The sequence below is a fragment of the Calonectris borealis genome, chromosome 7 (genome assembly GCF_964195595.1).
Source record: "Calonectris borealis chromosome 7, bCalBor7.hap1.2, whole genome shotgun sequence".
Lineage (NCBI taxonomy): Eukaryota > Metazoa > Chordata > Aves > Procellariiformes > Procellariidae > Calonectris > Calonectris borealis.
This window is the reverse complement of record NC_134318.1, coordinates 25,099,736-25,160,683: the sequence shown is the minus strand read 5'-3', so window position 1 is coordinate 25,160,683 and position 60,948 is coordinate 25,099,736. Positions and strand designations below refer to the sequence as shown.

At 38.9% G+C, this 60,948-nt stretch overlaps 1 protein-coding gene across 1 annotated transcript; it reads left to right on the top strand.

The window, feature by feature from the left end:
* Positions 1-4,012: 4,012 nt before the first annotated feature.
* Positions 4,013-30,019, top strand: HTR7 (5-hydroxytryptamine receptor 7). The gene is made up of 2 exons (XM_075155451.1): positions 4,013-4,539; positions 29,269-30,019. Exons 1-2 carry the CDS (start codon positions 4,013-4,015, stop codon positions 30,017-30,019), a joined length of 1,278 nt encoding a protein of 425 aa, XP_075011552.1.
* The last annotated feature ends 30,929 nt before the right edge of the window (positions 30,020-60,948 follow it).

Sequence of the window (60,948 nt, the reverse complement as noted above, 5' to 3'; positions counted from 1 at the left end):
GGATGATAAGAAAGGAAAAAGTGCAAGAAAAATTACTTCTCTGTTTATTTATTACATTGCATACTTGTGTTACCTTCCTGCCATGCATCCAAAATTGAATTCTTTAAGAAGGGGAATGTAGCAGCGCCTTTAACTTTTATGTTAAGATGAGCATGGCTGTTGTTTTCTAGAGGTAGTAGTGTGGGGGAAAGAGTTACCATGCCAGGCTGCCAACGGTTTCTCCTCCACTGATGGAGTTCTTGTGCTGAACTCCTTGACCCATTTCAGTTGGAGTGCTCCGAGTTAGCAAGGCCCTGCCGTTCAACAGACTCTGCAAGCAGTAAGTCCTCCAGAGAGGGATGAAGGATCCAGGATTTAGTGCAAGTTCTTTCAACACAAACACTTTGATAGATACAGTGTGGCCTCACTAAATCAACATGTGCTGGGGAAATTGTATTTCCTTAGCTAGCTCTGACAATGTCTACCTTACCTTACTTCACTAACACGGGGGCAAAGAATTAATACCAATACCCACTGTTATATTACACACTTAGTATGAATCACAAATGCAGAAGATGTTATGTGATTAACACTATTTCTGGAGGAGGGGAGAAAAATCAAACAAAGAAGTTAATTATTTTTGGAGAGGGAACAAAAAAATCAAAGAAAAAGGTTCCCTTGACCTTTTTTTTTTTTATATGGAACATTTCTACACAACAAAAATGAAATGTCAAAGATGTGATTTGCAAATAAAGTACATTATCAGGTGTGAACAAAATAATTTAACTTCAATAAGTGCATGAAGAATGAGGGACGAGGGCCTTAGCACAGAGTTGGAGGTATACAGAAACGTGAAGAGGCTTTTATACATAGGGAGCCTAAATTACTCAAAGGACAGAATGTTACTAAGCTCAGCCAGAAAACTGATTTGATGATATTTATTGAAGCGTAATGGCAAGTGAAAAAGTACTATCTTGGGGGCGCAGGGGGAGAACAAATGTCAACTTGTTATTCTTGACACCCAATCAGCCATTTGTTTAATTTCTGTATGCTGTCTGGAATAACATGTTAGAACTTGTAAACAGGGTCATTGAAGACAAAAGCGGGACGTACACTCAGAAAGATCAACTCCTACCTTCATGTATCATTATTTTAAATACATAGAATAGATGTAGTCCCATGGAGTGATGGGTGCTCTCTGCTTTCCCAGACACTGGGGATGTGAAAGCCTCTGAAGCCCTCAAGGAAAGCACCCCACTGGATTCAGCCTAGCCCTGGAAACTGGAATGTTATTCTAGGTGTGTCCCAGTGAAAAGTTTTCAAGGAAAAGATTTTAGAGAGGTATCAGCTGCTTCATCTTGCCAAGGGTTCATGTTTTCTCTGCAATAGTACGTAAACCCCTTTCTATAATGGTACGTAAATTGACTTAAATTGGTTCGTCTCTTCAAAGATAAGATTATGAGCGTAAATGCAAAGAATGGTAACATATGACCTCTGAGAAGGAAAGAAATCAGGTGATTAATTTCTAATGAACTGTATGGGAATTTAAGGTACAGAACAAAAGATGAAGCTAAAATCCTCCTTTCAGGTTGGAATAGGTAAGAATAACACGCAAATGATCCTGCATATAATCCACTGAGTACGCTTAGAGAGTCACGTTCCAGAAATGTACTGAAAAGCTGTCAAGAAGAATGACTGATTTAATGAACTGTGTCAACACATTTGCAGGAAGCACCAGATTATAATTTGCTCTGCCTTAGTGACATTTTAAGCAACTGAAAAATTGCTTTTACAGTGAGTATTAAAGTGTACAGTGTTATCAACTTTTATGATATGAATCTATTTTGAACAAAATTTACCCGGTTCCTATCTGCTTAGCTGTACTTCAGACACTATTTTTAAAAAATGCATTCACACAATGAGGAAATGTTCTCCTTTCTCCGTATTTTGCCTTAATGCTTTAACTTATTTTGATGTACCCTTGCCATTTCTAAAGATCTTTTTCGGCCTAATATTTGCTTAGCTGGGGAGGAGAGACAAAGGACTTGCTTTATCACCCTGGAGGGGTAAGTCGCCTCAGGCTCAAGGCTCATGAACACATTCTGGGTGGCTAAACAGGGAAAGCTTTTATTGTGAGTGGACACAGTGAGGCAACCAACAAAGCGTAGGGAAATACATGACTGAACAGGAAAACACTTTCAGCTTGATGATGGTCAAAGAGCTACCCAACTAGATCTCATCCTTACCATGTGAAACTTGCTTATTTTATTATCTTAGTCAAATCAACATGCGGGGGTGGAAGGGAAGGTAAGCAACAGAACTCCCAAGCCCTGCTTACTGCCTGCTGCCACAGGAGACTGCCGGTGCTCAGCTTGTGCCAGGCATATCAGGACCCCGAGTCCTGTGCATGCTCATAGGGGAGCTGGGCCAATGCAGAGTCACGTACGATGGAAAGCCTGCTTTCAAGAGCAGGTGATGCTAACAGAATGGAAGGTTTCATTAAAAACAAGAAATTCCGTGAGCCAGGTATGGAAGCCTCAATTGCTATGCCTATGCGTGTCAGATGAGGTTTTTTCTGATAGCTGGGTACTTGTTAGGTCTTTCTTCGAAGCATAGTTTTATGTCTGTATGATATGAGCTCATAGTGCAGTCTCCCTTACTGCTGGGCCACACACACAGTTCTTCCCTGTGTCTGGTGCACACTGAAATAAGACTTGCTGTAGTGTTGCCACCTGCAAAACCTCCCCTTGTTCAGATATCACTGACATTGGTCAATGGTTACTGCTCCACCTGGGGTCAATAGTCCTGCTTTCATTTCCTCTCTTTCTCCAGCTGGTCTGGCTTCTGTCTCTTGTTGGAAATGTAAGGGGACACTCAGGAGCAGGTGCTTCCTGTTTTTAATCCTTGCTGTCTAGCATGTTACCATGCCAAGAGGTGTAATCTTCTGCTGGCATCCCACGGGTAACTGACAATCCAAACAGTTTTCACCCCACTTGGAGGCAAGAATATGACTTAAAGAATGGAGAAAGCTAGTGAGTCCCAGAAATGGGCTAGTATCCAAGAATTCAAGGAATCTCTGCAGGAAAAGCAGGTACTTCAAAGCAATGGGGTTTTGTTGTTGGTAGTGGTGTTTTTAACTTCACTGAAAGGATTACACATGGAATGTGAATAAATTGAAAATAATGCTATATAAATATTAATAAAAGGGAAAATATAGTAGTGGGATTCACATTAATTTTAATAGGAAGGAAGAAATCTTAATACTGAGAATCTGTGAGCTTGAAGATACAAAAGAATAATTCAGAGAAGACCATGTTGTTGGGGGTCAATCTTCCAAGAGTGGCCACTATTAACTCTCCAAGCAGCAGCCGGGGTCCTGCCGGACCCAAATTTTTCAGCACGCACATTTCGACAGTGGAGACAGAGGCCGATCTAGATGCAGGGCTGCACCGGAGGAAGCATCGGGAGGCTGTCACCCCGTCTCCGACCGGAGCAGCTCAGCCTGTGGTCGAGGCGCGTCCACCCGTCCGCAGCTTCTCGGGTGCGACCTACATATATTCACATAGGGGGGCTCCCGAAGCGCTCCCCGCTGGGGGCGGCCGTGGAGGAGAAGCCCGAGGAGAAGCCGGCGCCCGCAGCGCAGACGGGCTGCGGTGAAGGGGCGCTCCCCGCCGCCGCCGCTCAGAGGGGGAGGAGAGAGGGGGGCGGAGCGGCTCCCACCCCGTCCCCTGCCGCCGTCGGAGGAAAGCAGCCGCGGGTGGGCCCGTGTGGGCGGGGAGCGGCCGCCGCCCCCTCTCCCCGCGGGCTGGGGGCGATGGCGCCGTGCCCACCCCCCGGCCGCCCGGGGAGCGCCGTGGGCGAGCCCGGCTGCTCTGGTGGAAGTTGAAGGCTGGGCCCCCGGCGGGCCGCTCCGCCGGCTGCGAGGGGGCGGGCGGCGCCGGGTGGCCGAGGAGGAGCCCGAGCATCCCGGGCGGCGGGGAGAGCCGGCGAGCGGGCGGCGGGCGGAGGGGCTTCATGGGCAGCTCACGCCAACATGGTCCTCGCCCTCAACGGCAGTCACCTCTACGGTAACCTCCGGCCCTCGGTCCTGGAGGACCCGCGGGCGCTGGGCGGCGGTAGGATGATCGCCGGCTCCTGGCCCCCGCGCAGCCTGGCGAAGCTCGGCCCGTCGCCCCCACCGTCGGCGCTGCCCACGGCGAGCCCCCTCCCCGCCAACGACTCCCAGTGCGGGGAGCAGATCCTCAGCTACGGCAACGTGGAGAAAGTTGTCATCGGGGCCGTCCTCTCCCTCATCACCCTGCTGACCGTCGCCGGCAACTGCCTGGTGGTCATCTCCGTCTGCTTCGTGAAGAAGCTGCGGCAGCCCTCCAACTATCTCATTGTCTCGCTGGCCCTGGCCGACCTCTCGGTGGCCCTGGCCGTCATGCCCTTCGTCAGCGTGACCGACCTCATCGGCGGCGAGTGGATCTTCGGGCGCCTCTTCTGCAACGTCTTCATCGCCATGGATGTCATGTGCTGCACGGCCTCCATCATGACTCTCTGCGTGATAAGTATCGACAGGTGAGACGCCCGCGGCCCGCCCCGCCCTGCCCGCCCGCCGACTCCCCGCGCTCCGGGGGGACCGGCACCGCGCCGCTGCCCGCTGCCCCGGGGACCGAGGGTGGCCGCCGGGGCCGGGACCTGCCGAGAGCGGTTCCACCAGCGCGCTCCTTTGCCGCCTCCGGTCCCTTGGAAATGAGCTGTAGACAAGCTAAAAGCACGGAGCGAGGCGAGAGCAAGCCGTGCAGCCTCCCCTTCAAGGAGCCCGCCGGAGCAGTGCGTGCTGCCTCCCGCTATCCCAGCCCAGGTGCCTGGTTATCCCTGTGGTTAACTTCCCTGCTATCGTTACAGAGTCAGTGTCAGAACAAAACTGGAGCTAAACTATATACGTTTACTGTGGCTCTTTACAAATAATGGGGCATTTACAGCTGCTTTAAATTTGCAATGCGTGTCTTTAAACCGCTTTATACCACGGCTAGATTTGAGCTGATTCTTCTGAAGCTGGTGACAGTGTAACCTCACAGAGTTCAGTCGAGTTTTACCAGATCAGAGAAGGCTCAGGAATTACAGCTGATTAGGGTTGGATCATTGTTCTAGTACAATCCCAGAATAGCTCAGTTTCAACTGACACAACCATTTTTGACAAATAACCTTTTGTTTGAAGGAAAAATTGCTTTTAAATATTTGCTTTCTTTTTTTTTCTTTTTTTTTTTTTTTTTAAGATTTCTTCTGCCCTCTTAAAAATGAAGCTATGCTCATTGACATACAGCTTCTTCCAAAAGATACAGGCACTGGGGCAGTAAGGAGGTATATACAGACTGCAGAAGAGGATCTTGGGCATTAATTTCTGATGTTAAGATCTCACATTTGGCCATGTCTAAGCTCTCCTCTGCAGAGGGAGGCTAACAGATTGCTTTATTCCATGCAGGTCCCATTGTAAAATAAGTTGCAGCCTGTGATGTCCCTCTTCCACAGCCTAAATCCTATGCTGAGAATTTTAGCATCTAAAGAAAGAATCTCTTCATTACAACTCAACACAATTAGCAGAAATTGAAGAACTTCCTAACTACGCTGTAGAATTAGTTTATCAAGTCTGATATCCAACAGCAGCCTTGACTGTCTACTTCAGAAAGTTTTGGGAAAAAACTCTGCATTAGGTTTCTGCAAAGAAACAGTCTTTGAAAAGAGTTTCCCACAATAACCAGGGGCTGTTTCATGCCAAGGAGCATCACAGTTTATATTAATTTCAAAACTTTAATTTCTGTATAAGCATCCCCTGTTCCAATGCTCTCTATTTTGTGACTTCTGTAATGGCTCTAATGCAGCTATATGAATACTGTAAAGCATCTTGTAGCAATGAAAACCACATACAGACTTTGACAGAGTATCAAAGGGTGGGGTTTTTTTGCTGTTGTTGCCTTGAAATTTGCTGTCTTTTAACTTAATTCCAGTATTGTAAGAAAATATGAATAGGCTTATCTACCTTCCCAACTTCATTCTCTGTTTTTCTATCCCACCTATTTTTAAGATAGGTGATTTCATTTTTCCACTCTCTCCACATAAAGTACTTCCATTCTTTGATTGTTCTTGATGTCCATCTCTGAGCTCTCCACCTCCATTTCTAATAACCTTTTAAAGACAGGTTAACATAATTAAGCTTTCTTACCCAAGTAAGGATGTGTGACTGATTCACACTGTAGCACTGGAGTAATTTAGTTTTACTCTTTTTCATTTCTTAGCTTAACATTTGAGGTCACTTCTGTATGTTGAACAGGGGCTTTGATTGAACTGGTCACAGTAATGATTGGGTCTCTTGCTGTCTTCTTTCCATGCTCCCTCCACTCCCTTCTCTCCCCAAAATACCAACAGGAGATAGCGCTATGTATTTAGACCAGCAAATAACCTTTTATGAATGACGGATTTTCATTAACAAGTGCTGGTTTAAACCAGAGTTAATCTCCTCTCATCTTTGCATTCCTACTTCTATCACTGAATGTTTATTGAACATGATCTTTTCATAATTCATTATACTGTTGTCTACTCCCGGCTTGAAATCAAAATTCTATGAATCATGATGCTTTAACCTCTCTCACTGAAATCCATTATATGGTTAAGATAAGTGATATCATAAATAGAAGGAGACAAGCCAGCAATTCACTAGCAAAATGTCTCTACCACTTGGCAATAAAGAATTAAAAAATCTTCATGATTTGTAATCCTGTTTAAAAATAAATAATCTTATACTGTTGTAACACTGCTCAGTCAGGCCAAAGATTAGCTTGGGATGTTAACTAATCTTTGAATAGTGAATATGTAAAAAATATGCAAACCAGGGAGAAATGATGAAAATTAAATGTGAATGATGAAATGTTGCCAGTGTAGCATTGATTTTAATAGTTCTATTTTACCTGAAGTTGTTCTTACACTTATGTAGTTAGGAAAGCCTTGAATGATCAGTGAGGGAGATGTATCTCTGAAAAAATGAGTACCTCCAGGTAAAGTATTGTATGCGGTACAGGAGCTTGCGAATCACAATGTGTGTAGTGCATTAGAGGCTCAGACCATTCTCCATGGGTTTGATGGAATCACTTGCATGTTTTGTATTATCTGGGAGAAGATCTCCGTTGATACAGCCCTGATTATCTCAGTGCAAAGAATATAAATACGAGCTGAACCGGGAAATCCAGAAGCAGGGGAGGAGTGAATGAAATTCACCATCCTCGAACTTGGCCGCTCTCCTCGGTGCCGTTTAGATACACTTAAACCTTGTAGCACAATTAAGTGGTCCTGGGGTCACGCAGGAGACATTTGTTTAGGGAGAAGAGTTAAGATAGGGCAAAACCAAGCATTTTTGAAGAATAATTATGAATTGCACCACCACCTGGCTCTTTAGGACAGTTTAGGAAGCCTTTGTTGTGATCCAGTAGAGTCTCTCCTGAAGGGAAAGATGAGGCTGTCGCAGGCAGTGCAGAGACAGCAGATAAGTTGCATATTTTAAAATTTTCATTGTTAAACTCTGGGTTCTTCCTGAAGCAGATACGAGAATCGGTTGAAGGTAAATAGCTGAAAGAATGTTACTATTGAATTAATCTTTAAAAAGAAAAAAAAGGGTTTGTTACAAACTGTTAGGCCAGGTTTGTAAGGAGAGATAATATCTTTTATTAGACAAACAAATATAGCTGGTAAAAAAGAGGCTTTAAGGCCCTTCCGAACAGGATAAAATGAGTAAATTGAAGAGGCTTTTTGATTTGTTTCCCTTGCACAAATATGTGCTACTCAGCTCATGCCACTGAGAGCCCTGAAATGCCAGCAGCTGGCAGGCCTATTGCACACAGAGATGTTTTGCTGCGCAGCCCTTAGTGGCGGATGCGTTTTTGAGCTGACTTTATCAGTTGGAAAGCTCTGAAAGATGCAGATTAGCATGGAGTCTAAAATGGACTGGTGTCATTCTGCTGAGAAAAACCCTGTCCTTTTTTCCTAGTCAGACGCATGAAGCACTGCTCGTACTTTTTAAGTTGCTTCTACTCTAAGTTGTATAAACGTTAAGACTGCAAAGTACATGTTAGTATGCTATTATGGGGATCTCTAACTTTGTACAGGGTGCACAACAAAGAAACTAGTCTGAAAATGTTGTATTATCCACAAAGAATTACATTTGTGGAGATCATGAGATAATGTCCGTAACGATACCAAGATTTGGACTATTATGCTTTTCTTCAAATCATATCTTTCCTTTTATTTCACAACATGAAAACCTCCACAGATCTTTGTCAGGGTGACCCGAGATAAGCATGTTAGTTTTGAGGTATCTCTATCTTATTTAAGCCCCCGCTTTGGAAGAAGGCTATGTGCTTACAGTCAGGTCTGTCAGAACTGCAACAGATGTGACCGAGAGAGAAGAGTATTTCTCCCTTTTCAAATTTCATAAGGATTAAACAGGCAAGACAAATTTCATAAGGATTAAACCTGGACGATCCATATTACCTTCACTGTACTCACCATCCATCATATGAGGGGTAGCTCTGGAGAGGAGTTACAGAGACTTTGGCAGGATAATTGTGCCTCAGTGAACAGTAGCCTCCTTTAAGCATTTCTTATTTGTGTGTGTGTTTGTTTTCCTCTTAAGGCTCCTTTTTCTGGTCCTGAATTAAATAAATTATACTATATTTAGATGCCTTTACATTTAAGAGTGAGCAAACATTGGGAGTGAATTATGAGGGATGGACGCAAACCACATCTTAGTGGGTGAATGAATATATAAAGGGAATTAATTTAATTTAAACTGGTGGTGTTTGCATGCTGATTCATCATGTTCTTCTAACCTAAGATAGCTACAGAAATCCTGTTTTGGAGAGTAGCCACTCAATAACTGCATAAGTAGCAATTTTTAATTCAATTTAAAAATAGCCCTTTGGCTTAGAAAGTGATAAAGTAACATAACTACTCAGATACAGTTGACAAATTATAACACCTTCCCCATACCCACACAAGTAATGAAACACTTTTTGAGGAACTTTTCCAGTCTGCATCTTAGCCAACAATTCATGAGTATTCCAGACTTCCATTAAATTGATGAGGATTTAGAATTTGTATGCAAATTATACCAAAGAAGGCCTTTTTGTTGATCCTGAGATTTTTGTACATAAGGATTGGTTCTTTCTCCCTCCCTGTTTGGTATCTTTTGCCATATTCCAAGTAAGTATGAGTACTTATGCTTCACCTTAGAATATGTCAGTCCCTAAAAGCTCACCCATTTCCAGTGTCCTTGGTGCATGCCTGGGAATGAGGACGTCTCGGAGTGCCTCACAGGAAGAACTTGGGACTAAATTTAAATAAAGACTTAAGCACTTTCAATAGTATCTGCGTGTCTAAATTCTGCCTATATCCAAAACTGATAATGCCACCTGAAAACCCTGTCAGCAATTTCCTAAGCCTAATGGCACCTAAGAGCCCTGCGTGGCTTCCCATTTGGTACGAAACTCCTCTTCTGCCCTCAGGCCGTGGGTGGAAAAGACTGTGGTCTGTTCTGCCAGCCCTGCTCAGTTCCTTCAGAAAATACATGTAGAATATATAGGTAGAGGTAGATATGAACAAATCCTGTATGTAATATATTTTGGATCTAGAATAAAAATAGGCACCTTGCAGCAGTGCCCCCATGAGATTTTGTTCAGTATATATATTTACACAGAAATAACTGAGGAATCAGGAAAAACCTAAAAGGAACTATAGGAAAAATGCGTGATGGAGTTACTGCAATTAAGGTCTATATTGCAGAAAAAAGTTTTGGGATCAGTATGGCAGCTAATTCCTAAAGACCATCACCATCACAAGAGCCATTCTTTCCATTGTTCAGCCTGATAAACAACTGTACTCTTTCTGCGTCTGTAAATAACTTGTCTAGCTTATGAAAGATACAGACAGCATTGTTACACTAAAGTCGAAAAAAACAGATTTGTTTTTATTCCTTTCCATGTAGTTTTTCTAATTTAGTCCACTTAAAGAACGTTCCTCAAGTTGTTGTAATTTCTTTTTGCAGAGAATTTCTTGCCGAACACTTCTGCAATCTCCGTTTTATTTTTTACATTAAAAAGAGGTACAACATAAATTTTTGCTCCCAAATCCTAAGATGAAGAAGTTGAATTGGAAGTTGGATGCATTAAGTAATATAAGGCAGTGCAATGTGTATCTCTCACTGAGAGCCAGCTCCAAAAGAGTAAATGAAGCTGGGGTGTTTTGCTGTACTAACATGATCGTTAGGTACCTTTCTGTGGCATCCTCAGGTATCTTCTCCCATGTCGAGTAGGCAGCCTGCAAGAGATGCAGTTACTTACACTGTCACCTGTTCTTAGCCATGGTAATTGCTTTGTTAGGTCTTTGCAGAGACATTATGCTTCATGACTAGACTGCCAGATGCACAGTAAGAAAGATGGGAGTTAGCAGATAAAAGCTATTTTATCAAACAGATGGACTATTTTGTGAAGACTTAGCAACTCGGGAGTAAAGGGGGTTCTTTTACCACCAAAATGAGTGGAAGTTTTGTCCTTCTGCAGTAGGAACAGGCATAAGAGCTGAAGTTTGGTAGGTCTGCCTCGTGGCTGCACAGTAGAGGCTGACAAAGTTTGGCAAGCTAGAAAATGTTATAGAAAAAAATCTGTAGATTGATTATTCTATTGCTGCTATATGCTGAATGCGTTTAAGTAGTGTTACTGAAAGGGAGTCATGAAGTGTGGAGATGCAAGGTAATCTAGAGGTGGCAGGGAAAAGGTGACTGCAATTGCTAATGTTCCAAGGTATGCATGAATGGGGGATGATAGTTCAGTCGGTACCAGGAGATTTGCAATTACACCACATTTACGTGAATGCCTTTTCTTGAAATTGGATGTTGCGTTTTCCCCCACATTTGAAACTATCTTCTGTTTGCTCCTACCAGGGTTTAACACTGGATGAGTTTTCAGAAGTGATTTTGGGGTCTCAGATTCTTGGGGGTTCATCCAGGCATTGCAAAGGAGCCTGATAGTCAGAGGTAAGGGAACATTAATTCACATTTTTGCCAAGCAGGGCATTCTGGAGACATTTAAAAAGTGATTTTTTTCCTGTCAAGTTTCCATAAGTGAGGTTGGATTTGCCTCAAGATTCACAGGAAAAATACAATTCTAGAAACGATCCTCTTAGTTTTTGAAGGGAACTTTCAGAAATATCTCCTAATATAAATCACAAAAATACAAATACATATCATACTGGCATAATGGTGTAGTGTAACCTGTGTACACTGGTGTCAAACTATATTTTCCTAGAGTGTTTTTCTTCAACTGAACGAGCATCATAGAATGAAACATCAAAGCATTTGTAGTCATTATACCATGTTTGAAGCAAGATTACTATATCACTGGTAGCATGCTCTCACAATCTTTAGAGGAACAGAAGTCAATCAAGGAGTGTTCTTTGACTTTTCTGGCATAATTTTCTCTGAAACTTATTTATAAAAATCCCTGTAAATTATATAAGGAGAATATCTTATTTCTTTAAAAAAACCCACTGTTATTTTTAATATTGTTGTTGAGTTTGCAACATTTTATCGGAAACATTTGTGGCAACTTTTGAAACAGAACATCCCATTTCATCTGCAGGATATTGTACATAAGACGCCATCTTTCAGCTACAAACACCTCTTTTTTTTTCTCTCTGAGTATATCACACAAAGATCTGGTCCTTCCGTTGTGGACTAGGAAATCTGAAGAAGGAGCTGGCCATTGTAGGTCTTGCATGAACATAAAATAGCTTGAGAAACAGCTGAGTCTGCCAAGGTGCAGTTGTCATACAAGAAAGACTGGGGAGCAAAATTACAAATTCTAATATCTGAGTGTACAAAGCACGAGCATCTTAAAGCAATGCTCACTGCACATCTGTTCTAATGGTCACTACTTATTGTAAGGTGAGGATAATTTCTTTCAGCTGGAAAGATTACAAGTTTTAGTTTTTCTTGTTGTACTAGATAGCCAACTACTTCTAAAGGATTGATTCATAGTATATCTATTCCTAGGTATACTGAAGATAGAAAAAACAGATGAAATTTTTTGAGCAAACTCTTACTACAAAGGTTAAGTTTTCCTTTCCAAAAGACTCCGGTAATTAAATGTGTCATAGGGAAAATTTGTTTCTATTCTGTTTGAACTAACATAACAAAATTAAAGAGTGCAGCAGCTTTGATCTTCTTCTTGTACCTTGCTGTTTATTCAGGAGGCTTTATATACATCTAGATTGTCTGATGCATATGGGTGATTCCATGCATAGTAGCATGTGTGCAGATCAGGTAGTGATTCATCTCTAACAGTAAACAAGTATTTGGGGTAACGTACAGACAAAACAAAATTTCTAATAGTGCCAGCGGTTCTAATAACATGCAGAACTGGGATGTGCAGGGAAATCAAGCCAGTACTGAGTATATTCTTTCTGTCTTTATCCTGGCCTCTGCTATCAAATTGTGAGCTAGCACAAGAGACCTCTGAGGGGGGTTAATATCATCATGGACAGCTATTTCACTGCAAAATGGTCATGACTGTTTAAAAAAAAACAAACCAAAACAAAACACAAAACCAAGGAGGGACATTACAAAAATACCTTTTTTTTAAAGTAAGGAGAAACCAGGGTGAAGTCTATTCTTAGAGGTACATTGTGTCTTGATGAAAAACCTGGCAGCAAAGTATTTCCTGAGATATATCAAGGAAATGGGTGGTTTATTGGTATTGTCAAAAACTTGAAACCAAGTTTTTTAGCTTGTGGAAATGTAAGTTAAAAATATAACCACAAGGAAAGTTGGTTATCCATTTTTGTTTACAGTTTTTTATGTTCCTTTAAGGAGACTGTGGGAAGTGGAGGTAGAGCCATATGAAAGGTAACACTTTTCTCACGTTAGGAGCTATTTGTCCTGCAGCGTGTAGTAGGTTGAGGAGCAAGCAGCAGCTTGCCACGTATGAACAGTGGTGGAAAAATGCTCAGGGACCAAGGGAGGCTGGGTAGCATTTATTGTAGCTCAGACACTCACTGAGTTGGGTAAAACCAGAACGGGAAGCAAAGGGTTCCTGCAAGGGCACCGTTTTTGTCAGAGAATTGTGTACAAATCTTTTTACTTCTAACTCACCATGTGATGAGTTTTCTGTATTTAAACAGATCAAATTTCTAGTTTTCATTTAAATAAAATTTGACTTTTTTGAGTTGAAAACTCTCCAGTCTTTTGGGGAGAGCTTGTTTTTGGAGGTCTCCTCCCAATAACCTGGCCTGCAGCTACGCCACCTTCACTCCCGCTGAAGAATACTGATGAGTAACCCTGCTGGCATTGGAATCGTCATTTCTGATCAGCTATACAAGTACCTGCAATCAGAGAGATGGCCCATTGCTGCTGCAAGTTAAATTGACTCAGAGCTTTCTTTAAGTACATTATTTATACACCGTTCGCTTTTCATGAGAGATGTGTTAGAGTCTAGGGACAACGTATTTCAACATATGGTTTGCAGTTCTCCAGAGAAGGACGCAAGAGGTAACTGCAAACAAACCAAGTCTGTTCTCAGTGGTGTGTATTTACTAGTTAGAGGACTGTTCCCATACTAGAAAATGTAGGGATTTTTGAATCAAAGCAAAGAATTGTGGCCTAGAACGTTTACCCTGGTAACAGGTATTTAGAAATTGGCAATAGGCATAAAAATCAGAAGGTGGAAATGGAAGGCATGAGCACAGATAACAGAAATACATGCTATCATGTAAACTTATTGTAGAATTTGCAACATAACTGTCATGATGAACACAAACCATGAAAACATGTTGTGATTATCATAAAATATTTCAGATATACAGTACTATTTGCCAGAATAATTTTCTGTAAACAGTTCTCCATGTGGGTTGTTAAATTTTGTTTATTTGCTGTAGAAGTCGACATTTAACAAATAGTTGAAATACTAAATCCCTGAACAAAGTCAGAGTGTATTGTCTGGCCACAAATTACTTGGAAATATTATACCCATGACTCGAAATAGCTGCTGACAAGATGCAAAGCTTTTCTTTAATAGTCTAATAAGATGTTTTGATGCTCTAAAGACTTAATTTTTGCATTGTTATATACTACAGTTTCCCTTTTACCTTAAGGGTCTGCATTCAGAGACTCACTTCTTAGCATAAGCAGTTTTAGCAACAATACTAATTGTAGTCTCTCAAGAGTCTATTGTCCCATATTAAAGAGCTATTTTTGCTAAATGAATTTGGTCATTAGCAGAACACAAGCTTCATTTTTTTTCAAAAATAACTGAAATTAAAATAGCAGAGTGGACTGTTTGCCTGTGAATTAAACAACACAAGAAGGAGCTTAACGTTGCCAAAGCCTGTTACTTAACATGAAGCATGTTGCCCCAAGTGTTGCCTAAATGTTGAAATGAAGAGGGCATCTTATCAAATATCCCAAACACCTGCAGTTTGCAGTGAGCTCCCTGAGATCTCCATTGGCTGGCTGTGGTGATTCATCCCACGCTGATGCCAAAGTTCTGCTCCTAAATTCAAATGCACGTTTGAAGTTGTTAACCTGGCAACGAGAACTGATATTATTGGATGCTGTAGGCACAGCAATAAACATTAGGTATTTTAGTCTTTATCCACACAAAGTTGATGCCACCACGTCTCAGAAGAACCTTAGAGTTGCCAACTTGCTGCTGAGAAAAGCAGAGGAAAGACAAACTCACTGAGAGACAAGAAGGGGGGCTTCCTTCTGCTTATCCCACTTATTTTACTGCTTTCGTGTGTGGTGTAACATCTGTGAGATGAACAGAGAAGAGAGGTCTGGGATCCTTGATAATCTCTAAATCCCGCTGTCTTTAAAGACTTTAGAGGAGGAGAGGGTCTATCATCAGCTGTATCTATTTCTGTTTTAGCATAAAGGTATAACTGTAAACTCCGGGGAACGTGAAAAGGCATTGTAAAAGAATTGGGACCCCCCCACACACACACTGAGCTGGACAAATGGTCATTTGTAGACAATCAGTAGTTGTATCTGGCCTCGAATTTTGTCATTTTGTATAGAAAGCCCAGGGGAAGAGGGCCAGAAACTCCTTTCTTGACAGGAGAAAAGCAAAAGGCTTATTCTGTGGATTGAATGTACTATGATTTCATGCCTGTGAAGGTGATGGAAGAAGTTTGTGTTGTGTTGAGATCTGTTCTATATTTTAAATATATTTAGTGTTGCAGATTTTGCATGATTTTAAAAAGGAGAAAAATTATGAAAGCCGTTGCTGAAGGAAAAGGATATACTGGAGTGGAAGCCTGTTGCGGGCAGGCCCTTGTTCAACAAGACAAAGAGGACGCGTTATCCTGGCTAATCTTCTTTCAGGTTTCCTGTCTAGAGATCTCTAAGCTTACTTGGAGCCGCCTTTGCAAAAGTAGAGCTGCTGATGTCTGAAATGGGGAGTATGAACTTCTGGATTTGGATTAATTTTTACTGAAGCTGCAAGCTAGAAAAAAGCAGCAATGTGGAACCGCAGCCTGGCAGGTCTGAGCAAGACCCAGGAGGTTCAAAGTTCATTCGGGTGGTTAGCTAGCAAGAAGTAGTGTCCATGTAGCCATTACTTTCTTCATTCCCAAACCTGCTGGTAGAAATGAATAAATATTATGGTAAATGAACTATTAAATACTGTGGTGTAAAGGGCTGAACATACAGTTTTACCCACCGTAATTTGGGTTTTGTTGCAGTTATTTTTCATCACTAGATGTTTCTCCCCTTCAACCCTCTCTTTCAGTTAAAGGGCACCTGGGGCTGTGTATTTAAGGATTCTGATTGATTGCAAGAGGAAGAAATATTTGTGAAGTAATATTAAATTCCTACAAATGTTCTATTTCCAGTTTATAGAGGAGAGCTTGATCTGACCAATTTATTTATTGAAATTAAATTCCAAAATATCACTGAATAAGACATTTTCTGAGGAAAATGACAGCAGGCAGGAGGATTACACGTGAAGGGAGAACTTGGGATCTAGTGTATAAGCATGCTGTAAATAAATATATTAGTTAAAATTGCTAAGGAAATAAATGACATATGGTTGAGAGATGTGGTAGCTACAGTAGACTTCACATTCATTGACATGAAAGATGATGAGACACGATAACCTCATTCTGTACCGCATACTAAGCAGCCAATATACTGCTGAAATATCAAGAAATGACAAATAAATAGTTGTTTATATAAGTTACAGGGAAGGAATCCCCTTATCTTCTGATAAGTCCCCATTCCAGAAGTTTCTGTTGGGAAGGACTGTGAATAGCAGTTTTCTAAAAGGTTCTTGAATTGCATGCACAATTTGATCTAACCTCCGGCCTTCCTTCCTTGATACCTTTCCCTCATGCTGTGCTCTCTCCAACCCACTGCCTCCCCTTCCAAACCAGGTTATGATTTCTTCCTGTGATAGGACCTATTCATATGAGGAAGTGAGGAAGTGAGACGTGCTTTTACTACTGTAGAGTCTGCATCTTTAAAAAACTACTGGTATTGTAGGGGATCAGAATGGTATGTTCTGTTATCAAAATATTTTATGAAATTGAGATGACTTTGCTAGAATTTATTTTTTTAAAGTAACACAATTAGAGTTATTTTCTGGTGGTATCCTCTTTTGATATTTCAGAACAAGCTGGTTCAGTTCATTTGCTTGTATGTGAAAAGCAGGGTTCAGTGCACCATTGTGTTTCTAACCAGTCAATTCAGGATAAAAAAAACTTTGGCTTTTTCATTCATAAAATTCAGAATGAAGGCCAATTTTAAAGCTTTCCTGAAACACAGCATGGCTCTTTTCATTATTCACACAGCACTGCTAGATACCTGTCAGTATGTGACTTTGAGCAGAGGTAGCTTATTCTTCTAGTGCTTTGACTAGAGTTGTACTTAGTTGCATGTACTCTGGAAATTTATCACAAACTCCCTACCTCATGTTTTGGGTAGTTTTGTTGGTTTTGGTTTTTTTTTTTAATTGACTCAGCCTTACAAAAATTCTTTGCTTTGTTTGCTGCTATTCTCAAGTAAAGCATCACTGATCTAAGTTAGTCAGCCAGAATATGTTGGTGTTTGAAGAGATACAGTGTGCTTTTTCACCTCGGACTTTTTTATGAAAAAATGTTAGCTTACCTCAGCCTAAGAATTACTTAGATGCTTTGGCTGCTTCAGTACCTCTGTTACAATCCCAAAGTTGCCATTTTATTCTGTTAGTGGGTTTTCTTCTTGCTTTCAGACCTATTTGCATTGACAGTTCCTTTATGAGAGGATTACATTAGTGAAAAGTGTATTTTACACTGAACTACAATGACAATATTTAAAAAATATTTTTCAGGAAAGGAGTGAAACTAAAAAACCCACGGTGCCCACTTTCTAGGAACAGTAGGTACCTCTGGCTGACATTTCCACAGATAATATTATAGAGAAACCCAGAGTCTATACAGACTCTATATAAGATGCTTTACACATCCCAAAGTTTGAGAAATAAGACCTCTAATTAAACCTGCTTTAGACTTAGATTTTCCTGTGTATCTAACACAGTTCATTGATATACGTGTTTTTTTTCCTGCTGAGCTTGGCCAAAAAGTTAAACTTGAGGTGAACATCTACAATTTTTACATACCCGACTCAACAGAACATAGCAAAATCTTTGTGTGATCTGCCTTCAGGCCAATACAGCTATGGACAAAGCCAAAAATGTCCAAGTAGATCAGTTCTCTATTGAGATTCACCCATAATCACTACATAGGTGTTTGTTTGGGCTCTTGCAAAATTACTGTAATGGAGAAGCAAAGAGGATAATTTGGACCAGGTCCTCCCAGTATTTTTCCTGTCTCTTCAGAGAGAGGAAGAGAAAGAAGGGGGAGGAGGGAAGAAGTATTCTAGAGGGGGTTGTTCCTTAAGGGCTTTGTCTGGAGATGTTATGTTTAAATTGTTTGTATTCAAGGAAGTAAGAGAGGGGACATAAATATCAGCACATCTAAATAGCTGTTCCCCGAAGATACTTTGTTTTAATATAATTGTATTATCAGTTCAATGGGCTGTAATTTTTCATTTCATTCATCACTTATACTGTGAAATGCTTCATTTAATTGTACTAAAGACATCAGTCATGATTTTCTAGTTAAAGATGTAGGAGGCTTTCATTTTGAAACACCATTATAACTTTCAAAATAATTCCTTTTAAGCTGATGCTTAGTATCAATCCAAGCATGACTCACGTAGTGAAGTTGGAGAAAATCACCTTAGCCATTTCTGCTTCATGGGAGTTTGATGAGCGTTTTCTTTTTAAAAAAGAGAGTTTTTCATAGATCTGAAATCAAGCCCCCACACACTTTAGTTGAAGATACCTGTTAGCTTACCTCAAGCAATAAAAAAAAAACCCTGGTTATGCAACGGAAGCACCAACCTTGGCTTCTGATGACCCAGTGATCAGGGTCTATGGCTTATTCTGTGGTTCTGGGGAGGCCACTTAAGCTGCATCTAAAGTGACAGCCGGGTATGCTCAGGGCAAACCCTGATATTCAGGTTCCCTGATCACCCAGAGCAGAGCTCTCTGCAGCTCCTTGCGTGTTTAGGCTTTCTCCTGCGAAAAGCAAGGGGCGCAGCCGGCCTGGGTCTTATGCCCGTGCGGTGCCAGGGAACAGCCAGAGCGCTCAGCTGGGCGCAGGGACTTGGGAGTTCTGCGTTTTTGTGTTGTTGAACTGGACATCTCTGTACTGTTTCGGCAACCTCCTCCTCCTGAGAACTATCTAAAGGCCTGGTGTCCCATCCCCAGTCTGAGTCTCTACCACTCGTCCTGAGAAGCTCTCCAGGCTGCTTCAGCTGCATCTGTGTAGGCACTGTCCCATCTGCGTCTGCAGGCCCTTCCGTACCCCCTCTGAAGGTCCTCCTAGAGTTTGCTCTGGTTTCAACTTGTTTGTAGCACGTACATCCTGGGACCCACCTTGCTGCCAGATACAAAGGGGTCACCTGGTGTGTGCGTGTACGTGCCTGCACACACATGGGAGGAGAAGATGGTAGACTGATACATTGGCCAAAATATAGACACAGATCTGTGGGCTATCAGCCTGCCTCACTGCTCACCTAAGGGATGTTTGTGCTAGGGTGATGTTAAGGGTGTCTGGCAGAGTACAGAACTGAGAGAAAACACATTGCAATTTTTATTACAGCCTGCTTGAATGCTTGCACAGAACAGGATGGTCCCAAGACTGAGGCATGTCTGGTGGTTGTCTCCTGGCACGTCTCCTCTGGCCTGGCTGAAGCCAGGAGGCTGGCCTAGAATCAAGAGTGTTCGTCTTTGCCACAGGACAACACCAGTCAGGATAGGGGACGGCAAAAGATCTGAGCTCTGTTAATAAGTTGTGAGTTTAAGAATTAAAACCGTCTCTGAAGGCAGTAAGGGGGAAAAAATAGTATGTTAGAAGTACCGCAGACTCTGGCAAAAACCTGAAGTCTTTATTGGCTTTGACATACCCCTGGGCGTGAGGGATGAGAAGGGTAAGATGGGGGGAAGCGAAAAGAGGAAAATGAGGATTTTCCAGTTCCTAATCTGCAAAACGTATTCTTTTCCATTCCTCTGTTTTCTTTTGCTCAGGAACTGCCTCTGTTTAACACAGTAGGGATTTCATCTCAGCTGGTGCTTCAAGAAAACACATCTTTGCTTAAAGTTACTCTCCCCCACAGGAAAGGCAAAGCAGCAAATAAACCTTTTCCTATCAGCAAATATCAACTGTATGGAGTGCTTCTGCCTATCAGCTGGGCAACTTGGGTTATCCTGATGACATCCAACTCTCGTGTTTTTCTATACTGGTTAGCCCATAGGATCAAATTAAGTTCAGGGACTTGAACCTTATCTTCAGTTGTGTAGGTGGCTCAGGCCAATGAGCACATGAATCATCTAAGGCTTTAGGATCCTCTAAACGTGTAGGCATTCAGCAAAAGATCATGGTTACTGCTTGTCTTCTGACAGACTGTAATTGCCAGAAGGACAGTGAGGTTTATTGTGCAGGAGATAGAAATGCTTGGGAGTAAGGATCAGAACATGAGATTAACTCCTCAGGAACTAAGGCCATCATAAAGATGACTTCCAGCGCTAAAGCATTCCTCCCCAATTTCCTTATTGTAAAGAAGAAAGAATAGAGCTATGTCATTCCTTCTCCAGTGCCTTACCAACATCCAGCAGTCCAGTCCTTCATCCAATTCGTTCACTTGCTGTTTCAGATTCTCTGGACTGATAAAAGGAGGACAAACATAAGTAACTCCCAGTTCATCTGTCTCTCTCTTTCTCTCTTCAGTCCCATTTAACACTATTAAGCAATACTTCAAGTCAAGCCTTATCCCTCCTCAGTGGCTTTTGAACTATATGCATTCATATGCAAGGTCTCCTCCGCTGCTTCTCAAGCTCACTGCCAGTGCCACCTCCCTCCAGTTGTGGCAAATAATTTACTTTTCATCCTCAGATTCATTTTCCCTTTCCAGATTTAACCAGTTGTCCTCTACCCTACAAAAGGCCATATGAGATAAAACCTCTTCCCTAGCTTTCTTCCAACCTGAACTTTTTTGCTGCACGGCCAATCTGAAATGAACATTGCAACACAACCAGACAGAAATAAATGAGAACGTGATTTCTCTTTAATTCTTTTCTGGAACAAAGCTTTTCCTATCTTGGTCTTCTCAGATAGCATCAGAAGGCTAAAATATCTTCTTTGCCCCTTCAAAAAGGGGCCAGGCATCTTGTAATAACTTAATAAAATGAGATACTGCATCATACACATAAAGATGAAAAAATAGTCACATAAGACGGACATCAGTCTACATGTAATTAGATGCTCAGGTATAACAGTTGACATGATGCAAATGCACTGCATTTGTTTCTCTGAATCTAAAATATTTTGGAATAATAAAAAGGCACTCAATGTGGAATAAACTGAAATGTGAATTTTAAACAAAATAGTGTTTTACTGATAGAAATCAGAATTGCTAAATTATTGAATATAGCAACGAACAGCCATTTTTGAAGATATTTTGCTTTTCTTTTTTCTCTTTGATTGATAAAATGACTTAACAACTAGCGTAAATTATACCATAGGGTATGAAGGTATAAGTGTATGAGGGCCTGCTCTTCTAGACTTGTGAAGCCGTTTGTGTGTATACTATGATGAAGTCCACGAAGAATTTTTTAGTGAAGTGAGGCTTTGCTTAAAAAGCCTGAGAAGCACTTCTCTAGGGAATATTCCCAAAACGTTAGTAATAGCTATTGTAAATTGTACTTTATCCTATATTTTGATTAATACAATTTTTCCTTTTAAAAAAAAGAAAAATTTAGAAAGAGCCTTTTGACTCTCTTCTCACTTCTTCTTCCACAAAAAAATTAGGTCAATGTTAAATAAAGGGAACTTGCAAATCTATGGAGGGGTGAAAGGGCAGAAGTCGGTAGTGTGTTCCCTGACACAGTTATAGATTTTCTTTTAGAAGATCATGAAATTATCTTTTCTTTTCCTCAACCTTGCACATTGTTGAACAGTGTAAAGAAAAATGGATTCTTCCTATGTGTGACTTGCCCAGATTTAGAGAGCTTTTGAAGTGTTACAGATTATCTATCAAGAAGTGAGGTGAGAAGCACTTTTGAGCTCTGTATATAATTAATCCTATTGCACTCTGTAAGCAAACCACACTTTTATATGGGAAACCAGGGATGATGAAACCCACAAAGTTGGAGTTCAGACATTTTGAAAAAGTTTGAAAATTGGAAGTCTTACATTACAGCGTGCAACTTAATTCTAAATATTTCGTTGCCAAAACCTTTTCAGTTTTCAAATGCATCTAGATTCTAGGAGGCTGGTGAAGGATGGAATAGGCTGAAATCAATTTCCCTTCTTACATCTCCTCCCTTTATATCATTAGTGAAGATAGAAGAAAGGAAAATATACATGTACTGTTTTCTTGAAAGACAGTTAATAAGAGTGTTTAGTCTATAATATAAAATATTTATTTGGGTAATTACAAAATATTGGCTAGGAAATACATATTATCTAACATTCAGGCAGTGTTACAAGGTAAACATCAGCAATTACATGTCGGGACCTTTTCTTCCAAACAGCATATCATTTGCAGTGGAAAACCAAAGGCTACTGAACTGTTTTGTGAGGAAGATAAGAACAAGGCGGAGGCTGGTGACAGATACTTCGACAGTCATGCAGGGGGAAAATGAAAGGCAAAGGGTAAGGACAGGTAAAAGAAATTTGCCAAGGTCTGAAAGGAAAGGGGAATATAGTTTCAGAAATAAAAAATAAATATAATAAATATAATAAATATAAATAAATATAAAACCCTACAATGATTTGTGAGAAAAAGAAAAATCAAGTCAGAACATTTACTATGTAAAATAAAAGTATAGTACTGTATTCAATATGTACCCACTCTAACAGTGGGAACAAATATCTTCCTTCTCTAAAAATTTAAGGAAATACATTTAATTGAGAGAAAGAAGGGGAATGGAAAGTGTCAACCTTGCTGAAAGCAAAACAAATATTTCATTCTCATTCTTCCAAGTTTCAAAATTAAAGTATCACTGTTTCAATAATAAGAATAACGTTGAAATTGTGTGAAACGTGAAGCATAAGCATCTAAAACAATAGATACCAAAACATACATTTAAGATCTTTCACGTTACTGCATTCAACATCGACTGAGAATGACAAAGTAGAGCTTTAACCATTTCTAGCAAATGCAATTAAGATGTGGAAGCTGGCCACTGTGCTAAGACTTTTTATAAACAATGTACTAATTCACTACATAGAAAAGGTGCAACATTTAACTAGATGGAGCTCAGAACTAGTTGAACAAAGTATTTTTTTCTCCACTGAATAATGATTTGATTTTTTTAGGTCTGCTGTCTCATTCTAACATTGCACAATATTTAATGTTTAGGTTTTAAAGTGATCTAATTCATATTCTGAAAGCTGTCATATAAGCAATGAAATCAGTAACTTCGTTCGCTTCTGGGAATGAGAAAAGGAAATATCCTCCTCTTCCCAGACAAGAAACTGGCAGTTATCATGATGTGATTATGAGGCCAGTCTGTATTGCAGAAAGACAGATATCAATGCTGTCATACAATAATCAACAAAGCAACTTTTCACGTTATAACACCATAGTCGTGCACTGTCTCAGCACTTAAGTCTTTTTATGTTGTATCCCTTTACTTCCATCTCAATTACTTAAATATGGAGTGGGAATAGTAGTTCCCTGATCAGTTTGTATACCTTATTCTATTTAAAAACAGGTCTGTGGGACAGAGCATCTCTTGCTTAGTGTAAACACAATAACTTTGAAGAGAACAATTTCTGTTAGTTGATTTGACATAGCCATAAGAGAAATAATAGATTTGATCATTGTTTCAACTTGTTACATTTACATTTAATTTACTGTTTAATGTATCAAAGTATAAGAAAAAAAAATCTAGATTGATCACTACACTAGGGAGAATATTTCTGAATGCTGGATAACTTTTAGGAATGGCATCGTGCTCCTATTCTCATGACGCATCTGTTAACGTTGCACTGAATTAAATAGAAAAATTATGAAAGACCATAAGAGAATCACAGCCACCGAAGGAAGATCAGTAGATCAGCATCGTTCTTCAGAATAAGTTATTATTGCAGGTGAATCATTAGACAGGATTCTATAGCTGTGGGTTTGCAAAGAAACTAATACAAGGAGATGTGTATTGAAGCTGCAAAGGTGCTGTACTAAAAAAAGAGCACAAAAGCAAAGAAGTAAGCATTTTTGTGTCTTTGAAATGAAACAGTTTTATGACTCTTAAAATACAAAAATAGGAAGAACTGAAAGAACCTCAGGTTACGTGCAACTCCTAGTCAAATGCTAAGTCATAACAGAACAATATGTCAAGATTCCTGGTAGAAATAGCTATAATACACATCTACATAATTTCCAGTACAACGTTTCTGGTTCTATTCCATAGTAATCCGATCTGCTTCATAAAAGTAAAGTCAGAGAGTGAAAGATGCTAAGCTGATTCTGGAATAATAGTCTGTTAGATCAGGTCAGTGAATTCTGAGAAACGAATGTGGACTAATTGGAATGGAATTCTATCTGCCTATAAAGTACTCGGAGACTAGAGACAAAGGAATTACATGTGCGTGCTTCAAAAGCAGCGTAAATGACCCTGACGTCATGGTGCATTCAATTTATTATGGGGTTGGGCAGGAGGCTTCAAAACAGTTTTAATGCTTTTAGCTGTTAAGTTTTCTATTACTCTGTGACTTTGCTCACAGTGAGAAGCAAGTCCTTTTCCTTTTTTTCTTTATCTTTTAGCCATATAACAGAGTTAATAAAGAAAGATTTTGGACAAGAATCCCAAATTGGACCATCCTATTACTATTTTCTTTCTATTGTTGAAGTTGATGTAGCTGTTAAATCTCAGTTTGCTTTCTGGATATTTCAAAAGATGTTAGAACTAGACCCATCTCAAAGTTTCCAATGAACAATTCATCATTTTTACAGCTGAAATATTACAGCTATATTTAGCTTTCCCAGGAACAAACACAAAGGAAAGGAAATGAACTTTTCTAATACTGAAAAATAGCAGGTTCACGCCACCAAAAAAAAAAAAAAAGTCATGCCTGGTTAACCTGAAATGCTACCATGCCTGGCACTGCTGCTTTTTTATTTCTTGGAGGAAGAACTGGCATCTTTTTCTACATCTATAGAATTACTAATCAATTCAGCCACAAATAGAGAGTTATTCACATGAAGATGATGAGAAAGATCTTCCTGAAAAGTTCTTCTAGAGGATGATAAGTAGATGCCTATGTGAAGTCACTTCACGGTAGTGCAGATAAAGCAAACTACTTTTCACAATTTCCTGGATTAGAGAATGAAATAAATACATTTACAAGGAAAGAAATTGTATCAAACCTTTCATATTTTTTAATATAGTAGCACCTAGTGGGACACAGTGGCAGTCCATTTTGATAATCACGGAAGAAGCAGTAACGTATGACAGCCATCACAACAAGCAAATAGCTAAGACAAACATAAATGGTAAGAGGGAATACAAAGAGTCACCGAAAGATAAGATGATGTGCCAGAAACAGACACCAGGGTCTGTGGATGCCTGTTCCCTCTACCATATAGTGTTCTGCTTTCTATATATGTTACATTCTAATACTTGCTGTGACATTTAATATGTTGAGCACACTGTAATAAGAAATGCCTGTGTGATCTACAGTTCAAATGACAACGGAGACTTTTAACCCTTAGAATAAAAACTATTCTCTGTGGTCATTGTAGTGCATCAGTATCAAAAAATCCAGAATGACAAAACCCACAAACCGACTGCTCTCAGGAGCAGCCCTCTACAGTTATAATGGTTTTACATTAAATTGTCTCTAACAATTGCCTGTCATTAAATTGCAACAATTTAGAGGTACTGGGAAAGAATACTGGATCACAGGGAGCCAGATTTTTATTAAGTGAAAGGAAGAAAGGACTTGTTCATTTACCTTTTCCATTGTTGGTGTTTTGTGGGTGAATGTGGTAAAAAGCGATAATTCACAATAGCTGATGATAGCACCCCACGAAGGAGGAAGGTCTTTACCCCACCTACGTTTGAACAGAGCTCCAGAAAGAGGAAGGCAAGGGATAATTTTTCCTCCTTAGAGCTGGGCACCCTGCGTGCGCCCACACCTGAAGGGGACCGCGGCACAGGAGTTGGTTTCTGATCCTCCGACGGGGAAAAGGAGACACTGAAGAAATTATAAGAAACCAACACAGAATGGGGATGTGCTCATGTGTTTACACGCATTTGTTTAAGACAAAATTCACTCTGTCCCTCACCACATGTCTTCTGTTTGGTCTATGTTGTCTGCTCTTATTTTGAGCTTTTCGAGCAAGGGGCTGTTTTCCAGATTTTGGTGGTATGGCACAAAAAAGTTCCCATCATCTGTTTTTTTTATTGTATCCTCTAGATACTAGTGCCAGGTTCTCCCTTCTCATTTTTCTCCACTCACCCAGCAGCCTTTCTTCTTGGAATGGCAGCAGGACCGTGACTGCAGTATGTCTTGTGCTTCTCGTAGAGTTGCCCGATAGTCGTTTGCTGTAGCATCCTGCACTTTGGTGTTCTGCATACAGCATCGGGCAACGCTGGGTGAGAAATGCCATGACCAGAGGCCGTGCATCTGCAATACTGTGCTTTTGGGGAGTAACCTAGATACTGTGCTAGGCGTAATATGGATAGATACCCTGTCTGGCAGAACCTTGTATTCAAGAAACTGGGAGAAGAACAGGAAATAGCATTGCCCTTATTTAACAAGTGAGAACCGAGGCACAGTTTCTTCCCCACCAAGATCAAAATGAACATCTGCGGCGTGTAAAAGAAACAAATCTCAGAATAACAAGTCTGAGACATGTCTTTTTTGTGGGGGATAGCTGAGATACATGAAATTGGCTTTTTAGGGAATTTGACTTCATTCTTTCCCAGCAGTAAGGCCTCAAGGTGTTCCTTATTTTTGGAATGATATGTTAAGTTCAGCTGATTTACCTTTACTACTTTTTTGAAAGGTAGTAATTAAAGATTAAGCATTACAAAGCATATTTTTGCAATGAATTTGACACTATGCTTTTGAAGTTCATGAATCTATTAAGTCTTGGACGCTCTTTAGTGTATTAGACAACAGTAGTGATTTACACATGATTTTGAAGTTGCAAGTAAGTTTTTAAGGGTAATGGATTTCATATATAGAGATAAAAAGACAAAATTCTCATTTATGCCTGCTGACTTTTTTCCCCTATCATATTACATTTAGCAAAATGGATAAGCTGGAAAGCATGCTGGTGTATTTTTATGTTAATTAATGTATTTTAATTCCAAATAGTATTTTTGAAGCTCAGATAGCTTCCAGAAAAGCAGTGGCAGGGCAAAACTAATGAATTTTAATCCTTTTCGGTATACTTCTGCTTTCATGGATTCTTTTTGTTATATTCTGATGCATGAGAATGCATCAGTAGGCATTCAGAGCGTGCAGCCCGCAGATCTGATTTTTACAGAAATCCAGTTTAACTTTTTTAGCTACATAATAAAGCTCACCTCATAAGCATGTTATTTTTAATGACCAACTGGGTAATAGCTAGAACAATACATACTTCGGGAAAGTGGACCAACTTTTTAAAGATTTTTTTTTAAAATAGCACATTATAAGTGACAAGCTTTCTGCACAAAAGATGTGTTTAACTCTTTTGTAGCTAAATCTTGCTATTCTCAGACAAATTTTAAGGGTGTGCCACTCTTGCCGCAGAAGGGCTGCAGCTAATAACTTACCCTTGCTGCAGTTATATTACTTAGAGCAAAATGATGTATCCCTTACGTAGTTAAACTCTGGAACTTCACCACATTAGCCCTGCTCTTCTACATCTTGGAGCACCTCGGAAAACTTCAGCTCCTTGGGAGCGCAGTTTTGGCCATGATGCTGTAAAAGAGAAATCTCCGTGGACTCTGCAATATGCCCATGGTGTCGGGAGCTGGTGCGGTGACTATATTCTCATGCTGATGTTGAGGTCCACATGAAACTGCTTTTTTTAATAGCACGGTCCATGTATCGCATTGCTCTAATCCCAGCCAATTCTAATAACTGTTCTTAGCTCACGGCCCCACCAGGCACAGCTTCACTGGCACAGTACTGGCCTGCTGTAATTTACTTGTGCATGCTGTCAAGAACAGGGCACAATAAACCAGTTCTGTCCTTTGTATAACACTTGCCATACCAAGTAATATAAAATCAATGGAATTGTTGAGGGGGATTGTTGTTACTCATCAGAACAATCATGAAATGATGCTTCTTTATCCTTCCAAAACTGTAGCAGACCTGAGTGCTTGTATAAAGCATCAGCACTGGCCATAATTTACTGCATTGCAGTAAAATCAACAATGCAGCATTCCACAGAGCCAGGCAAATACTCATATTTGATTTGCTAGGTGAACAGAGAGAGAAAAAATGCTCAGAAAAAAATATTTTTAATCACGTTACTGTATTTTGTGTTTGTAACCCTCCAAAACCTTCACTGTGTAACTAAAGACTTGTACCTCTTGCAACCAAAATGTTGTTCTGAAACCTGATTTGAAACCATTTCTTTTACAAGTAACAAAGTGAGTCACACTGATTTTTCTCAAAATTCTTTCTTTTGGGGGGAGGAAAAAAAGAACAATTTGAGAAGTTAACGGTAACTCACAGGCAAGTTCCAGTTAGGCATAAACCAAATTTCAAAGTAAAAATGTTAGGTGTAAAAAAAAGCATCCAATTCCATCTAAGAGAAACTTCCCATAGAGAGGAAATAAAGACATTTTCTGTAGCTGAGAGTAAACACAAACTTAGAACATTGCTGTCCAGCTATATAGGGCCATAGTAATATTTTTTTAATTAGAAAAAATATATAGTTTAACCTATCACAGCTTAGGAAATGTAGAAGTTGTCAGCAGGATTCATTTTTTTTCTATGAAAACTTGACACATTATAAACATTTTTCTTGTCTGTTTACAATTTACCACCCTAAACACAGCTTCTGGTAAAACTATGTTTTTCTTCTTGAACTGACACGGTGATAAATTGTTATTTTGTTCAGTAAAAGTTTGAACCTTGAATAAATATAATTTCTTTCTAATTAAATGATGATAAAAAGAAATATTGTAATAATCTACTCCTGGCATAAGTTTGCAGTTTGTTGTTCCCATCTGAAACATGAAGGTAAGAAAGACAACTCATCATCTCAGTTTAGTGGCAAGCATGAATGCATGCTTGTTTTAACTTAACCACGCACTCAATACAAAAAGTGGTAGGCTTTGCGGAGTGAGCATTCATCTATACTCCAAGACTTCATAAGGTAGCCAAATAAAATTTAGGTTTCAGAATTTCCTTAAAAGCAAAAACCGAGTTATCTGCATGAAAATTGTACAAATTCATTAAAATCGCAGTCCATTGTGGCCAATAGATGATTTCCTTCTAGAATAGAAGACCTTTTATACAGAATATCAGCACTATAAATTTTCAAGTGAGAGACACCTGAATTTAGGAGTTTGAAATACACACACAGACAGGATTCAAAAAATGTAAAATAGAAACCTTATCCACAGATGTTTTGGTTTAGGGCAGATTACATGAAATAACTTTTATCGGTGAATCGCTGCACTGTATAGTAACTGTATGTTATCGTTCTAGGTACCTGGGAATAACGAGACCTCTTACATATCCTGTAAGGCAGAACGGGAAGTGTATGGCCAAAATGATCCTGTGTGTTTGGCTCTTATCTGCCTCTATCACTATACCCCCACTCTTTGGTTGGGCCCAAAATGTAAATGATGAAAAGGTTTGTTTGATCAGTCAAGACTTCGGCTACACCATTTACTCCACGGCAGTTGCATTTTATATTCCAATGTCAGTGATGCTTTTCATGTACTATCAGATTTACAAAGCTGCCAAGAGGAGTGCTGCTAAACACAAGTTTGCTGGTTTTCCCCGGCCAGAAGAAATGGAAGGAATTTCTATGAATGGAGTTGTAAAACTGCACAAGGAATCTGAAGAATGTACTAATTTTTCACGACTCCTGAAGCATGACAAGAAAAACATTTCCATCTTTAAAAGAGAACAGAAAGCTGCCACTACGCTTGGGATTATTGTTGGGGCTTTCACTATCTGCTGGCTGCCCTTCTTCCTCCTCTCAACCGCCAGGCCCTTCATCTGCGGTACAGCATGCAGCTGTATCCCACTGTGGGTCGAGAGAACATTTCTATGGCTGGGTTACGCAAACTCTCTCATTAACCCTTTTATATATGCCTTCTTCAATCGGGACCTGAGGACAACTTACCGCAACCTACTGCAATGCAGATATAGGAATATCAATCGGAAACTATCAGCTGCAGGGATGCATGAGGCTCTGAAGCTTGCAGAAAAGCCAGAATTTGTTCTGTAAGGTCACTCATCCTTTACTATGATAATTTATTGTTTTATCACATTGGCTTTTTCCCCCACAGATTTGAAAAAAGAGTTATGGGAAGAAGCAGGCTTCTTGAACACTGTTGATGCAGTCATCAAGAAACTGGAAGGTAGCAAGGTTAATTCCTGTACAGCCCACCAGTCCTAGCGAGCCTGGAGCAACAAGAAGACCATCTAAAGAATTTGGGTGTAAGAGGAATACCAGGAAGGGGGAGGGTAAAAGGTGGTGCAGGATGTTTGAGTTGCTAGTGAGGAAAGAACAAAGTCGGCCTAACCCATTTGTTTGGCCCTTGGCCCCAAACAACTTTTAGTGGGTCTGAATGTTGGATGCATCTTGTATCCTAGAGATTTTTGCTGTAATAAAGACCTGAGAATGGTGAAAATTTCAGTATAATTAATTTCTTTCCACTTTTTTTGTTATAAAAATAAACCATTTAAGATGAAGCTGGATCAAAGAACTTATTTTGCTTAGAAATATTCTTTATTATAAAAAACTCCATATGTCCATTAAATATTAGTTTCCTGGATTGCCTGGAAATAAACTACTTTGTGAAATTTAATGTTGCCTTTGCACAGCAACTATGGCACTGAAAGAATATGTTACAAATTCCAATGAGAATGTAAGAGTTTGAGTCACATGGACCAACATCTACTGCTGCATACAGTCATGCAGCACAATTAGCTGCAGTGCTGCTGTGCCAATTACACCAGCTAAAGGTCTTATCCTATACTACTAACATAACAAATATGCCTGATTACAGTTTATTTCAGGAGCTGTCTAGTCTTTATCCATCTTTTCTTTCTTTGATTCTCTTGGCTTTATCAGTTGAGCGCTTCTGTAATCTAGATGAAGACTCTGTCTATACTCAAATCTTGGTTTCTGTTGATGAATCGCTAGTCCGTATTCCACTTCAGTAGTTAATTTATTGTCTATTTGAAAGCTTTTCTAGCTTCTTTGGATTTCTTTCCTTTCTGAAGTCAGTAAGGAAAAAATAAACTGAGGACCTCGATGGCATTCAGAGACATCTGGACTTTACCCTTAAAAACTGATTTTGGTCATCACTTCTGCTTAAAATGATTTAAAGCCTTGCCTTGTGTAAGAATCAAGATTATTTACTGTTTCTAGTTCTAGTTGTTTCCCTCCACCACTGCAGTTCATCCAAGTATGTGATTCTACTTTTCCTGGCTTTGGTAACAAAGCTCTTCCCTCAGTGGAGCAGGGTCAAATATTACAACAATATTTTTCTTCATCAGCCAATAAATGCATTAATGATATTAATATATTAGTAGTAACGTGTTAAAATAAAATGCACTAATTATGTAATATATTACTATAGTAACATAAAATAATAATAAACTTGTAACAACTCATATGAACAAGATGCTTTCTCTGGACTGAGTTTGCACTGCACACCGAGTTCCAGGTGAAGCACAGGGTACATCAGTGAACTGAGACTGTTTCAGAGCTCGATCTACTTTTCAGACATCAGGGTATTGCTGAGAAGACAATGTGTTTATTACCAAATTGCTTCAGTAACAAATCACATTTTAGGCTAACTTGTGTCCCCACTTTCTCAAGTCTGAAGCCAAAAATGACTTAAATGAATTCAGTGATGTTAATTTGGACTAAGTAGCGAGAAGCTCGTGCCAGATCCCTTGTTCAAAGCATACAGAGATTATTGCAAACACTTGAGCTTCTAAGTTGCAGATACGCAAGATCTGGATCGATGTGCTGAGATGGATTTATACACTAGGATACATACAGTAGAAAGTACATTTTGGCCTCATTTTTAGAGAAGGATCATAGTCTTGTAATAGTAAGAGATAGGCTATATCTCAGCTTCAAAAAAGTTTTCTAAAGAAGTTTCAAATTGATCTGGAACAGTCCAATTTCTTTTAAATATTCAAAAAGTATTACGTGCAGAAAGACAAGAAGAGATTTTGGCCCAGAATATCCACAAACTCTGTGCTACGGAGTAAAGCTCATGTTAATTCAAGCATATTTTCCATATTCGACATGAAATTAATGATGTTTCTGACTTCGTTACCTATCGAGTAGCATTTTTTGAGTTCCTAGCGTAAGTGAGGAGTTTTCACAGACCTTCTATACATTTTTTTCCCTATGTGAGTATATATAGGAGGATATACAAATAAATGTATCTGTGAAGATTCCAAGTGGGATTCTAAAACTCTAAAGCTCATTTCAGCATTCTGGGCAGAAGTTTCAGCCATTTTTATTCTGCAGGAAAGTCTGAAAAGTTGTGTTTCCTCCAAATAAGAATTTATATATTTTTTTAAATTAAGTGTAGAAGTGTCTTATGAGTCAGAAATTGACATTTGCTCAACTGTCACTAAAGGCCATTGCTTTCCTCAGGGAAAGCATCCTGCAGGACTCCACCTCTCTTCTACCATCTGTTTCAGGTAATGTAAGCCCAGGAAAGAACAAGAGTTGTTATGGGCTGTGTATCAATCCTTGAAGTTTTTAGAGATGAACAGCCACCTTTCATCTCTGGATATGTTTGGAAGGGAAAGAAAAGAAAAAGAAAAGAAAAGCCCAAGTTTCTTCATACAACCAAAACAAAACACAGCTATGTGGCAAATGGAAGCTGTTGTTGGATGGAGCTGTATTTAAGGGAAAAAATAAAGAAGTTGAGAAGATTAGAAGAATGTCCCATTACCCAAGCACATGGGTAACAACGATGTTGAGAAGAGGAGAAAGCTTTCAGACAGAATTCTAACTGACAGAGGCTTAGATAAGAAACATAAGGAAATAATTGCTTGGATTCAAGAACAAGACTTTTTACTTTTTTAAAAGATAAATAAATAGAAATGCATCAAAATACCTAACTGCAGCAGTAGTAATTTTTTTTAAATTAGATAATTCACTGCTCATCTGACAAAGAGGCAACATATCAACCGGTGAATGAGAAGTCTACATCATCACGTGTGCAGCCTTGTATGTGCTAGTACCAAACCCTAAAAGAGCTTGCACCATTGGTCTGTGCGTCCTTTCCCATGTTTCTATGAGAAAGTAAGGGAGGCAAATCAGATAGATGGGGTTGTGGAAAAAATGGTAATATAAAACTTCCAGAACAAGGCAGGGCATAGGGAGACCAGCATAACTCTAACAGAATGAAGAGAAAGAGAAAGGTGAGATATGGGAAGCAAGACACGGAAGCAGTTCTAAGTTTCAGACTTGTGATTGGATAGTTACTTTTTGGAAAACAAGGGTACGTATCCAAGATTTTGAGGATAAAGACACAAACCTTTCTAAACTATGTTTGTACAATCCCAGTGAAAAGACTGCTGCTACCTCATTGCTTAAAGGGGAGCTGGGCTCTGCAGGTCAGCATTGCTCTGGATTTAGCAAAACTCTATTTAAAAAAAAAATTTTCTGTAATAGCAGCATGAAGTGAATCTCAACTTTAGGCAAGACCCGTTGAGATGTAAAAGCAATAAATTTAAGCCAATCTTTCTTTTTAAGAAACAGTGCACATTGTCTAAATCCACAAACTGAGGTCACAGAAGGATGTGGGCGACAGTGACAGCTAACTCTGTAACCCGCTCCTGGGAAGTTTGGAAGGTTTCAGCTATCTCACCCTTAAGTCACAGCCTGAGATGCGAGAAGTCCCGTGTTAACTACAGAGTGTGAAAGACCTGAAATATTGGACAATCTCAGGCTTTCTATGAAGGTAGCTCTCACTTTGTGTAACGTTCAAGTGTTTGACAGGAAAGGTTGGAGTGGGTCCTTAGGTGCACAGGGCAGCACAGTCTGGAAAGCAAGAAAGCCTGGAAAAAGCTATCCTAGAGAGTAGGTTTGCCCATTAACTATAACTGGCCTTACCCCAGCTGGATTTTTTGTCTGAGGAGACTCAACGCAGCATTTGTTATTAACTCCAGTACCCACATGCGGCATTGCCGACTAGAAAGCTTAGTCTTGCTGCTGTATGTCCTAGACCATCCTTCTGCCAGCCGGTAGTTCTGAAATTGGTTTCTAGCTACTATGTGATTTCTGGATGGTGATGGTGGCAGGAAAATGGGACCAAATTTTGCTTCTGTTTACTAAACTGACAAGTTTTTTTTAAACAGTTGTGCTTAGTTCATGCACACATTGTACTTGTGTTTGCTTTCCAGGATCTGACGAGGCTGTTTAGCCCTTTTGCTTCCTCTGTATCTCTTGAGTGGGAATTTACCTCTCCTTATTCAGGGAGCGAAGGAGTTACCACAATACATTTCTAGGTTAGGGCTTTTTTTGCTTTTCTGGTTGGTGTTTTTGGGGAAATGTAGCTGGCTATACTGGCTCAGGGGATGATCACTCAGCTATACCATGCCTAAACACTGGGAAAAACAAGGTGATACTGGGAAATGCTCAAGCAGTGATTTCAGAGGGATTACTGTAGTTGTGCTAGGAGCTGAGGCAATCAGGCAGCAGCTGTGCAGCTGCTGACAGCAACTAGGCTGCCTCTTCATCCGGCACAAGCAGCCACTCAGTCAGTCTTCAGCTGCAGCCTGAAATCTTCAGCTGCTGCCAGAATTATCTAGGCATCAACACAGGGAGATGCCAGTCAGACCTTCTTTACTTTATGTGTCTCTTTGTTCACCTCTAAAGTGTATGTAAAGGTCCTCAAGAGCAGCCATCGAGTGAGTCAGTTCCCCAAAAGGAGTTTTAGTCACAGCTGTGCCAGAGATCCTTCCCTGAGCCCACCTTTCAGTATCACAAACACATTTTACCCAAGATAAACTTCAGCTGTGGCCAAAATAAAAGCCAAAGAGCAAAGCTCTGAAAGGGGCATAAAAAAAACCCCTTACACAACTCGTTAGCAATACCCTATATATAATTTATCCATAAAGGTAACAGTAGCTCTCAACGGATCCCAGATGAGGGGGTCCTGGCTGAGCCTCCTTTACTTGAAACAGTCTTTCCATAGCATGCCTCGTGCCAGTAGTATAGCAGCCAGCGTATGGGTTGTACTTTACCAGGAAGTCCTTTGCATCCTTCTAGTCTCATCCTGCTCAGATGCATCATATTTATGACATTTTTCGTCAATAAATAGGGCACAAAGCAGCTTACAGTAAGGGCTTTAGATGAATAGACTTAGACTGAACAATTCTGCGCAGTGTAAGCAATGCCCTTGGAGCAGAATTTGAGATAATGGTTTTGTGAAGAGTTTGGTTTGGCTAGCTTTGCAGCCTTCCCTGCCCACCCTGCACCCTCCTATCTCTGTTTCTTTCTATTGAGTTAATTACCCAGTGTCAAATCAGTAACTGTTGCTCAGAGGTTCTCAAGTGTCACATATGACCACATTTCTTCATTGCCATTCCTGCTGACAACTGCCTTTGTAAATGTACTTCTAGCCTACCGTAAACCACGCTCCCATTTTGCAGTAGCAGTTTAACTGCAGTAGAACCAGTGACAGCCTATAGCATTCCCCATGGTATTTTTCCTCCTCGTTCAAATAAAACTCAAGGTTTTGTTGCGGTATCAATACATTGTACTCCCCTTGCTCACTTGGTACTGCTTTTTTGAGGGAGACCATCTGTGGTACATGCCTCATTCCTAACATTTTCTCCCAGCTCCTGCAGTCTACCAGCCTGTAGGTTTAATACTGTAGCACAGGATTAGCACTTACCAAACTCCTCTGTTCAGCAAAAGTCTTACTGGGTAATAACAGAAATAGCAGAGTAATAAAACATGTGAATTTATGATAATATCTCATTATTAAATGTCTATTGCTTCACACTTCAGTTTCATGAAAAGAAAAGCAATAGTTTTTATGCTCTGTTCAGATGATTTACCAGCTAGTACCACCTGCAGAAAGATATGTCAAACAGTGGGAAATAAATCTACTACAATGAGACATAGAGAAGGGAATTATTTATCAAATTAATACTATAAATAATGCAGACAGAGTCCATTCACTCCCTCCTGCCTGCTTTATAGCAGGAAAATGGATTTCCAGGCAGGCCCTGCTCCAAACACTGGGGTCAGCGCAGCATGACCAGAAGAACATTATTGAGGTAAGTTTTGAGATCACTGACCAAGATGCTATAGGTACAGGGCTGGAAGGTGTTTTGAAGCAATGCCATTTGTTTTGTTGCTTTCCTCTAGCTATCAACTTAGCTTTCCATATTCTTTTTCTTATCTTTCAGGAAAAACTATTCAAAGTATAATATTCTCAGAAAATGTGCAAGATCAATGTATCATCAAATCCTGTTCACAGTTTGCTTAAGAATCAGTTCTTGTCTTTTAAAACAATGTTTCTCAGGAAGACATGGGGAGAGAGAAGGGAGAAAATTCAGAGACATGGGGAATAGTCTTAATGTGCAAAATTATTAATATCCCATAATAGAAGACACTCACCCCTTATTTCAAAGGGTGAGGACCAGAATTTTTTTTTTTTTTAAGAGGAGGGCCCAAGCAAATTAAAAAAAAAGAAAGAGGCTAAGAAACATTGCATTAGAAGAACAATCTTTGCAACATGCAAGAAATACAAACTTATATCCATTTTTACTGATTTTAAGCTCTTAAGTAGTTATTGCTATTAAAGAGTGGGTTCAGCATGAATTTGAAGTGAGTTAATAGTGTTTTCTATAGCCGCTTTCTAAACATTTTGCCAAATAGGCCTGTCATTCCCCACACTCTCTATTCTGGCACCCCTTTTAGCTGCCCAGCTGCACTGCCAAACCTCTTCTATGAAGCAGTATTTCCAATGGGGCAGAATGGCTTTTACTCATTGGAAACTGAAAGATGCTTATGATTCCCAGATTAAGCTTTCTCTGCTGCAAGCAAAAAAACCCCACTGAAATACTGTGTTTTCTTAAAGATATTCATATTTAGTTGCTGTAGGGGATAATATTTTGAAGGTTTGTAACTTTGTGACTTTACTGATTGAAATTATTATTTCTGTCCTTTGTGATCTTTCACATAGAACTAGTCAAGTCACTTCAGCAAAAAAATGCATACAGATGTATCAAAGTTTCCAGAAGAGACCAATACACTTTTATAAACCAACATACCAGACTGAATAAATATTTTGGTTTTAGTTTTCTATCTTCTCAGTCAAAAACAACAATATTTCATTAATTCAGTAGTTGTGTGGTCTTTGCTAGTTCCAGAAAATTGTGTTTACAGTATACTTATTTTTGCTTTCTATAAGAGAAGAGAAAGAAAACCACTGTAGTATACTTGTTCAGCCCTCTGGAGAATCTGTGTTTTAAAGCATGGAAAAATATAGCAGAACACATCTGGATAAACTCTCTAATGCCTCAGAAAACTTTGCATCCTTGGCTAATCTAGCCAGGATTTCTGCAGGTCTCTGACAAACCAGCAGAGATTCATCAGCCACATCTACTATGCTGAAGATGGTTGCAAGAAAAAGGTAAAACTAGGCAAATTAAATGAACATTTACTTCACAACAATAGTTGCAAAAGCAAAACAACCCCACCCAATAAGTAAAACCAATGATGATATTTTAGTAATCTCAACACTTTAAACAGCACAAAGACAAAATATTACAGCTGCTTCATAGAAACACAGAAATCAATATCTTCATGGTACGTGCTTCCAAACTGAGTAAGAACTACTCACCCAAAATTTTAGAGACTGTTTTCCTTGCATATTTAATTAATGGAGACTTTCACTGAGGAATGCTGGAACGAGTTGCTATGGTTTTGCAGTCTAGTAAAATAATTTTACCTTAGCATGTGTTTGCTGTAAGGAGGGTGTACACATTCTGTATACTGATACACTATCGAGGACCTATTCAAGGTATCTACTGCCTCTCCAAGCTAAGGCATTAAAGAAGCCCAAATTTTATCCCGATAGAGAAAAAATAACAGAAATAGTGAAAAAGTAAAATGGCAACCAAACAACACAGAGAACTTGAAACTTTTGGGATATTTGATTGCGAACATGCAGAGAGCCTATCTGTTCCTTACAGAACACTTATAGTTTTTCTTAGCTTGTATACAGTATTTTTGACAAATTCGTAAATTATATTTCTCTCGTCAAACAAGGCAGTAAATACAGCAAGTACTGTGAAAATCATGCTAATGACCTTTAATTTGCAATTGTAAGAAAAAAAATAGTTCAATTAGACAGATAAAGTTAATGCTGTAAAATAACCATTTTTAAAAAAAATTAGTCTTCTCTTTCCAAAATAACCCCCTGTCAGCCCACAAAACAACAAAGATCACCAGCACTAAAATGGTTTGGAATTACAAAGATTTATAAAAGCTAAGAACTTTTAGCCATAATAATGAAATAACTCATCATCTTTTATCCACATATTTTCCTTAAAGTTGTTCCTCCAATGAATGTAATACATGAACAGAAAATAACATTTCCTAAGGCAAATTATATAAAGTTCAGAATTTTATTCTGGCTTTAAAAAACACCTACAATTAGCTAAAACAGAACATTTTAAAAAATCCTTGCTTTCCTTTATATCTATAGTTTTGAACTTAGATATAATTACCTGGTCAGTTCTCAAAAGTTCCTACCTAACTGTCTTCCTTTAATTTGGATCCATTTTTGCCAAGGTGTGTTTTCATTTAACAAAATATTTGAAATGAGTGAGAATGCAGGTTTGTCTGTAAAAATGCCTGCTCCTGATATGTTTACTGATGGGAATAATTCAGTCGTTTCAATAGGGAGGCTATAACAAGACAAAGGAGTACCTTGCTACGTGCTACAGCCAGGCAGAACTGGAGTTGGGGTGCCCTGAAAACGTGTCTTGTAATCTCACAGACGTTTCTGTTACAACATTTCAGCCTGGTTACTGTAGAGGATTGGTTCTTCCCTTCACCAAACTTGAGAGGAGAGGCAGGAATTTGCCCTAATTGTAATTAGAGTGATGGTGTTATAGGTAGGATAAAACACAATGTAATTGCAGCTAAGATGTATATTCTATGCAAAGCTTTTGCAGAAATTATTTGTCTATAGACGATTTTATGAAATCGAGGGAGAAGTCTTCGTTATTGCTCTGGCTCCTTTCTCCCTCTCTTGCATGCGTGAGGTCTCCATGAGCAGTGACACACGTGCAGGCTCGTGCTGCTACCAGAGGCTGGAAGGCTGGGCCAGATGTGGGGCACTCAGTAAAACCAGCTATGTTTTCTGAAGTCATTTTGGGCTTCTGCCACTGAATTGTGTAAAATGGACTGGGAACTTCCTCAGTTCTCACAGCAACCCAAAATGTGATGAGTACAAAGGACTTGAAAACCACCAGAATCCTCTGCTTTCCCCTAGCTTCCTCCTTTGTATGGGCCCTCTAAGAATTATCTCATTAGCCATGATCTAATTGCCTCTTAAGAAATGTTTCCATTTATTTCAGTGGTATCTGGATCAGGACTTTTAGTTGCTCCAGGACATTTCTCATCTAATTCATCCACTTTTTTAAAAACAGGAGAAGTTTGGATTTCTCCAGGGAAAAAGAGTCATGACCAAATGTGCATCAAAGCAGCCAGAAAAAGCCAAGCCAGAACTGGAAGAAGAAAAAGGAAGAGTTGGCTTCTGAAGAACTGGATAGATTTACGAAATGTACTTCACCTTCTTTTGATGGGAATGTGCTAAAAATACTCAATGAGCTCAATACATTACATTAAATACATTTCTATTGGAAGTAGTCACATCTTGCTTGTTATGGAGAAAAGTGCTGCTATATACAAATGAAAATAGTTTTCTGCCCGAGAAAGCCACATGATTTCAGCAATAAGAGTTTGGCACACGGGGTGGTGGTGGGGGAAACGCAACTAAAACTCAAAGATAAAGCACTGTACAGATTCCCACCACATTAAACTATGTAGAAGAGCGTTCATTTATGTTTACCGTGCTTGTGGATTGTGACATCGGTATTAATGTTCAGGGACTGTCAGTGATACCACGTGTATTTTGTTGTACTACAAAAAGAGGTTTTCAAGCAAATGGTAGCTCTGTGGATGCTTTCGGGGCTTGTGTTAAAGAGGTGCTGTGCACCTGGAATGGGATCGAGAAAGGCAACAGTAAAAGCCCGATTTTTGTAAAAGCATTCTGTTGTACTAAGTAAATGTCTGTTTACTTGTTAACATGCACATGGTTTGTTCTCCCTAACCTTTCAAAAAAGCTGCCTTCAGTTACGCTCTGACAAAAGTTAAGGGACAAAATTAGAACGCACACGTATTACACCACAGTTAATTTACAAATATGATTGTTTTGCTTTAATGTAATTTTCGTGATCTACCAATTTATAAAAACCAATTTTCTCTCATTTTAACTCAAATAAATATAAGAGGCTGGAGAATTTCCATAGCACTTTGCTTTTTGTCTTACTGGCTAGGCAGACTAGACTGAGAATTACAATATTTGTTATTTCTTAAAATGTGTTTAAGAAGTGTTTTTTCTGCCAATGTTTGGTTATAATTAAAATAAACCCCTTTGAATTAACAAAAATTAAATAGGCAAGTGTTAATGACCATTTGTCAAGGGATCATTCCTTAAATATGCCTTTGAACATTTTTTTTTGAGCTTCTCATATTCATTTCCCCTCAGAGTTTCTAAACTATGCATGATTATACAATCCACTATGCAGTGGGATATACTATTCCTAAAGGCTATCATCTTTAAAAGTACATCTCGATGAGCACTTGCCTTATTTCCATAGCTGTACAATTTGTGATAACTTAGTCTCCTACTTGCAAGTTTAACCAAAATGCTGCTGGTAAATCATCTGCTGAGTACACATGCCATTACAGCTTTGATTTCCTTTGTTTGAATTAATATACAAGTTCACAATAGCTATCTAAATAAGGAGACAGGCATACCAGCATAGGCCAATTCATTACTTATCAGCAAGAGATAAATATGGAATACAAATCAATCCCTGTTAAGCCTATGTAAAACCTAGAACAGAGAGCCTAACCCACCTTCTGCTCACTATCCGACACCCTAAGCTAACTCCTGTAGTTAGACGAGCGAGTACCAGAGTAGCGTACTTTCATTGTACTAGGTCAGCAAGACTCTTTTCAGTACTTCAGTGATAAAACTAATCACTATGAACTCTGCATTTGAAACAAAATGAGTCTTATAATTTACTGTATTTCCCAAAGGGAATGGCACAGCAATGCTTTTTACTTGGTTAGCCTTAAGTATTTAACAGGAAACAGGACAGTTATTGTCAATGGTCAATGGACCAGTTCTGATTAAATTACATGAGAATACATTCAGAGAAACTCAGCTGAAGTAAAAATTACACTGGTAAATAATATTATAACTGGACCTAATGAGAAAGGGAGACGATAGATCCATAAACATAACAGTAAAAAAAAAAGTCTGTTTCTTTTTTTAGAAACCCCAAACCTTACAATAAAGGGCAGTGGTAATACTCAAACTCTTTTTTTTAAGCTGTATGGTCTCACTTGCATGTCCATTTCACAAAGGCAATGAAACAATTTTACTTAGGCGAACTAGACTGTCACTTTCCTTGTTCGTGATGTTGCGTCAAAACCTTAACTTCAAGTGAAATGGAAAAATTATACGTTATATGAATAATTTAAATGACTAAAAAAAAATCCAAATAAACAAACCCTACCAGTGACACCTTTCTGTGAAAATTCATGGGTTTTTTTAGTGATTTTATTTTACGCTTAAGTGAAAATTTATGTTTTAGGAGAAATATAATGGAGGGCAAAAGAGTCAGAAAAGAGTCCTTTTAGCTGTTAGGGATCTACAATTCTAGATAGATATATGTATACCTATCTATAACACACACATCCATCCCTCGTATTTTAGAATGGTACTGCCTCATGAAAAGAAGGCAACAAATATATTATCACCTAATAAACATTTCTTTCTTTTAATATCTATTAAATTCCTAGAATCTTGCAGAAATTATGAGAATATTTTAGAATAAGTTGTGGCATTGTGAACCTATAAAGTTGCAGTTCTGCCTGATTTTTTCATCCAGGAGTTTTCAGACAGGTAAACAACTCAAAGAACATTGGGAACTACAGAGTACTGATACTTTGTCATACCAGATGAAACTCCTTTTTTTCCTGCTGTAACTGTCAGGTCTATCGCCTCTCTCAAACCAACGCGCAAACCCACGCAGTAACTAGAAGAGTCACTCAAGGATAAGTAAGTGTTCAAGACTAACAAATAATACATACGATATTTTAGAGGATTACAGAAAAAGTAGGGCTGATCAAAAGAAGTCAAGAGATTAGATGGCCTACTGGGATAACGAGTTGAGCTTTCAATAGTTTCTGTAGCCAGTAGTACAAAAGCAGCACGCAGACCTGCCTTATATCGAGATAATCCAAGTCCCCGGGCTGTAGATATAAGTCTAGCAGAGTGAATAATGCCAGAAACAAGGCTCAGACTCACAGTTCTGGATCTATAGAAGATGCCTTTCTAGCTCTGTCACCAAACCTGTTTTGGTATGTGACGATGAGCAGTTTGCATTTTCATAGGGCTGCCTTATGGTAGTTATCACTGCATTTGTCAATTTTGATAAATAAATTCCCCAAAAGTTTTGCAAAAGCCTTGATCTTTCAGTATGCGCCCCAGCCTGCCTTGTTCTCCATATATATTCTTGGGGTCAACAGACAGCTGAGATATTTGGTGGACCAACCTACTACACCCTTATTATATCTCTCCTGTCCTTCCATCATCACCCCTGTTTTTTGTCCAGGTGGATCTGTTTTTTACAAACTTAGAGCTTTTTCCTAGCTGCCCCCTTGATTCTAGTGCGAAGTTCTTGCTAAATTAGCTAGTTTTATTCATATGACAAAGCAATTAATTTGCTTCAGACCTGCACAAAAAATAAATACAATGATAAAAGAAGAAAGATTTTCTTATTATCACAAGATGCACTGTTGAAAAAGTTACAGGAAAGCACAAAAAAACATATTTATGTATAATATGAAAACAGTCAGATGTTCTTGATAATTCTAAGAGATAAAAGTGAATTTTATATATTATGTCAGTCAGCCGGGACCTTAATAATATTCTCTCCAGCCAGAGAATTGAGCTGGAACTCTACATATTTTAAATCATATATTTTTCCTTGATGAGATCTAGTAAAACATAAAGACGGTTAACATAAGAGACTATTTCCCACAATTCCCAAGAAATACAAATACAAGGAAATTAAGCTCTTCACATTGTAAGTGGCCTGAAAATGTTGAGTGTCTTTGCTTGTAATATGAGTTTTATTTGTAAAAAAAAAAGAATTGCTGCCACTTGCATTGCAAATGATTCAAATTTATACAGCAAACTCATTTAGCAGAAAAGGAAATAGGGTTCTTCTGTATTAGGTACTGAGTTATATTATGCTTTTAAAATATATAAGCCCAGAGGGATATTAAAATGTTAATTTGGATAGTATTTAAAAGGTAATTACTTTTATACAATAAAATAAGAAGTCTACTGAATACTAATCCCTGTGTCATGTGCTTTCTTTGAGCTAATGCTACAGAAAATAGAGAATCCATTTGTTTAAGTGATTTTAATTTAGATTCATGGAAGACATTCTCATCTACAAAAAAAACTGATTTTTTTTCAACTTGACTCATTTAAAATCCTTACTGTATCAAAATTAACATTAAAGAAAGGTACCTACATTTATTGGATAGCACTGAATTGAAAGAATGGGAGATGGGAAATTTTAATGACTCTTCTAATGAAAGGGTGATCTGGTTTGTTCAGCACAAGCACTGCGACAAAGAACACTGGCTCAGGCCCTACTGAGCAGGTCGAGATTGATCACTCCTAAGCAAAAGCTGATTTTGTCTATTCAAGCCTTTTAAGGGAAGGGCAAATGCTCAAAAATTTTAGTTGCATTTCAGTCCAGAGGAGACTGCATTTCAGACCAGAAAGGATACTTTGTCCAATTTCTTGAATAACATAATCTAAAGATGGATTTACTTCTAGTTCTATTTAAAGAAGTCAGGTAGCATATTGTCTAGGAAATCCTCTGACATCAGTCTCGTTTATTAAAAATGGATGACCTAACATTTCTTTTAAAAAAAAATCCAAAGACCTCGGCTAGTGTAGTCAAAATTATTTTCATTTATAAAAAAATAATTTTCAATGTTTATATCTTACTTTAATTCACACCTATTTTATTTGTTTCCTTGCAGGAGTGCATATATGAATACTATATAGTTTTGTTCTTTTCCTTCAAACACTTTTTCCTATAATTTGCAGACCACTTTCAGAGGTTTTACTGATAGTGATAGTTCAAAGGCCACACGCTAGGAAACTCTGATCTACAACCTCTCAACCCAAACATGCTTTAGATAAACCAGACCTTTAGAGTACATACTTGACATCTGTATTATGCCTCTGATGACCTATTCAATGCACAGAGGGCATCCATCTAGGGACATCCACAGAAAACAATATTCAGACATTTTATAATATGTTTTGTTTATGCAAGTGTTTTCTTCCTTTTTCCTCTGTTGTATCAATACTTATTTATTTAGCCAATGTCTTCTCCTATAGTTGACTACCTATCTGAATTCTTTTGTTAAAAATACCACGTATCTAAGTTGGGTATTTATTCAAATAAGCAGAGATGATTTCCAGCTGAATCAAAATAAACCAATAAACGAGACAGCCGCATATAAGCATTTGATTACTTTTTTCAGCATATCATAAAATAGATTTTTAGAAGACAGAGTATTTTGAAACTGCTCTCAAAAAATCAGTTTTACGTGTAACCATTTGAGTTTTTCTGAGTAAACCGCATCCCTTATGGTTTCGATTACCAGATTCAGAAAAGATGAAAGACACAAACAGCAACACAAACCATGATGGGAAATCACATCAGAGAAAAGCCGGTGAAAGAAGTATTTGAAACTGTAAACATATATATGCAGTTCTTCAGAACAAACCGAAACCAAAAAAGCAGATTATACCTGCGTTCTCAGCCTAGGGTTACTTCCCAGTGCCTGAATCCAGATGTACGTCCAGGGTGTACCACAAGATGTAAGCGCGTGTTTCCTCCCCAACGCTGTTCTCCCTGCTGTGTCCACGGGAAGGGGAGCAGGGTGCGTGGGCACTGGGAGAAATGGGGCATGTGCCAACACACCTCCTGCTCTGGTCAGCTCTGGAGCACGCCACAGGGCACGTCTGCCCCCCAAAGCACAAATTGCCAAGGAACAAGAGCTCCGTGAGGCCTACAGACCCACACGCAAAGTCAGGTCACCAAACTTTTTCCCAGGGCACACCAGGTCACACCAGGTCACAATTAACCCTCTCTTCTTGGAGAAGTGTCCCCTGTGAAAGGTCTCTTCCAGCTCCCCCTGAGGAGGTAGTTGGTGGGAATGGAGCAGAGCCAAAATGGAGCAAAGCCTCACCTTCCCAGTTCCCATCTTTCTGAGTCTAGCTGTCATTTCACTGAATGGAAGGGAATCTTTGTGCTATCCCAGTTCTTAATTTATTCTTGCCAAGCTGGACATCTATTAACAATTACTTAATTTTTAGCAAGAATATGAAGCCCGTCTTAAATGATTTCTGATGATGTTACAGCCAGGACAGATGAACAGTGTAAGCTGCTTTCACATGGCGAAACTTAGGTTGATCTATGCTCAAAATGAGAAATGCCAAGAACCTCTCTGCTCTCCTAGGCCATTTACATATGCCCACTCTATATTCATTAGTTTGACATTTACTGCTCTTATTCTGTCAGCAGAATGTTGATTTGATTTTCACTTTTGCTATTACAATATCACAGGTGTAATAGCACTATGAATGGTGCAGTAGATTTACAGATTGAATAAAATACGATTTCTAAGGAGTAATTACCAGTAGGAAACTAAATTTTAACAACAACTTACAACTGGATAACAATTAGCTAAATAAAATTATTTTATTCATTATCATGATTTATAGATGAATCATTGGAGAAAAATGCCCAAATACAAGTTTCTCTCTCATCTAAAATGTTATGAAGATTAAGATACGGAGAGTGATCCGTCTCTTGAAAAGGGCAGCAAGGGCAAGAAGAAAGCAAAGAAAAAAACAGTAGAAAAGCTGCTGCCCATTTCAATCACTAAGACCTCCCACACTGGAAAAGCTCGCTTTCAAACTTGAGTGTGATAACAAAGTGAAACCAAGCTCTAGTTTTGCCACACATGACCAACAAATAATAATTTTTGAACAGCAATACCTATATCTAATAAAAACTTACCCTTAAAGGAAAAGTTTTGTGGGATTGAATGAAATATTTCTAGAATTGTGATCCAGAAGAACCCACCTAGCTGCCAGTGCAGCATGGACGTCTCTAAACAGCCACTTTTCTGTTTGACTGTAAGCTCCTACAAGGCACAGAGGTCTGCCCCTGAGCCAGAGGACGGCAGAGCCAGAGCCAGCCCGTACGAACAGGAGATCCTCTGCCCAAGTTGCCAATCCAACGAGCACAGACTGAGAACGTGGACTGTGCACCCACCAGAACCAGAGTTCTACACGTCATGGATCTGGTTACCTCCTTTTAGAGATGGTTGTGACAGTGGTAGTATCTACTTTTCTTATTAAATGGTCAGAGCACTTACTCAACACATGGAAAATCTGGAATCAAGGCTCACATCAAATCCACAATCTCCTTACTCCCAGAGTCCTCCAGCCAGCAAGCTATTCAGAGTGACAGAAGCAATGTCTGTCCTTTCTGGTGAAGACCCTTTGCAGAAAGCAATTCAATGTTAATTGGACCAAAATGGAACTGAAGGGGTACATGACTCCATAACCTAGTACTTAAGATGTTAATTTACGTTTAAAGAGTTTTTATCCAGTGGATGTATTGTAAAAGTACAGTCAAAGTTGTACTTTGATAAAAGTATAAAAAGGGATAAAATTCTGGGAGCAGAAACCAGGACTCAAGTTTACTGTTTCCTAGATGAGCTTCATCGCCCCATCCTACAGAATCAAGCCTCTAAAGATTCTGTTTGGCCCACAAATCTCAAATTTTTTTCCCCATAAAAGAGCATTACTTCAATAGCAGAAAAGGAAAACGTTCCACCACCAAATCAGAAGACCTTGGTAATTTGGTGCTTTATCAAGAAACAGCTGAGGATCAGCTCTCTTAGGGTAAAGATCACTGTCTGTAGCAAGTGTTATAAACACTAACTTTTTTCTATAAAATACCCACAATCTAATTGCCCTTTCAACGGAAATAGAGAGCTCCACCAAGATCTTTGAAAGGAAACAGCATAGATGCCCATCTCTAGGAATGAACCCAAAAAATAGTAGGCATATCCCAGTTCCAGAAAGTGGTTTCAAGTACAACACAGAGTATTATAGTGGCTAGTTGAAGGAAACTTTATTGCTCTCAGATCCCACCCTGAGGCTCCCAGCCCCTTCTCAGACACTGCAGAAGAAGCCTGTGTACCTAACATTGGCATTGGCATTTCATTTTGGGCATCAGGCACCTAAGAAGTTAAACCCTACATCGGATTTGATACAATTATTTTCAAAGCATCCTGGCACAAACATGTGGATGAAATCATCAATATTGTATTACCAGCTCTAATTAACTAAAAGAAAACATATACCGTTCTCTCTGAGGATCGACTAAGATGTAATTAAAATTATTAAGTCTGTGGAGCTACCGTGTAGCTAGCACACAGGGATAAAAATGTTATTTTACAGTGAATGATTATATTCATTAATATAGCTTACCAGAGAGCGACTTAAACCTTCTTCTGCACTTCTTCATTTTTGTGTATTTGAAGACATGTTTCTATTAGCAACAGTAGTAATGCCTTTGTTATGATGCATTTTGGAGTTATGGTAAATAAGAAAAATCCTGAGTGTTACTGGTAATTTGCATATAGATAGTGAACTTCTATAAGATGAAAACCAATATCAACCAATATGTATATTTAAGTCATTTATCTAAAGCCTTTAATTCTATGTTCATCTTGCTGCTAGAATTACTAGTTCATATTTACTTTTCAAAGGCTTTAATACTATATGTCCACTAGCTCTTCATGTAAAGTACCCGCTAAATACAAAAGTTTTGATCCATTATGGATATTTTGATCCATTATTGATTATTCGCTTAAAAACTAAGAAAATTAATTTATTCAAAATCACACTGAGATAATCAGCAGCTATTTGTTGCTACACACATTACTCTGCATCTCAGAGCATGCCAACAGATGATAATAAATGCCTTTCTTCATATAATTTCATCCTACGTGGATGCATATATTCCACTCAGAAAATTGACTGTCTTACCAGATCATTTCTTCACAATGTTTCCCAATGTGTTTTTGCAAGGTTATTTTCTAACCCTATAAAATTTGGTCAAGCCTTGGAACAGGCTGCCCAGGGAAGTGGCTGAGTCACCATCCCTGGAAGTATTTAAAAGATGAGGCGCTTAGGGACATGGTTTAGTGGGCATGGTGGTGTTGGGTTGACGGTTGGACTCGATGTTCTTACAGGTCTTTTACCAACCTTAATGATTCTATGAAAATATTGATGTTTCTTATCCGAGTCTCCTATCTTTTAGGACTCTCCTGGAAACCCTTTATCTAAATTTATTGCTATACTTTACTTCTAACCTCTCCTTGCACCCCCAAGGCCCTCTTTTCCAGACGAACCCAAATACCCAGTCCAACCTCACCACTATCAAGCCAGAGCCTGTAAACTGGGACATCTTCCCTTACACTGCAATTCAATCGCCGTCTTTGACCTTGAGCAGCAGTTGACATTTGCTGTGCAAAAGTAACCACACGTTTATTTTAAAGGTGATCTTTCTTAAGATTATTTATTAATTCAATTTCACATCAGCAAGACTAGGATCTCTTTGTCCTATACGCTTTATGAAAATGCAGGACAGCTACTTTCCCACTAAAAAAAGGCAGAGTGGGAAGTGAATTTGCTGTAGCAAGGTCTTCAAGGAAGAAGGCAGGTCAGATAAACCCAAAGAGGGAGCTCAGAGAGGAAGTCTGAGACATGATAAGTGTGCTCAGATTGTTTAGTTCAGCATAAGCCTGTGCTCCGATTTACAAACATACTCTCAAAACGCAAAAGTGAAGTTTCCTCACATCTAAGTGATGGCTGAAACTTCACAAGACTTTAATAAGAAAGCACTGGTATTCTGCCCATTAATGAAAAACTGAGCAGGTGCTATGAATATGCATTAAGTACATCCTGAAAAATATAACTTAAAGGGAGGGCTTCGGTTCAGAAGCACTTTTTCAGCCGTTACATTAATACTGATGTGGTATTACTTGCTTCAGTGAGGCCTTATGAAGAATGTTCTGCATCCTAACACTCGACATTTAGAACTCATAACAGAAATTGGGCAAGCTCTGTTATTTGAATTTATCCCTGATTCCTAGCTATCCACAAAAGTTTAGCTGGCAAAAATACTTTCACAGAGCATAACTGAAGCTAACAAAGTAACTGTTGCATATCATATATTTATATTTTACATAGCATAAGCTTGGATTTGGCAGGGTAAGCCTAGGTAACAGCTCCAAAAATATCAAAATACAGTATTGAAAACTTGAGAATTGACAGCAACATTTACAATGTGCGGCCTCTTATTCTTCTGCTCCAATATGACTTTTCTGTCATAGGTGAAAGATCTTCAGACTGTTAAGCATAAAACTTTTATATCAAAGCAAGTTTTATAACGTTATTCAAAATTATTCTGTTGCCACAAAGGAACACTATAGCCTTTAAAATGCTCCCTTTAGAACTGTCCCAGATAATTGACAGGATGAAAGAACATTGTTTAAGTTTGTTAAATTATCACATAGAAGAGGCTGTAAATAGATTGAATTTTCTCTATTTCCATGAATTGGCCTACCTAATTAGCTGGTTAAACAACGCAGCAGGTTACAAAATGCATACCTAGAAGAAAAAGAACCTGAACGAGCTCCAAAAACGCATTTCTCTCTATCTGTTACAGTTCCATAAACTGCAGCTCGCACAGATACACCTTTTTCCGTTTAGACTTCAAACTCTTATCTGCAAGTTACAGTCTGTAGAGCCTAAACTGTGGTTTACTGAACAAAGTAGTAGAAAAGACTGACTAATTCTGATAAAACACAGAGAAAGATTAAACCTTTATTTGAGAAGATGGTCCTGGAATTACTTGGGATATAAACTCATACAGGTATTCTCTGTCCTCCAACTGACATTTGATAAATATTTCAGTTTTTTTAATTTGTAGTACAGAATTTTACTTCTTGGTTAGCACAGGCTTTGAAAGAAACCAGAGCACATCAACCCTTTGTGGATTGTAGTGGAAACAAACAGCTGTGTCTTTTGCTGGTGCCATACCAATACGTCTGCTGGCTAGCTAATTTCGATGCAAGAGGACCCATGAAGCAATCTTGTTGCAGTCATCATTTACCAGAAGATGTAGGATTCATTTTCTCCCTCTTATAGGAAGAGATAACCAGAGCACACATTTTTTTTTGTTATGGATCTTTTTTCAGCTCGTAAGTAGTTCAAGATGATAGGCCAATGATTGATAAAATATGCTATGGGTTGCATACTTGAGGCTGGGAGCAAACTCTCTGCATCCCTATATTTTGTACACCATGTTAGCAGCTGTTAGGTACATTCTAGTTTATGCTGGTTACGAAAGGTCACAAAGGACCAAACTACAAAAAAGTTTATTCTCCTACACTTCCTTTGATCTGCCATGATGATGATTCAGCATGAAAAAGTTGTGTTTTCAGAAGTTCACCTTCTTTTAAAATTATTCTAAAAATTGGCAGGTAAACCAACTTTTAGTGATTGCGCAATACCGTTAAACCAAAATTCTTAAATTATTTAAGATTTAAACTAGCAAGCAAAAAATCTTTGTTTAAAAGATGAGTTTCAGTCTTTGCATTTGTACTTTCTGCTGTCTTTATAAAGGAGTAATTAAGTCTCATGAATTAGAAATTATTGACATGTACTGATTTGCAGATGACTATAACCTTTATTTTGAATTTGATACTTGCCTTTGCTGACCAAGAAGATATGATGTAGCTGTTCAAGAAGTTATACAGTTTAATGCACATGTATTCAGAATCTTAAAATTTAAGTTTTGTAACAGGTGAACGACATTTTTAATTAAAGATTAACAGATCTGAGCTACAGATTAAAGCTGTTTTAACTGATGTTATATGTCAAACTGTTTTAGAATGGAAACTGAAATTTAATGAATTTGAAGCAAAACACCGTTTTATAATTGATTTGTTATGTAACACAAAGAAAAAAGGATAAGTATTTTGCACTTCAAAAACTAACTGATTTATTAACCTATGCTAATAAGATCTGTATTTCATAAGCTGAATAAATGATTTCCTGGTTCATCTGTCCTTCAGTGTTTCAGAACTCACTTTTAACAATTAAATGCACACTTCCTCCACGGATTCAAAGAGGAAAACAAACTTTCCTGGTTTTACGGTGAATTAAACTGAGAAAACTCAAAACGGGACATTTTGTGTGAGACCATATTTACCAAAAGCTGGCCTGGCAGTTAAAAACAGTGGTGTCAGATTTGTACTTTGAGACTTTAATTAACTTGATAGCTTGACTCTCTGTAACACAAAGTGGCAGTAAACATATACCATGGGCTGTCACTGATAAAATTGTAATTTCTTGAATTTTAAAAGAATGTTCTTACCTAATACTATAGGTTTCAGGCAAAGGATTTGCTCCATCATCATTCTTTTGTTTCAAGCATTGTTTAGTATACAATAACAGTATCAGAACAAGTTCTTCACAGCCTGTTGAGGCTGACAGACAGATTACCTTACAGTTTTTTGCCATACAACTATCATAAATGAAACCCTCATTGTTGATGTCTGTTTAACAGAGCAATGTTATATATTTCAAAGGAAGCAGTAGTTTGTGAATGAGGGCTATGTTAAATCTAAAGTCAGTAGTCTGCATGAAACCTCCCCTGGGGGCAAAAAACTCCACATTTATAATAGCAAGGAAAATATTGAATTTGTACATAAATCAGTAGAAGTCAGAAAATTCAGAGATAAATCAAAACCTGCCTCAGTACTTTCCACCATTATCGAAAGTAAAATACAGAGCCATATAGACTGATAAGACTATGTTCCAGGGGTTTCTGCACTGCTGGAACAAAAGAAGGGTCCTATGGCCTTATGCTTAAGCTTTCTAACTTATGTCAGCAATAAAGCAGGATCTTCAATGTAGGTGTGTAATAATAGCATACACTACTTTGAATGATGACATCAAATTGAATTTTCTACAAGCTACTTAATTATTCCCTGTATGAATGAATGGCATTCTGGAAAAACAACTTTTGAAAGGATTAGTTTGTTAACACATGTATTTGTTTTCTTACTCCACTATGGTTTATATCACATTATGAAACTGTTTTTCAATAAAGGGTAATTATTTGTGATTTGTTACTGAAAACACATGAAGTAATATTAATAACTAGTACTTAAATTTCCAGTCAGCATAGATAATTTAACATCTACAGGTTAATTATCAACCCCCTTGCATCTCCAAGTACAATTATTAAGCCTTCTTTTTTACAATCACAAAGAGCTCTCTTGCATCAAAATTGTGATTATATCAAATGCTTTTCTATCACAAACCAAAAACCTCGTTCACCTTCTTTTGTATTGAGCTTGTTGTGTCTTCAGCTCTTGGTACTTCAGCTTAGCACGTGTTCTCGGGCTTTTTGTGCTGACAATCCCAGGTTCACGCTTCAGTGTCAGCCCAAGTGCAATGCCTCCTGACTGGCTAGATGTGCAGAAGGGCTCAGAACGGGAAAAAGCAGGTAAAGATAAGAGGTTGCAAACATGGAATATAGCAAGTAGTTTGTCGAAAAGCTTTTCTTTATGACAGTCTGGGTGAAATAGTTTCAAGTTGCGCCAAGGGAGGTTTAGACTGGACATTAGGAGAAATTTCTTTACTGAAAGAGTGGTCAGGCCTTGGAACAGGCTGCCCAGGGAAGTGGTTGAGTCACCATCCCTGGAAGTATTTAAGAGACGTGTAGATGAGGTGCTTAGGGACATGGTGTAGTGGGCATGGTGGTGTTGGGTTGACGGTTGGACTCGATGATCTTAGAGGTCTTTTCCAACCTTGATGATTCTATGATTCTAAATCGAACAAGTTCATTGTGAAGATGCTCACAATACACAACACTGAGGAATTAAAACTCAAATATGACCTTCCTGCAGAGCAAGGCACATGCAAATAGCTGTGCCAGCATGCTCACCCACCACAGCAGCACAGGCCAGTGCTGCTCCCGGACGGCTTCAGCCTCCTCCTCAGCTAGGCTAAGCAGCATTTTGCTCTTCTGCTGAGTTATTGCATGTAACTGCTCAGGGGTTACATATACACAGAACTGTGTCCACACGGACATAATCTAAGCAAAAAGATCCATTGGATCTCTTAACTCTGAATGACTGTTGAAAAATAAGCAACACCCGGAGTAAAATAGAACAAGAGAATGTGGCATAAAGCTGAATATCAAATTCACCTCCTTCATTCAGTTAATAGCATAGACTACAAGGTGTAATAAATCCTTGAATATGAATGCTGTAGGGCCCTACAGATGACTATACGTATGCTACAGCTTGTACCTTAAGTACCATATATGATTGATCAATGGGATAAAGTAAACGAGGCTTGAAATTAAAGAATGTGCATATAAGAGTATGGCTCATGATGGAAGCAAGGAAACAAATGCAGGCTGAACTAAAAAGAGACCACACACTAAAAGATGAACGTGGCTGAAAAATAGGAGCATATGGTGAAATCAGAATGGCAAAACTAATGATGTAAAAGGTATGAAGATTGATGCAGTTTGTTAGGAACCTGGAAATTTAGAGGTGAGAGAAGAACTAAAATAGAATTGCAGCCTTTCCCAAAATGGAGATGGCAGGCTTGCCAGGGAACTTTCCTACATTTTCTCAGGACTGTTGAATACCTTTAGGTATTGGGCATCAAATAAACCTACCTGAAGATGAGATAAGATCTGATTACCACGTCAAACATGTCTGTATCAGAAATAGCATGGCCAGCAGGAGCAGGGAGGTGATTGTGCCCCTGTACTTGGCACTGGTGAGGCCGCACCTCGAACGCTGTGTTCAGTTTTGGGCCCCTCTCTACAAGAAGGACGTTGAGGTGCTGGAGCGTGTCCAGAGGAGGGCAACGAAGCTGGTGAAGGGCCTGGAGCACAAGTCTTATGAGGAGCGCCTGAGGGAACTGGGACTGTTTAGCCTGGAGAAGAGGAGGCTGAGGGGAGACCTCATCGCGCTCTACAACTGCCTGAAAGGAGGTTGTAGCGAGGTGGGGGTTGGTCTCTTCTGCCAAGTAACAAGCGATAGGATGAGAGGAAATGGCCTCAAGTTGCGCCAAGGGAGGTTTAGGCTGGACATTAGGAGAAATTTCTTTACTGAAAGAGTGGTCAGGCCTTGGAACAGGCTGCCCAGGGAAGTGGTGGAGTCACCATCCCTGGAGGTATTTAAAAGACGTGTAGATGAGGCGCTTAGGGACATGGTGTAGTGGGCATGGTGGTGTTGGGTTGACGGTTGGACTCGATGATCTTAGAGGTCTTTTCCAACCTTAATGATTCTATGAACATGCTAAAGGTTGGTACCATGATTATAGTCCCTTCCACCTGCCACAAAATCCAGGCAACAATAGAACTCACAGTGTATTGAATTTTTATCCAATATTGCTGTTAGGCTTGACTGAGAGAAGAAGTCTTATGAAATTGTCCTCTCTAGAAGGTCTGGCATGCAGCACTTTCACATAGTGCAAAGGTCCATGCTGTAGAAGTCTGGTGAGGTAGGACTCCAATACTGAGACAACTTGGCTCTTGAAAATTTTTGAATGGATTTATTGCTCTACTTACTGGCTAGTCACGCCAGTGGTATTGTGCATGTGTGTACTTATATATGTGTGTATATCTATGTATGTATATATATGAATATATATACACGCTCATATTTAAAAGGCAAGCAAAGAACATTGTTCTTCTTCAGTAAACTATTTAAGCATACATTTAATTCCCTCATTAGTGAGCAAAACATATAAGCACATATTTAATCATGTGTCAGTCTCATTGAAATCAATAAGACTAAGTGGAGCTCAAGCAGTCTGATGAAACAGCCCCAATTAAGCAAAAATAAGGGAAGAGAGGAGAATTAATACGGCAGTATCTGAGACAACTTCTGTTTGATATTTTCTTTGAGGATCTTATTTCAAAGGCATAAATAAATATAAAAACATTTGTGTGAGACCATAACTATGAGGTTCTCTCTGCATTAACACAGCAAAACCCAAGTGAGCAGCTATTTCTGATCCAAGAAGCACTTCTGGTGTCTAGAGTGTCTCTAGCAGAGGTATTGATGGGAGATGGGGAAAGAGGGTGACCTCCAGTTTAGTGATACACTTTGAGCTTTGATCCTAGACCAATGGATTTTTAGGAAGCAGCTTTGAAAAAAGATTTTTATCTATTTTTATAATTTCAGGGGCTTTATTTTTATAATTTTAAATACTTCTTTATTTCGCTGTTATCTTTTTGCATATGTCAGTTGAATCTAGAAAAGCTTCCTTTTGTGGTTTAAACTGTTAAGTTAATCAGGTTTTTCATTCAACCTGCGATGTAACATTCCTGTACATAGTTTAATCACCAGTTAAATTATTTTTAAAATTAACTTAAATGAAATACTATATTTAAAAAAATGTGAACTTAATCATATACATGAATCCTAAAAACATGATTATAATAAAGGTGATAATCTTAAATATTTTGTGAATATTTAAGAATAATGGATATACAAATAGGAAGATGAAAAGGAAATCATAGAAACAAAGAAGCCTACATGTCACTTAGCCATTTAGGCAGGAGTGACCATTAAGTGATGTAACTTACTTTGCACAATAGTGCTAGCTGTCAGGATGAGATAACTGTGACTGGGAAACTGATTTTTCCATTTCTCCTGGGAAAGATTTTCTGTAGAGAAATAATTTCTAACCAAGGTGACAAGGTGATGCACTATTATTGTCACATTCCTGAAAACATTTCACAATTAAATACATTTGAAGTCAGCTTGCATGTGCTGAAATTAAATAGCCTCAGATAAAGAATTTCAGATAAACTACTTTTTGTTTGGTTTTGTAAACTACAGCTATAGTCTGGTGTTCTCACAGCAGTTTTCATAATATTTCACTGGTAGGTCATTGGTTCAGTCAAACAGTCTTCAGTTCTTTGAAATAAATTAATTTTTACATATGTCACAAGTGCAGATTTAGACAAAATTTTTCTGATAATGAGACTACATTTCATGAATGATCAACTCTGGACATTTTGTGACCCAACTGCTTCATTTCAGACGAAGGAAAAAAAATCTCATTTTTGGCACAAATATTTTATAATAACAGTCCTGGAATTACTAAATTGCTCTCCATTTAATTCATAACTTCAATCATCCCTCTGGATCTGCATTTTTAGGCTTTTTCCAGATTTTCCTGGTTTTCTTTACTTAGGTATTTTGGAAAACTGCACCATCTTTTCTGTCATTCCACCCACATCTGCAACATCTCAACATACTATGCTTAAACTTACCTTTTTTAAACCTGGACTCTAGCAAATTTTTTCTTTCTATTCAAACCAATGCCACTGAAACAATTTTTGTAGATTCTCTACACTCCTTCATTTAATCCCTGTGCTGGTTGTTGTTTTATTCCTGCAAGTCTTCTTGTTACCTATTAAGTCCTTTTATCATTTAATCCATCCAAGTAGTAATTGAGTATCCCATTGTGATGTTAATCTCTGACATCACCATGCCACCGTTCTTCATCTTTATTGACCACCCATCAGCTTCACCCCCCAGCTTCTCTCATAGGAGAAACTTTATGGTTTTTCTCCTGAAAATTTTTCTGCCTGAGAAGAGCTCCCTCAAAAACATCTTTGACAGTCTTTTATACTTAGTTCACCTACACACATTGTAGAGATGAAACCCAGTCATTTACTACTTCACAAGAAGATGGGGTTGTTATATTGATCTCCTGTGGGAATGCAAGGAGCAGCTTAGAGCACAGCCATGAAAAATGCTAGGCGAAAACTGTAACTCATTTTCTTCCCCCAGGGACTCTGCATCCACTTATGAAGAAATAGCTCTGATGTTCCTTTAAAGGTTAGAAGTCTAGTGCTAAAACACTCATCATGCTGCCCCAATGCAGAGGGTGAACTGGTGGCCTTTAAACTGGAGCAAGTGTATCTTGTGTCCAAAGCAACAATATCATAGGATCACAGAACAGCCCAGGTTGCACCTAGGAAGGAGATTAGAGCACCAGCAAGGCGGTGGGAAAGGAATTTTAGTGTGACAGAAAAAAATAATTGAAGAACAAAGCTGTTAATCTTCATTAGCTCACATTTCATCAATTTGTACTTCTGATTTTCTACCTGAATGAGTCTAATTATATAAGATATCAGTTTCTATTTTCCATAAGTCAGTCTTCAGCATCCTAAGTAGGCAGCTGAGGGCATGCTCTCCTACATAATCAACACTCTTTCTCAAACTGTACTCTGCTGGGCATAATGTTTTACCCACTCTAGATTAATCAGATTGATAAAATCTGACATATCCAGGAAACGAGGTGTTCCCTAAAATACACTAATATTCCTTACATGACCAATTGGTAATCAGCATTTGTAGGGAAATAAGCTACAATATATGGAATTCTTGTTATGGAGAATGCAACCTATAAAATTATAGCATTTGCAATGTAATATAGCAAGTATATTCGGTATTATACTATAAACACACATTTAATCTTGTAAACATGAGCAATGAGGATTTCTAGCCAGACATTTAGATACTCCCAATATTTGTAGGAGTGGTACCACATTATTCATAGAGGAAAAAATTTTCTCACCCTGCATAGCCTGAAATCTGGGGGGGTCTGAATTTGCAACAGCCTTACACAAACAGCCCTCACGCTTAATAAAGCAGCCAGGGAGCACAAAAGGAAAAACTGCATTCTGTGTTGTGTACAAGCAGTAGTGGAGGATTCATTATGAGGACACAGACCTTTACAATTTTCATAGAAGAAAACTGAATTTTCTTTTAAAAAATGTATAGAAAGCAAAGGATAATTGTATATTCCACCTGCCATTTGACATATAACTATCACTTTGTTGCGTACTTTGCCTCAAAAAGGCATATAAAGGCAACTGTAGATGCTACAGTGGTCTGAAGAGACACATTAGCATTCATTAGCAGGAAACACTTAAGAAAGACTACTTTAATGTTTATGTCCTGTCATTGTTATTCAGCTCAGTGCATAGTTACCTTACAAAGCAGGCTTTAAGTTCCCTTTTACTATGTTTAATTAGAATTTAGATTTGAAATAAGAAATTTAGACATAGCGAAAAAGTTGCACAGAATAAAAATTTTATCAGGTGGGTGTACTAAAACTTAACTCTTCCTTGTGATTCTTCTGTGCTATACTGAAGATTTTTGTTGAAATGCCAATATTAATTGACAGCACCAGAATACTGACAAGCATAAATAGAAAAATAAAGTGTGGCTGCAATGAATGTGATGCTGAATGGACACACAGGTCCAAAAGAGGAAAAATAAATGTAGCTAATTCAAAGGGGGAGAAATAAGAAAGGTCTGTAGTTACAGGCTATCAATTAAGGAAAAGGTGTATACATTATCTTACAAGCCTTTGTGGTTTTTTCCCCTTGTTTTCCCACAGGATTCCCTTATTAGGGAGATTTGCATTGCTCAGTGCAAAAACGAAGCCAGTTAACAAATTCCCCCTCTTCATTTGGTCCTTCTATACATGGATAGCAGCAGCACCCATTGAATCAACCACCCCTCATACTCTGCACAGGAATTACTTGTCTAAAAGCAATTTTATCATTTCTCTATTTTAAGAGGCTCAGTGAACCTTAGAAAGAAGTTACAAGAGATGGCTGAGCTGATCCAAGAGCTCGTTACTGCCCGTGTGGGAGGTTTCCCTCCTGCCTCTCTTGGCCGGAGCCCATCCTGCATCGCAGCCACGGTCCAGCGCTCGCTGGGGTTTGCTGCAAGCGGCAGCGACAGCCGGCCGAGAGCCAGCCTGGCCCGAAGGAAGAGCCTGCCTCCGTGTGCGGCTGTCCGGGGGAAGGCGATGGCTCGCAATTGGGTCAGTTATTGAACTGTTTCAGTGCAGGATCCAGCACAGTCTAGAGCCTCCCTTCTGCCAACACGTTGGGTGGTTAGATCAGCTCATATTGTCTCACGCAACTCTAAAGCAAACATTTCTACATGGCATTCATTCTCATGTTTTTTACTCTAAGTTGCTCTCTCAACTTTACAAAGTGTTAACTATGGCTGATGAAATGCCTCAAATACCCTCCTCCCGAAGTGCTGTAGATGCACACCTCCATCACACATAGCCTGCCGGCATTGACAGTCAAACACCCAAGTCCCTCTTCCACCAGGAAAAGTCAGTGATAATCTCATTCATGGGTCTGCTCTCCATTCCAGTTGTTTTGCTGCAGTTCTGCAGTGGCATACAAAGAAAACATCATTTAATCTTTTAGAAAGTAGTACTGGAATAAGCCGTCACATTTTCCACCTTGGAGTAAAAAAAAAGCAAAAGAAATTCGACCCTAAACCCATTGCCTTTGAGTTCCATCAGTTGGAGCAAAAGATACTGTAATTTTTCAAGGACAATCTCCATTCTGTGTGCTTTATCTCTATTTTCGTGTTCAGAAACACGGGAATAGTATGAAACCCATACTGGTGCCTAAGAGAAGGACACAGCAGACTGTCAGCATTAGGAGACGAATCTCACCCTGCAGCTTCAGCTCAAAGAGATTTTTAACACTAATGTTAGTCCACTAACAACCACTAAACAACCACTTTAAATTGTTCATTGTTGTTACATTCAGTAAAGGCTCATTTTAAAAATAAAAAGGCCCATGCAAAAAAAAGTTTAATTAGGTACCTTAAAAAAATCAGTAGTATTTATTCTTCATGGGTATGTATTTTACAAGAACGGTGCAGCGCTAGAAAAGGTTCCAAGTTTGAAAAGGCTACATTGCTTTCTTTGGCTTCATTCACGCAACTTTCTGTGAACATTCTCACCAAAGGGCACTTTTCTTTCTAAAGTAAGGTTTCAACTTTTTCAATTAAAAAAACCCCCAAAAGTCGTATTTCCCTGTGTTAGCTGTATTTTCAGTGATAAAGGAATTACTGACTAATGTAAGTGGCAATAGACCCAGCATTACTATTTAAACAACCAGCAGCTGTAAAATAGAGGAAATCTACATAGAAAAACTAGGCCACAGTTACCAAAGGATATATTTTTGTCATGTAACCATCAGTTTTTATTTCTGTTACCATTGCAAAAGTCATTAGAAAATATTTGAGGGGTAAAGTATAACAAATTAAACCAGATTTGCTATTTGCATCTTAATTAAATTCAGTTCCAGAGTCTGATAATTTCATGACCTCCCCAACTGAAGGAAGGGATGTCCAGCACATCACTAACAACGCCCAGCTCTGGACAAAGCACAGCAGCCGACTCGGCCATGACTGATGGAGTCCGTGCTGGTGGCCGCCTCTCCTGTGCCCAGCCACAGGTTGCTTTAGAACCAGGAATGCCTTTTTTCAATGCACATATAGTTACTTTTTAGGTTTCAGTACGTGTCTTCCTTTTCCGTTCCCAGGGCTAACAGCCCTGTCAGGGCAGGTTTGCGTGCTGGACCATGAAATTCCCCGAAGAGTTACTTACTGTGGAGTTAATTGCAGCAACAACAAAAACAGGAAAACAATGTTTTATGCTTAATCCATATGCAGCACATCTAAAATTAATCCAGCAACAAAAAGTATAGGTGGAAAGAGTCCAACTGTTGCTGTTCCGAAGCTGACACAGCTTTCAGAAGAATGTCAGGTTTTTTTTAAAATCATCCTGGCTCTTT

Coding starts and splice junctions, on each gene's coding strand:
- HTR7 (XM_075155451.1), top strand. CDS start 4,013: ATGGTCCTCGCCCTCAACGGCAGTCACCTCTACGGTAACCTCCGGCCC. Junction 4,540..29,268: donor TGCGTGATAAGTATCGACAG/GTGAGACGCCCG, acceptor TTATCGTTCTAG/GTACCTGGGAATAACGAGAC.